At 38.3% G+C, this 59,173-nt stretch overlaps 14 protein-coding genes and 3 long non-coding RNA genes across 32 annotated transcripts; 5 read left to right on the top strand and 12 right to left on the bottom strand.

The window, feature by feature from the left end:
• Positions 1 to 3,092: 3,092 nt before the first annotated feature.
• On the bottom strand, positions 3,093 to 4,567 carry LOC124312026. Its single transcript, XM_046776420.1, has 5 exons — positions 4,423 to 4,567; positions 4,077 to 4,332; positions 3,853 to 3,978; positions 3,548 to 3,741; positions 3,093 to 3,423 (listed from the first exon to the last, which is right to left on the bottom strand). The coding sequence occupies exons 1-5, from the start codon at positions 4,459 to 4,461 to the stop codon at positions 3,280 to 3,282; spliced, it is 759 nt and encodes a 252-aa protein (XP_046632376.1). The 5' UTR covers positions 4,462 to 4,567; the 3' UTR covers positions 3,093 to 3,279.
• Positions 4,568 to 6,657: 2,090 nt separating this feature from the next.
• Positions 6,658 to 8,047, bottom strand: LOC124312028. The gene is made up of 5 exons (XM_046776421.1): positions 7,910 to 8,047; positions 7,625 to 7,844; positions 7,419 to 7,535; positions 7,091 to 7,308; positions 6,658 to 7,007 (listed from the first exon to the last, which is right to left on the bottom strand). Exons 1-5 carry the CDS (start codon positions 7,946 to 7,948, stop codon positions 6,852 to 6,854), a joined length of 750 nt encoding a protein of 249 aa, XP_046632377.1. The 5' UTR covers positions 7,949 to 8,047; the 3' UTR covers positions 6,658 to 6,851.
• Positions 8,048 to 10,656: 2,609 nt separating this feature from the next.
• On the top strand, positions 10,657 to 15,938 carry LOC124312020 (Fanconi anemia group I protein-like). The gene is made up of 13 exons (XM_046776410.1): positions 10,657 to 10,952; positions 11,015 to 11,304; positions 11,372 to 11,572; positions 11,641 to 11,855; positions 11,931 to 12,299; positions 12,366 to 12,476; positions 12,537 to 12,654; positions 12,716 to 12,949; positions 13,017 to 13,178; positions 13,244 to 13,508; positions 13,575 to 15,056; positions 15,149 to 15,496; positions 15,583 to 15,938. The coding sequence occupies exons 1-13, from the start codon at positions 10,842 to 10,844 to the stop codon at positions 15,772 to 15,774; spliced, it is 4,098 nt and encodes a 1,365-aa protein (XP_046632366.1). The 5' UTR covers positions 10,657 to 10,841; the 3' UTR covers positions 15,775 to 15,938.
• Positions 15,788 to 17,551, bottom strand: LOC124312021 (probable methyltransferase-like protein 25). Of its 3 annotated transcripts, XM_046776411.1 has the most exons (4): positions 16,547 to 17,551; positions 16,313 to 16,480; positions 16,096 to 16,245; positions 15,788 to 16,034 (listed from the first exon to the last, which is right to left on the bottom strand). In XM_046776411.1, the coding sequence occupies exons 1-4, from the start codon at positions 17,549 to 17,551 to the stop codon at positions 15,930 to 15,932; spliced, it is 1,428 nt and encodes a 475-aa protein (XP_046632367.1). In that variant the 3' UTR covers positions 15,788 to 15,929. The 3 variants fall into 3 exon arrangements, with proteins under 3 accessions (XP_046632367.1, XP_046632368.1, XP_046632369.1); XM_046776412.1 differs by lacking the exon at positions 15,788 to 16,034 and having other exon boundaries at positions 16,178 to 16,260; XM_046776413.1 differs by lacking the exon at positions 15,788 to 16,034 and having other exon boundaries at positions 16,180 to 16,257.
• On the bottom strand, positions 17,540 to 18,223 carry LOC124312022 (protein LTO1 homolog). The gene has a single exon (XM_046776415.1). It carries the CDS (start codon positions 18,088 to 18,090, stop codon positions 17,566 to 17,568), a length of 525 nt encoding a protein of 174 aa, XP_046632371.1. The 5' UTR covers positions 18,091 to 18,223; the 3' UTR covers positions 17,540 to 17,565.
• Positions 18,224 to 20,154: 1,931 nt separating this feature from the next.
• Positions 20,155 to 20,915, bottom strand: LOC124312023. The gene is made up of 2 exons (XR_006910281.1): positions 20,675 to 20,915; positions 20,155 to 20,474 (listed from the first exon to the last, which is right to left on the bottom strand). It is a non-coding gene; the product is annotated as an uncharacterized LOC124312023 (long non-coding RNA).
• Positions 20,916 to 21,546: 631 nt separating this feature from the next.
• Positions 21,547 to 22,402, bottom strand: LOC124310679. Of its 2 annotated transcripts, none has more exons than XR_006909699.1 (3): positions 22,235 to 22,402; positions 22,009 to 22,128; positions 21,547 to 21,938 (listed from the first exon to the last, which is right to left on the bottom strand). It is a non-coding gene; the product is annotated as an uncharacterized LOC124310679 (long non-coding RNA). The 2 variants fall into 2 exon arrangements; XR_006909698.1 differs by having other exon boundaries at positions 22,267 to 22,402.
• A 1,150-nt stretch (positions 22,403 to 23,552) lies between these two features.
• On the top strand, positions 23,553 to 26,475 carry LOC124310674 (HIV Tat-specific factor 1 homolog). The gene is made up of 5 exons (XM_046774629.1): positions 23,553 to 24,530; positions 25,614 to 25,783; positions 25,855 to 26,041; positions 26,108 to 26,244; positions 26,321 to 26,475. The coding sequence occupies exons 1-5, from the start codon at positions 23,736 to 23,738 to the stop codon at positions 26,412 to 26,414; spliced, it is 1,383 nt and encodes a 460-aa protein (XP_046630585.1). The 5' UTR covers positions 23,553 to 23,735; the 3' UTR covers positions 26,415 to 26,475.
• Positions 24,557 to 25,363, bottom strand: LOC124310678 (C-type lectin domain family 10 member A-like). Its single transcript, XM_046774635.1, has 4 exons — positions 25,221 to 25,363; positions 24,940 to 25,137; positions 24,689 to 24,875; positions 24,557 to 24,628 (listed from the first exon to the last, which is right to left on the bottom strand). Exons 1-4 carry the CDS (start codon positions 25,264 to 25,266, stop codon positions 24,565 to 24,567), a joined length of 495 nt encoding a protein of 164 aa, XP_046630591.1. The 5' UTR covers positions 25,267 to 25,363; the 3' UTR covers positions 24,557 to 24,564.
• A 125-nt stretch (positions 26,476 to 26,600) lies between the features above and the next one.
• Positions 26,601 to 29,336, bottom strand: LOC124310673 (protein phosphatase 1G-like). The gene is made up of 8 exons (XM_046774628.1): positions 29,062 to 29,336; positions 28,765 to 28,999; positions 28,106 to 28,703; positions 27,809 to 28,040; positions 27,495 to 27,729; positions 27,219 to 27,433; positions 26,955 to 27,153; positions 26,601 to 26,893 (listed from the first exon to the last, which is right to left on the bottom strand). The coding sequence occupies exons 1-8, from the start codon at positions 29,176 to 29,178 to the stop codon at positions 26,796 to 26,798; spliced, it is 1,929 nt and encodes a 642-aa protein (XP_046630584.1). The 5' UTR covers positions 29,179 to 29,336; the 3' UTR covers positions 26,601 to 26,795.
• Positions 29,337 to 29,460: 124 nt separating this feature from the next.
• On the top strand, positions 29,461 to 30,897 carry LOC124310677 (neuroguidin-like). Its single transcript, XM_046774634.1, has 6 exons — positions 29,461 to 29,885; positions 29,948 to 30,108; positions 30,177 to 30,270; positions 30,333 to 30,516; positions 30,590 to 30,744; positions 30,813 to 30,897. The coding sequence occupies exons 1-6, from the start codon at positions 29,609 to 29,611 to the stop codon at positions 30,839 to 30,841; spliced, it is 900 nt and encodes a 299-aa protein (XP_046630590.1). The 5' UTR covers positions 29,461 to 29,608; the 3' UTR covers positions 30,842 to 30,897.
• On the bottom strand, positions 30,845 to 32,698 carry LOC124310676 (F-box only protein 31-like). Its single transcript, XM_046774632.1, has 8 exons — positions 32,552 to 32,698; positions 32,280 to 32,456; positions 32,133 to 32,209; positions 31,899 to 32,078; positions 31,563 to 31,835; positions 31,409 to 31,489; positions 31,121 to 31,341; positions 30,845 to 31,053 (listed from the first exon to the last, which is right to left on the bottom strand). Exons 1-8 carry the CDS (start codon positions 32,577 to 32,579, stop codon positions 30,894 to 30,896), a joined length of 1,197 nt encoding a protein of 398 aa, XP_046630588.1. The 5' UTR covers positions 32,580 to 32,698; the 3' UTR covers positions 30,845 to 30,893.
• Positions 32,699 to 32,807: 109 nt separating this feature from the next.
• On the bottom strand, positions 32,808 to 34,991 carry LOC124310675 (clusterin-associated protein 1-like). Of its 2 annotated transcripts, none has more exons than XM_046774630.1 (10): positions 34,917 to 34,991; positions 34,599 to 34,715; positions 34,326 to 34,522; positions 34,196 to 34,241; positions 34,011 to 34,129; positions 33,640 to 33,953; positions 33,421 to 33,571; positions 33,312 to 33,362; positions 33,128 to 33,245; positions 32,808 to 33,072 (listed from the first exon to the last, which is right to left on the bottom strand). In XM_046774630.1, the coding sequence occupies exons 2-10, from the start codon at positions 34,618 to 34,620 to the stop codon at positions 32,816 to 32,818; spliced, it is 1,275 nt and encodes a 424-aa protein (XP_046630586.1). In that variant the 5' UTR covers positions 34,621 to 34,715; positions 34,917 to 34,991; the 3' UTR covers positions 32,808 to 32,815. The 2 variants fall into 2 exon arrangements, with proteins under 2 accessions (XP_046630586.1, XP_046630587.1); XM_046774631.1 differs by having other exon boundaries at positions 32,808 to 33,063.
• LOC124310672 (ubiquitin carboxyl-terminal hydrolase 36-like) lies at positions 34,951 to 38,457 on the top strand. Its single transcript, XM_046774627.1, has 6 exons — positions 34,951 to 35,371; positions 35,448 to 35,602; positions 35,666 to 36,070; positions 36,142 to 37,642; positions 37,708 to 37,823; positions 37,885 to 38,457. The coding sequence occupies exons 1-6, from the start codon at positions 35,113 to 35,115 to the stop codon at positions 38,143 to 38,145; spliced, it is 2,697 nt and encodes an 898-aa protein (XP_046630583.1). The 5' UTR covers positions 34,951 to 35,112; the 3' UTR covers positions 38,146 to 38,457.
• A 536-nt stretch (positions 38,458 to 38,993) lies between these two features.
• LOC124310680 lies at positions 38,994 to 41,583 on the top strand. 8 transcript variants are annotated; one of them, XR_006909702.1, is made up of 8 exons: positions 38,994 to 39,239; positions 39,307 to 39,422; positions 39,680 to 39,769; positions 39,832 to 40,020; positions 40,088 to 40,165; positions 40,482 to 40,763; positions 40,827 to 40,954; positions 41,316 to 41,583. It is a non-coding gene; the product is annotated as an uncharacterized LOC124310680 (long non-coding RNA). The 8 variants fall into 8 exon arrangements; XR_006909706.1 differs by having other exon boundaries at positions 38,994 to 39,422; positions 40,485 to 40,586; positions 40,650 to 40,763; XR_006909701.1 differs by having other exon boundaries at positions 38,994 to 39,422; positions 40,482 to 40,586; positions 40,650 to 40,763.
• Positions 41,584 to 42,595: 1,012 nt separating this feature from the next.
• On the bottom strand, positions 42,596 to 44,978 carry LOC124312660. 3 transcript variants are annotated; one of them, XR_006910607.1, is made up of 5 exons: positions 44,760 to 44,978; positions 44,201 to 44,286; positions 43,997 to 44,108; positions 43,133 to 43,408; positions 42,596 to 43,071 (listed from the first exon to the last, which is right to left on the bottom strand). XR_006910607.1 is itself a non-coding variant. In XM_046777148.1 (4 exons), the coding sequence occupies exons 1-4, from the start codon at positions 44,760 to 44,762 to the stop codon at positions 43,223 to 43,225; spliced, it is 387 nt and encodes a 128-aa protein (XP_046633104.1). In that variant the 5' UTR covers positions 44,763 to 44,978; the 3' UTR covers positions 43,073 to 43,222. The 3 variants fall into 3 exon arrangements, 1 of the variants encoding a protein (XP_046633104.1); XR_006910608.1 differs by lacking the exon at positions 43,997 to 44,108; XM_046777148.1 differs by lacking the exon at positions 42,596 to 43,071 and having other exon boundaries at positions 43,073 to 43,408.
• An 8,491-nt stretch (positions 44,979 to 53,469) lies between these two features.
• On the bottom strand, positions 53,470 to 58,025 carry LOC124312643 (glutamate receptor ionotropic, kainate 3-like). Of its 3 annotated transcripts, XM_046777131.1 has the most exons (11): positions 57,257 to 58,025; positions 56,922 to 57,098; positions 55,916 to 56,567; positions 55,669 to 55,772; positions 55,488 to 55,578; positions 55,269 to 55,427; positions 54,698 to 55,195; positions 54,575 to 54,608; positions 54,401 to 54,489; positions 54,177 to 54,325; positions 53,470 to 53,825 (listed from the first exon to the last, which is right to left on the bottom strand). In XM_046777131.1, the coding sequence occupies exons 3-11, from the start codon at positions 55,997 to 55,999 to the stop codon at positions 53,585 to 53,587; spliced, it is 1,449 nt and encodes a 482-aa protein (XP_046633087.1). In that variant the 5' UTR covers positions 56,000 to 56,567; positions 56,922 to 57,098; positions 57,257 to 58,025; the 3' UTR covers positions 53,470 to 53,584. The 3 variants fall into 3 exon arrangements, with proteins under 3 accessions (XP_046633087.1, XP_046633088.1, XP_046633086.1); XM_046777132.1 differs by lacking the exons at positions 56,922 to 57,098; positions 57,257 to 58,025 and having other exon boundaries at positions 54,698 to 54,915; positions 54,997 to 55,195; positions 55,669 to 56,002; XM_046777130.1 differs by lacking the exons at positions 56,922 to 57,098; positions 57,257 to 58,025 and having other exon boundaries at positions 55,669 to 56,002.
• Between the last annotated feature and the right edge of the window lie 1,148 nt (positions 58,026 to 59,173).

Raw genomic sequence — 59,173 nt, 5'->3', positions numbered from 1 at the left:
TTTAGTTTGAAATCGTTTAGATTTGAATTGCACACAAAAAATTTCTGTTGACGTTTATGTTACCATACTTTTACTGCCATTAACAGCTAGTATAATTTACTTTAGCAACATTTATCGGTATTAAATCTTGGCGCATATTTCAGTTCTGCTTTCTTTTTCAAGCTAGCCCTTGTAATTTTAACATTCGCTGGTTACTTAATGTTCGACAGCACGGGTAAAAGTCACCTCAATAGATCCACACTTCCGTCTTTCGTTAGTGTTTTTATTTTTTAATATAAAGTCTTATTAGTGCCAATACCGACTAGCTATTGATAAAAAAATGCATGACAATAAGGCACTTATAATATATGACTTTTAGACAAATTATCGGTTCCGTTGCTAATGTTCATTGTTATTGTGTACCTTTCTCGTTTATCAATGAAAATATTCAGTCAATGTTGAAAAAAATCCAGGGAAAAAATCTTCTTAGATGAGTGAATTTTTATTGGCGCTTACTAAACTTAATCAGTTTATTTGTTTGGATTTCCAAATTTGGGTGACGTAACTGGGAACGAATATTTGCAAGATCTTGATTGAAGCATCTTTCCTTTGAGACCTGAAATCCGGGAGATTTAAAAATCCTTCTGAGTAGTAAGTAAAAACAGCGTGAAATTCCAAAGCGGATGCACAATTTCAAATTTTAAACTGGTTAGTTTGAACTTTTCGAGTCTGGGCATCTTAAGGAAAGATCTAACAAGCATTTTCTTTTTCCTGATAGAATATTGAACCTTCTTGACCATTTCACCTTTTTGGGTGGGTTCCATCACATTTTTTGGCCTTGTACCTAATGACATTAAAAGACCGGTTTGAATCAGATCTTATTTATTGGAATAAAAGAAGAAGAATGTTACAATGATTGGCAGAGTTTTTGTTATGTACAATTAAGGATTGCTTTTATGGCTGGACTTGGAAACTACTTCGACGGTTATTGATTACCTGGTTTTCGGCAAACCTAAATTCCGCCTTCGTGATCCGCATTCTCATTAAAATAGTAATGTGATCTTATACTAATTGTGCCCTTAAAAGGCCTAATCTAGTACCTTGTTTTCAAATCAGGACTTGCATTATTTCCTTAACTAATTATTTTATTTTAAAAATGTGATTGCGCCGGTTGTGTAATTGTAACATTAACGCCAATAGATTAAACAGAATGAATGGAAGATTAAATTGTGGTGTAAAATGCAACTGACGCTACCTGTTGATGAAGTAGTTACGTAACGCATAATTATATAAATAATGGTGTACACCAAACCAAAACCTGATATTGTAACCCATTGTTTCTGTTATAAATTTAAAGGATGTTCAACGAATTTCAAGAACAAAGAAAAAACGCTTACGAAAACTGTAAATTCCATTCATAGTTGTTTAGTCCCCGTCACACCAGAAATATCGGCCTCATTGAACTGTAGTTCTCGATAGAAATAAAAAAAATGAAAAAGACTGGACTGGTATGACTAGTGATAAGAGAGTCCAGATACCTGTAGTTATGCGGCGTTGAGTACTGAAAACCTGTGCCGTGCGGGAATGTTCGGTAATGATGACCGCGTCTATTATATACTATATTTCCATTTGGAAGATTTCTCCTAGTTTTCCTTCACTTTTTGTCGATGGATCTATTTTGAAAAACGGAGAATTTTTTTCGTAGTCAAGACGAGATTCCGTTATTTCAGCTAACAGACTGTATATCTGACAGAACTAGAATGGTCGAGGTTTTATACCTTAAAGCTGTGTCAAATGTAATGAAGATAAACATTGTAACTGGTTGGGTTTAACTTAAAATTGAATGTATTGTTGTTTTCATACGCTTCTTGTCAGTGTCAATCATCATTCCAATTTTTTCCCCATGAATCTTATCTCGTGAAAATTGGAGGTAGGCTAGACTGGTTTGTCTCCAATTTGAGACATGTGTGATTTGTTTCTTCTTTTTGGAGTAGAATTAAGGGATATATTTGTAAATCCAAGTTCCACGCAAATCATTGACCTTTTCTAAAAAATTCTTTGACGACTAAAAACCTGAAATTGGTCTTCATGTCTCATTCGTGTCAGACTCACAAGAAGAAAATCGACATGGGTATTTGGAGCTCGCTTCCCTCCAGACACTGGCACGGAAGATAAAATTTGTGAAAACTAGAACGCGGAAAAAGTTTACAATGCTCTGGGGTTCTTTTTTTTTCTTAAAGTCAAATAATATGGCGCGTGCGCAATCACTGAGTATCACGAACGTTTTAGTTTATTTTTGTTTTCATTGATTGCGTTCTCACACCAATGCGGATGGTTATCAGATTCCGGGATTAAGTCGTCAAGGCAAATTAAGTGTCCGCGCAAGTGATTTGACATGTCTTGGTAATTTCCGGTAATTTCAACAAAATAAATCAGTAAGGAGAGTGGGTTATAGATTGTGTTCCTATTAGTTACCTAAAACTAAAAATTATTAAAAGCTCTATAATATTTCTGCGGCACAGCATTGTTAGCCTTCGTTGTCCTGTGTCCAACCGATTACACAACCACTGCCTTTTGAGTGCGACGCGTGAAGGAATTTTAAAACCAAACTTTAAAAAAAAAGACATTTTTAACCATGTTGACCTTATTTTATGGTTATTCTTGTATGCTGATTTTATACATCTTGTATACTTCTAACATGCAAGCGAGATACATTTAAGTAAGTTAAAAACCGCTAGCACTACCATGCAAGAAGATGTCGTCCTTGTTTGTAAAAAAAACGAGATACCAATCGGCATACCACCTTTTTTTCTCGGGTTAAATACGTCAAATCTTTTTACTGCTAATAATGATTACGATAAAAGCTTCCCAAGGCAAGGAGCATGGTAAACTATGTCTTACCATTGTTGTGCTCCCAGCTCCCTAGACTGGATGACTACTGGAATAATCCTGCCGTTAAATTTTATGATATTTTGGTACAATAATAACCGCCATTCTTAGTCCGATTGCGTTTTCGTTGTCCAATTCTTAACAGAAAAAAATCAGACTTCGTCTCAACGTTTGACATTTAGAGACTGAGAGAGTTGACATAAGTTCATATTAAGCCATTTAAAAAGTTTGCAAAAAAGTATATTTATATAATAGGCATCTAAAATCAGACCTTTTTGGGGGAATGAAATAAATACTACCATAAATCGTCTCTATATGTAGTCTATACACTGACTCATTAATGACGATTTTAAGCAACGGAATTGAGCTTAAGCAATACGCTGTAGGCTGTAGCCTGCGGATGTACGATCCTCAAGGATATGCAGCCGTGTAATAATAATATGATCGCCAGTTGCACCTCAATACACCGTTGGCGGCAGTACTTGTCACTACTAGTTGCATAGATCCAATCTCGGTTCTTGGTGTATCTGATACAGAAGCGATTTGGCCCGTGTTCTATCAGAAGTAAAAGAAAAGTCATTCAACAAATATGTCTTGGTCTTGAAATCACTTAAACACGTAGGCTATACTGCATGTGAAGACGATGTAACTACGAGTAATTTTTTTCTAAAGAAATTACCGTGAAGACTGCTACAGCAGTTAAATCGGTGCAAATCAGTCTGATTCTGGTGTTCACCGATGAGCTTGCGGTGATTCCAACTACCGCAACCTGATTCGCAGCTTGCAGTTTGATCTCGAGAGTTCCGTGATGCGCATCGGTTGCACTTTTGCAAGGACCAAGACCATTAGTAGCTATATCAGCAAGGCGGCACTCTGAAATCAAAAGGAAAACAGATAAAAAAACATTGATTAAGGAAAATGGTATTTTGTTATTATACAACTAACTTTGCTGCTACATAATATAAAAAAGAATGTTGGTAGTACCTCCTGCTGCCGGTCGAATAGTAATGAGTGCTTGTCTGTTGAATCGCTTTTTCCACCATTTTAGTTTATCTTTGTCATCAATCCCGTCGTTAACCCTCCATGCAGCATCAATTGGATCACTGTCGCCTATGTAAAAAAAAAGTTTTATTAATTATGTTAAGAGAAATATAACGGACACGGGTGACTATAGTTTTGGATGTAACTAGGCTAATTTGATTCGATACCTGATGGCAAAAATGAGGGATACGAGGGATACGACCAAGGCCAACTCGGTACTCTACTCTGTTGGCTGAGGAATTCTCTTTCCGAAGGTGACATAAACGGGTTTCCATAAAGACTGCTTTCAGGATAATAGTATTGGGATTGCGGCGAAGGATAGAACTGGGGTGCAAATAAAAGTTGTTTGGATTCGCGGTTTTCTCCTGCTTGCGGAAGATCCTCCTCGGCTGCAGTCACTGTTAGACAACAGACTGTTGCCATCTAAATAATTTGAGTACATTTAAATATTTCGATTAAGTTCGTAATTTAGTCTATGACCAATGAAGTAAAAACTGTAATCCAAATAATTACCAGTAACAATGAAAGCGATGCGGAACTCGTAAGTGCCATTGTGGATCGATGAAGAAACAGTGGCTTTTTTTCTCCTGTAGAATTATGTAGTATCCTGAACGAACGATTCAAGTGGACTTGCGACTAAGATCTGAACGTCCCGTGTTTATATAGGTATTGGGGAAGACAGGAAGGGCTTTGAGGGAATGCTCTTTTCAAGAGATGTGTGTATTTTCTGAGTTGGTATGCAACTAGTTTTCAAGTTTTTTTTTTTTGGTTTCTTGTTTGAATTTCCATATTCGGGAAATTGTGTGACATTTTAGGGTGGGTGTGTGATCAAGATAGCGGTTCCGTTATTTGAACTAAAATATATCGAGAAACGACGGTCAACAATAAGAAACCTCTGATATTTTAATAGGGTAATGGTAATCTTCCTGACTGGTTTCCTGTCCTGAAACATGTTATGTCGTGGCTGGGCAATACAGACAAGATACTTATTCGTTTACTAGACTCGTTGGTTGAACCCAAACATTGTACACAATGCTGTGCATTGCCACTGCACTGGGGATTATGGAAGTGGGTTGACCGCTCCGACCTTGTGTTAAAAATTTTTATTCCAATCCGTGTACATCCAATGATGCAAGTAGACAGGTTTTCTTTTAACCGATAGTTCAATGCCCTCTCGTGTCCTGGTACGTCACAAACCAATTATCACAGCATCACCCTTTATCCAAATGCAGTGAGAGTAAAGTAGACCGTAATTACGACGAACATTTTTCACCAGATCTGTTTTCTTGAAGTGGTTATGCATCGATCATCGATCGACTGTTTTTCTTATTTACGTGTCACAATAAGGAATGCTGTGTCAACTTATTTTTACTTTAATCGTCGCGAATTTTTTTAGACTTCGTCATTCAGAATTTATGGAAATGTTGAATGAAATAATAAGCGACTTTGGCAATCGACGTGTTAAAAGATGTGTCCCGCGTCAGTTAATTATTTCTCTGTAATGAGTTGTTATTGAATGCACACACAATCAGGTAAAGGCTACGGAGCGGAAGTCACGTCTAGAATCGCCCGTAAAATCTGGATGGGGTTATTTGGTCAGAAATAATAAGACAATCAATCAACTAATAATATACTAGCGGAGACACTGATAAATTTGAAACATCAATATCGTTGTTTTCAAATTTATGTATAGGATAATTTCCTTTGCGCGTAAAATAATGTTAAATAATAAAAGGATAAATGTGTATAAATGAATTGCAATCATGCTATTGCAGACGGCCAACGCATATCATATAAACTCGATTAGCACGAAAGACAGCGGGGCAGTTTCAAAATATTAACGAAAATTTGACCAATCCCCCTGATAAAAGCCCCTGAGTTTGATTTTATGCGGCTTTCTGGATTGTGTTTTTAAAATAAATTTATCTCTTCAGTCTTACTGGAGGTCTTTATTCAGTGACGGCATTTAAATTATTGTTAAAGGTATTTAAATATCCTTTGAATGGTTGTATATCGCCAGAGGTTCCATTAAAAAAATTTCCATTGGAGAAGTTAATAAGACTATTGTATAAATATTTAAGATTCACTGACCCAAGGAATGTAGTGTAAAGCTTTAGCCACTAGACCAACGTACATTTTTTATATTGGCAATTGTATTTGATGTAACGTTATTAGCGAAATCTCTTTTAGACTTTCCCCTGACGTATTTTTCTAATAATTTAAAATGTATTATTTTATGTCATTTTTTTCAATCATGTATAAAAGACCTTATTTGAGAAACCGGGACGCAGCGGCAGCCCCCACTGCATCGAAGCAACCCCCATGGTTCTGATAGACTTTAGTTTCAAATATGAAGAAAAAAATTATGGTATCATGACAAAGAAGAAATCACGAAATCAATAAATTGCACCAAAAACAAATTTTAAAAAAAGACCGCTATTAGAGGGAAACGCGCGCGCACTCTAATGGATCCTACAACGAATCCGGTTCTTCAGAGGGAACAATCAATGATGTCTTTAATATTATTGTTAACTAACTTATTTTCTTGTCGAGTATAGGTCGCATGAAAGACGTCCAAATATTGCAAACCAAGAAATTAAAGTTGCCATTTAAAAAAAAAAAAATTTGAAATGCTTTATGAAATTGACCCATGAATGTGAATTTATTTGGCCGGATATTATATTAGTATTTTATATTTATTAATATGGATTTAATAGACCGGATAACATCAGGTAAAAGCCATTTTTTTTTTTTGCAAATGTGTATTTATTTAATAGGCATCTAAAATCAGACCTTTTTGGGGAATGAAATAAATACTACCATAGATCGTCTCTATATACGACAAATGTAGTCTATACACTGACACATTAGTGACGATTTTAAGCAACGGAATTGAGCTGAAGCAACACACTGGTCGGCTGTAGACTGCGGATGTGCAATCCTCAAGGATATGTTCCTGTGTAATGATGATACGAATGCCAATTGCAGCTCACTGAGGTTGCACCTGCAGCTGCAGCAGCAGTTGAAACTGCAATTATTTGCATGAATCCAATCTCTGTTACAGGAGTATTTATGACTGCAGCTATTCGACCGGTTTGCTATGGAATTAACAAAAATGATAAATTTTATTTATAATTGTTTTCAGAAACTTTTCAGTTTTTACGTCGCATGGATGACTTACCGTAAAGAGATTGGTACCCGCTATGTTAGTGCATGTCAGCTTGACTCGAGTGTTCCTTTGGGAATTAGCTGTAATCGCAATAAAAGCAGCTTGATTAGCTGCCGCGAATCTAATTGTGATAGTTCCTTGTTCCGCTTGCGTTGCGTATTTGCAAGGACCAAGACCATCAGTAATAATTTGAGGGACAGCAGGATCAGCGGGTACTGTGATAATGCATTCTATTGCCAATAAACAGAAAAGATAAAGAGAGAAAACAAATTCAAAATTTAGAAACACAGAAGAATAATCTAGTACACCCGAGTACACAAAAAAAAAAGTTTTCTTTTACCTGCTGCAGCCGGGTTCATTATAACAGTTGCTTCTCTATGAAAGTTATGCTTCCACCATTTCACTTTATCATGACCTCCGGTATGCACAAACCTCCAGGAAGGAGAACTGGGATCATCTTTATTTCGATATGTTAAAAACACATTAGTTTTGTTTATTATATGATATTATTTATATGCCTTAATGTGTTAACTGCTTATTTGTTACCTAATGGTGCAGACGACATTCTAGCTCCCTGGTAGTTGGGAACGCCTTCTACCGGTACTCCAAACGGATTTCCATATGGGTTGCTTTCAGGATAATAATATTGCGAGTTTGAGGGATAGAACTGAGGTCCGTAGACAAGTTGTTTGGATTCGCGGATTTCCGGTGTAACAGCTACATCTTCTTCTGCTGTCGTCACCATGAGGCAACATAGCGCTGCAATCTATTTGAAAAAAGAATATTCTGTAATATACTTACAACGTAAAAGAGTCTCTCTGGATATCATACCAGCAACGTGAAAGCGAAAACGGGGCTTGTAAATGCCATCGTTAATGAATGAAGAGGAAGCTGCCTCTTTTCTCTAGTAGAATTTTCGTTGATTCCTCGACGAGCAACTCAAACAGAATGATGACAAAGTTGAGCACACGGCAGTTATATAGCATTGGGGATGGGACACGTTTGTGTCAATGCTTATTGTATAAAACGTGTATTTTTTAAAATTATTTTTGTTGTTCCTGTCCGAGATTTTGGTTTTGTTTTCTCGTTGGAAGAGTCACCCAAATTGGGCAGATTGCACGAAATGTCTGAGCATGTGTGATTATAAGATGATAATCACGACATTCCGTTAGTTGAAAGTTGAATAAGGCTAAGGAGTCAGGTGAAAAAGCTAGCCGGAGACGTGCACTTTGTTATATTTTCGAACTGGTTTTCTTTGAACTCGTTTAGCGCTTGCATTCATCCGAAATTCAATGTCTTGATATCCATGCGACAGTTCGACGTCCTCCCGTGTCCTCGTGGTAGGTAACATGTTCTAACGTAGCTCTAACCAATAGCTACTCATTTGCCTAATAAGATGCAAGTCGATGAAACAACACCCTCATTTTGAGTTGTCGTGTTCCTTCCACTTCCTTGTGCCCTTGCAACCTGGCACTGATTTGTACAATGGTATTGAATTGGAACGTTGACCACGTTTATTACAGTTCTTTACGTAACGTTTGGGATGGGGAAACTGGGCCCTCCGACCCTAAATTAACATTTATTTGTCTTCTTTTCTCTATACATGTGACGATAATGATTGGAATGACGACAATAATTTCTTATCCGGAATTCCGAGTTCATTTTCTGATCATCTTCACTTCTTTGATTAGCACATTAGTGAATTTTTGGTATTAAATGGCCGTGGAACAAACGTAATATGATTACATGGTTCGTGAAGTCAAGCTTGAGTTTCCGACCCTTCTGGTCAGTCCTGTTCGACGTATATGGACAATTAAACTCAAGATTGAACTTCCTTATTTTTTCCAGACAACAAAAGCATAAAAAACTATTCTCTCCCGCATAAACTTATTTAGGAAAATGTTAATTGGCTTGCTCTGTGAAGACAATTTTGGAATAGATTGCTGAATGGTCGGTTTCTGAAACTGGATTTAAAGCAGGAAACGCAAAAATGATGATTTTTTTCCCAAATCCATGCTACTTCATTGCAGATGCTGCCTTTTTCGATTGAGTTTATTCATAGGAGAGCCCTTCCCAGTCCTTAACGGTGAACTGGTTGCTGACCAGCGATGTAAAACATTTTTTTATCATGTATGGAGAAGAAAGAAATACAGGTTAGTGTGAAGGACGTTCGTAAGAGATGAAATTATGTTGCCGCTCTGGTTTTAGTAGAAATGGCCAATGAACTCATTGTCATTCTCATTTCTTTTCAGTTAAGGGCGTTAGACGGAAATTGCGCTGCAATGGGGACGCAACCGGAACACGTACCTGTTAGTTTGTTAACTTCATTAAATATCGTCATGGGTGGCATGTTGGCCCTCGCTTTTTTTTTTAATTTACCGATTAAAAAAATATATCGATCGTTGACCTGTAGTTCTATAAATCGCAGAAATGTGTTCATTATTTTTTTTTTTCTAAAACATCTGTCGTGAGACGATTTCAAAATGATGCCAATAACCATGTTAGAAGAAAACTATATGTCGATACCGGTATCTCAGAACCATAAGATAGAATCAACACTTTTAATAAGATATACGGTACAGTTTTCCTGTACTGTGAAGATTGCGGCATTGTTTTTTTTTTTATAAAACTCGTCTTGCCGTCTTGGATCGAAAATGTTAGTTCGGTCGGTTAATCTATACAGACGACATCTATGAATAAATTGACTTTTAGATCTTAAGAATTTAGAAACTTCAAAAAAAAAAACGGGAAACAGGATTGAAAGGGACCGAAATTGATTTGTATTGACCAACGCATTTTCCGTTACAAAAAAAAAAAACGGTATGGCAAACCTCTATTATCTATAACTGCATTAGCCTACAATGATTAGTTCACTTTGGAAATCCAAAACGGATAGCAGTTTTTTTTTCTACCCAACTTATTTAGTGCTTTCAAAATACCAAAAACAGGTTTTTGATTTCTTTGGCAACCGAAATCAGGTACCCGTGTCACTGGGTGCCAACTGCCCATCCCAATTAGTTTTGGATGCACTTTTCCTCAAAATTGTGTCAACTATACAGTTATCAATTATCATCCTGATGTTTGAACAAATAAAAAACAATGAAACTGAAGATAAATGATCGAAATAAATTTATTTTAAAATAAATGAAATATTTAATTACGTTTTAGTTATTTGGAGACTACTGCCTGGTACCGCCCATTATTACTTAACTGTGATTACGGTGTTTGCAAGTAAAAAATACAATTGAGACTGGAGCACTCACTGGACTGGAGAAGAAGATCGAGTGAATGAGTGAGTGAAATACGATGTTTTTAAAATTCAAGGAGAATCCCTATTAAAAAAATCGTTTGTTTTTGTTTTTTACTCAAAAAACGAATTCAGAGTGATGAACGTTTTTCGTCGACGTCTTGCTTGTAATTTTTTTTTAAATCCAAGAATTTACGTGAATTTGTGAATTTGTCCGATCCCGAACACGGGACGTGTTCCGTATTTTCAATATTTTCTGGTATTTTCAAACAAAAATCGTGTAGTAGAAAACTGACAACACTGATCAGACGATAAACTTTTGGACTATTTGGAGGGCGGGAAGACACTCATTCCTTATTCCTTCTTCGTTCTACGTTCTACAACGTGTGCTTTGAATAATGCACACAAGTCTAATTCTGGGAATCGATAAGAATCAACTTATATTGTTTGTTTTGCGACTGTTGGCATACTAGATTTTAGATTGCCCAAGCTGTTTCATCAGCAATATTCATAAATATGGCGGTTGATGTGGTAAAGAAATTATCAAAGTTGCTGCAATCAAATAGTAATAGTCAACAACAAAAGGATGCGTTGCAACAAACCGTTGATAAACTAAGCAGAGAAGATGTAATTTTTCATACATACTTTATAAAATTTTTTTTTTAATAATTCAAACACACTTTCTATAGATTCTGAAAGCGATTCCTGATGTTGTCCATTCTAATGGGGCACCAAATTTAATACGCCTTATCTTTGAAGGATTGTCTAACACTACTCAGCACAGAAGCAACTTGCTGCTCAATGTGATGAAATCTATATTAACTGAGTTGTGTGACAGTGAAGCTGTACCAGAAAACTGTGCAGTTGACATCGTCCATCTCATGAGTTTGAACAGCCATGATTTAAGCAGTAATAACTTGGCTGAATTGGTGCAGCTTTGCTTATCTTTTATTGAAAAAGGAAAAAACCTAAAGGGAAAGTTAGTGTATCAAAATTCTAATAAACTCCAATAGTTTTTATTTTAAAATCAACTTTCATTTATTTAGATGGCTGTCACTCTTTCCGATGATATTTTCTGAATTAGCAAAACAGAACAGAGTTAATGTAGAGGGGAATACTTTAACAGGTGAAGAATATTGTAGTGAGATAATCAATTCACTCTGTGAAATTGAAATTGCAACAGATGATGCAGTAGCATTTACTGCAGTACTGAGAGAATTGAAGATTCCACCCAGCACAGTTAACAAGTACTACCAGGTTTTCTAAATGGTCAAAAGTGTTCTGCTTAATAATCTTGTTCCATTGATTTATCCAGATTTGTTTTAAAATTGTGCACCATTGTACCTGAGATGGAACCACAAGAAGTGCCTCCATTTGTTTACCAACTACTTTTCTTGTGTTATCAGTCAGATCATCTTGTCCCATTGCAGCACTTGACAAAATATTTTGATTACAAGCTGAGAAGATGTGGTCAAATTGCTAATTTGTCAAGCTCTAGAGGAAATTCAATGGATATAGAAAGTGAAATAGGTAGCATTGTTTTAAAATAATATTTTTTCATCAATCTTATATTTATTTATGTATTGGATTTCTCTAATTTCTTAGAATCTGGGTCTCCCAAGGAAATCTTGCAAGCTAAAGCTACTTCCATTTTTCACATTTCCCGAGCAGCTGCCACCGGACATCCACTCGGCAAAGAATTTGTGAAATTTCTTCGTAGTAAAGTTGATGTTCCCGAACTTGTGTTGGACCCTTTCATACTAGAGGTTGCTTTGTCGTTGGGTGCCCTTCCACAACTTCGAGACATTATAGATTTATTACGGAAAATAGTGCAACGCCTTCTTCGATCCAATGAAAGACAGCGCCATTCATCATGGATGAGGGAATTGATGTTAGGCAAACAAATCGATATTCAAAAGATCCTTGATACCATTATGCAACAAGGCACAAGTGAAGGAGATAACATTGTCAAAGGTATTTTACTGAAAGAAGGGGACGGATCGAAAATTGTGATTTGCTTAACCGATATGTATTTAACAGGGTTTGAACTATTTGCATTTGGATTGTTGGAAATTCGAACTCCAAGCGCTTTTGGCCGCCCAGGGGTCGCTGGATCTAGTGCTGCTACAGCAAATGCATCGAGTTCAACAGGTAAACCTAGAATCTTAATTGATATCGAACACTGTATAGCACACAACTGTATATGTCTAGGCTCCACTTCCGCAACTGTAACTGAGCAATGCTGGCAAATCGGCTCGCATATTCTTTTACAAATGATAAGGAAGTTCCCAGACTCGGCCTCCCTCATTGTTAAGAAGCTCGTAGAGAGGTGATTCTTTTGGTTCTGCTAATATTGGCTCGTTTTCAATTGGGAAAATTTGCTTCTTTAGACTCCAAGACGTCAGCAACGATTCACAGTACATCACAACTATTAGCTTGATGGTCCAACATAACCCGCTTAGCATGTTAGAATGCAAATTATCTTTCACAGCCTTGCTGTACAGTATGGAATATCGGGGACTACCTTCTGCAAAGCGTCTTTACTCGGGTATCTCACCCTTGTTCCGTTCGTCAGGTGCTCTGCGTGACAGTGCATTTTTGGTGCTACGCAAACTGCTACACAGGTATGAAGTTACTTTTTAGAAACCCAAAAATGGATTTGTTTTACATACAAACTTTATTTTTATCCAGTTGTTTGGAAGAAGTAAGGCAGGTTGCAGTGGTGGGTTTTCTCCAAATTTTGAAAAATTTTCGGTTCTATACTCCAACTTTGAGCTCGTCTCATAGTCAGACTTCCATGAGTAGTCAAGCTACGGTAGACGTGCATCATAGTCAAACATCGAATTCTAACAGGTAAAATGCAAACATGTCTTTCACAAAGATTTTTTCTTTTAACTTTTGTCTGTTTAAAAATCTAGGGCGTTTTGTGGTGAACTGTTAAAGCTTCTTCATTGCGCCTTGAGTCAACAAGCAGCAGTTCGCTTGACACTCTATCAAAATCTGCCAGAAGTAGTTTCACGTAATCCTGAACTTCTCCCCGAATGCATCAAGATGTTGCGTTGTCATTTGAAGTTTTTTGTTGATCCCGAAGCGCTCATCCAAGTAGAAATGTGTGTCTCCAAGGATGGCCATGATTCCCATGTGGTAGAGCCGTTAGGGCACTTAATTCAATCCATTCTGCAAGTAATAATATTTCCGTAGTAATTTGGTAACATTTATATTTACAATTACTAAATTATTTTTATTTAGACCATTTTGCGAAGCGGCAAGAATCAACACATTACAAAAGAAGACATTGATCCCAAGAGCGAAGACCAAGTAGATCTTGGAGTGCTGTCAGTAAGAAAAGCGGTCACCAGCGTGGCCGAATCTTCATTTGATGATTACACGCTAGGGGATGTCCAGGAACCATGCGCCCACTTAAAGGTCCAGATTTTGTCATCTGTTTGTGTTGCGTTGGCCGACTTCTGTCTCGCTCAAAATGCCACGACTAGTATACCAGCGGCAAAACGTCTAGTCCAGTTGTACGATATGCACGCCCGTTTCGATGCACTTCTCACGGAATCTTCCGGTAAAGGAAAAGGAAAAGGCAAGGCTCCCAAGAAAGCGAAAAACAACAAAGACAAAGAAAACTCTGTCGAAGAATCGCCTCAAAAGGATGAAGCTCCGAAAGCGCCAAAGAAGATTTTTGAAATGAGCACTCTAAGTCTACATAGTATTGCTCTTTTCATCAACTTTTTGAACGAGAGTGATCGTGCCAATCGCAACGAAGAAGATATATTCAAGTTTTTCAAATCGCAAAATGGACTGCGTCTTTGGGTCGTCCAGTCAGCGCTGACTAAATATCAGGCATTTCGTAATACCGGAGATATAGAAGGACTAAGTGCTGAAAGTGTGTCTAAATTCAGTGGATCTATTGGATGTGCCTTACTGCTCCATTGCCAAAAAGCAACGAAATTACCCGAAGGTCCTCTTTCAGTCATGTACTGTGCTGCCTTAAATTGCCTTCTTGAAATAATTCAAGGATTTTGTAAGCACCATCCTACTAAACTGGGGCGTTTGTTGATGGCTATGGATCAAGTGGACAGACCAGCTGCGGCAGTGCCATTGGAAAATCAAATTTCGAAGTCTTTGAAGCACTTTAAAGATTTACTTAACCATTTGTTGTCGGGAAGAGAGAACGAAGACCTCGTCGCGAAAGCAGTTGTACCTGTTGTTGGCACATTGACTGTTCTATCAGATCAGTTAGACCCCGCCGGCACTGAATATGCAGAATTGTTCAATTGGATGCACAGACTTTGCAAAGATGTTGAGTGCACCGACCCATCTATTGTCAAAGTCCTCATCAATCTTCTTACCCACTTAAACATGGCATCAGAATCCAGTCCAAGCACTTTGGATGAGCTCGCTCGTGAAATTTGTCTTGCTATTGGTACCTTGGACGACGAAGATGAGGCGGGACCGAACAAGTTATCAACAGTTAACGAAGAAACAGCCGCTGTTGTTCTAACTGTGCTGATAGCAAGATTGGATCAACTAATTCAAGTTGTCGAGTGGGCATTGCCTAGAATTGGAGCTGTCGATCGTGGAGACGCATCGCCAGTTGTTGAACAATCAATTTACGCACGGCTGAAATTAGTCGCCGTAGCGCTAAGTAAGCTAGTTATTGCAGACATACGACCTGGTCCCAACTCTGAACTGATTCTTAAACTAACGATTACATTTTACACGGTATTAGCAATCAGACTTTTTACCTTTGTTTATTTGCTTTCTATTTAATGCTTGATAATTAATTTCTCTATTTTGTTTTCAACATTATCCAGACGATGAGTCGCGTCGCAAAGAAACAAATCAAAGTAATAATTCCTGCATTCCGAAGCTTGGTCAGATCGATTGCTACTCAGTTGACAACAAATCTCAACACTTTTATCGCGCATCTTGATGAGAAGAAAACCGAAGAGAAAGGCGTGAAGCGCAAGAAAGGAGATAAAGATAAAGTTATCGCCCCAAAGATGGACAGAAGTGCTCGGTCTATACCAGCCCTAACCTACGCTTCGGAACAATACAATCAAGCCATATTGGGAGTTACCAAACGCACAAAGGAAGACCTATCGTTTGGATCCAAACTGGGTACTACAAGGGATTTCAGAATCAAAGCTGATAAAGTCAACGTAAGGCAAAATTCCCCTTTATTCTTTAAACTTATTTTGTTTTTCTTGTATAATATATTTTTTTATATATACTACCGTACCGATAGGAAGCATTGGAAGGTAATGCTCAGAAATCAGCATCGGAACCAGAGGAGTCGGAGGATGACGAAATCGAAGCAACCAACAGCGGAAATAGATCAGGGCTCAACGAAAGCCGCGGAAGGGGTACAGCAAGACGCTCTCGAGGAAGAGGACGTGGAAAATTCACATCTGTTGGCAAGGCTCATGCTTCCAAATAACTTCCTTTATATCTGTACGTTTAGTTGCGCTTCCCAGTATTTTAAGTTGTCTTCAGACTTTTTACTGTTTTCGCCAATTTTGTTTTGTGGAAATTTTCTGGTGTCGCCAACTCGAAGAATTTATATTTTCATTAATCGCTCATTCATTACACAGTTTATATGGATTTTTCTTTGAGCTTCTTAAAGGCTAAGAGGGCGTAGCAACGTGGAGATGTCACGGGCGAAAATATCCGTACCAAGAAAGAATTGCTTACAACTTCCTGGGATTGAAAAGAATAGGATTTAGTACAGCATAATCCTTATAGTGCAATTGAACAATACCTGTTCTGTAAGGTAAACAAGTCGATCTAGCAAAATGACATATTCAACTAAACTGGCCAGCAGTAGACGAAGTTGAAAGAAGGCATACAAATGTCTTCGTTTATCTCCATTGTAACGGGTCAGATATGCTTCGATTTCTTCATCCGTCAACTATACCAAATGCCACTTTAAAAGTTTTTGTTCTTATTTTATTTTACATGATTAAGTTATCACTTACCTCTAAACTCAACTTTAACTTCTTTGTTGCCCACTGAAGGTAGTCTCGAAAGTTATTGACAGGTTTACGCAGACGCCCCACTTGAAATTCAACTGAATCCGTAGAAGGGAATTTTTCTTCGAGAATAACTTGTAGAAGTGAGCGATAGAAAAGAACATCAGGTTGCATCTAAATTAAATTAAACCAATAATTAGTACTGCTTCGTTTTCCGTTAAAAAAAAAATCAGACTGTACTTGTTTGCGCGTAGCGTATCGTTCTAGCGGCTGCGAAGAGACCATTCGGGCGTTCCTTCCCAGGAAAAAACTCTTTGATTTCAAATGGCTGCTAAGGGGAAAACCCTGTTCAAGTCCACTGTTACTTTTGTCGAAAAATTCGTCCAAGAGATGATAACAGCAGCCAACGTTGCACAAGAAACGAGACTCGGACGAATTCACGAACAGCTGCACTGAAGTTGAAGCCAAATTTCCACAAGTATGTAGACCCACTAAACCAACTTGGTTAAATGACTGTTGAAAATGTTGACTGCATTCTTCAATTAGAGGACGGATGTCGAAATTGTTTGATAAGTACAACGTTGAGCGCCTAAATCTTACTGACAAATCAACGGCTTCTTCGTCTTCTGTAAGACGTGCTTTTTTCACATGACTTTTGAATGTCTTTTGAAGCATAGATTGTCTTCCCTCCTCTGCATGAGCGCTAAAACCGGCAGCATCGATACCGGAGACGTATAATCCGTGATTCAATGATAGCATCGATGCTAGCGCTCCTTTTCCGCAACCCAAATCAACAATCAGTTTGCTATCAGTATAATTTGCAAACGATGCTATCGTATCGCAAAGGGCTCCAACCTCGTGAGATTTTTTCACCGTCATGAATTTATCAAAATGGATCAACGAAGTTAAGGGCTTTATATCCATCTCTTTCCACACTGATGGGAGATCATCAAGAACATTTAAAGAATCTAAATTGTGTTCATCAATATCTTCCATTAGCTGGAGTAAATTTGAGGCAATATAACTTGGCTTGCTTTTACTGATGTTCAGATAATCGTTGGGAAGCTCAGCAATCTGAGTATCGGAGAGTGCCATCAAATCTGACTGCAAATCTTGACTTAATTTTTCAAATACTTGATCAGTATAAAAGTGAACCATGTGTGTGTTTACAATAGGAAGAAATGGCTCCAGAAATGTTGACAGTGTTTTTAGAGCAGCCAGAGCAGTTTCACGTTTTGTTCCCATATTGTATTTAGAAATCAAAAGTTCAGTTGATTATTACCAGAATAGCTAGCATCAACTTTGAGGATAGCACAGCAATGCTTGAATTTGGCACGAATGTCTTGAAGTAAACTTACAATATCTTGATTTTTTGGATTTTCCTGTGGGAAACGTTCCAGCAATGTAAGCAGTTTTGTCAATGCTTTCAGAGATTTTGAATCTGCCTCTTCTGTTTTATTTTTCAGTTCAATTTGATATATCTCATGTAAAACATCACAATTTAAGGAAACAGGGCACAATTCCAGTAGTTGTTTGAAAGCTTCACTCAAATCACCCGATAGCAAAGCAATCCAACTTTTAGCAAACCCACGATAGAAGAAAATTTCCGACCCAATTTCGCTCCCTTTTTGACGTCCTAAATCAAATCCTTCTTGAAATCCTACTATTTCTCCTTGAAGTAATCCTTCTTCATAAGCTTTTGCCACTAAATTGTCTTCAGACACTAATAATGAATCAAAAGCGTCTTGAATATCGAAATCGCTTTCTTTTTTGTTCACAGCCATAGCAAGTGTAAAGAATTCATCGTGAATTCATTTTAACTAAGAGAAAAATGAACAGTTTAGCCACGTTTTCGTATGCGATGATTTAGGCAGACGAATTTCTGAAATTAAAAACAAAAGAGCTCTATCTATCAACCAACTTGGTCTCAACACGCCGCGGCGGTACTTACCGCCGCCTGACGGGACAACCACCGCGGCGGTACGTACTGCCGCGGCAAATAATTTCCCCAAGATCACAGCGCCACTCGGTGGCGGCAGGCCGGTAGCTTTTCTTAAAGGTAAACAATAAGTATTGTCTGCTAATTGCTAAAGCTTTGACAATTTAAGCAATATTTCGTTCGGTCTTATTGAAACTTAAGTAAGTGCTCTGAAAATGGATCAACCTCCTGAAGACCCAGGTATTTTTCTTACATTTTTTCGAAACGTTATCTGTAAGATGTTTTCAAATTCTTTTATTCAAACAGATTTAAATGAGTCGAAAAAGAAAGATGAAAAGAACGCCAAAAAGATATTGCAGCGGTTGGGTGAGCCTAATAGAGGTTCAAACCTCAGACAACAATCAAATCTTTCATTTTTCAAGCCCAAAGCTTCTCCCTGTTCTAAAACCCACAAGCCAAACTCTAGTTCATGTAGGTAGATGGCATCAAATCAAATAACAACGTACCTAACAAGATGATTTTCCACCTGCGGATGTAGAAGCTGGTGGTCATCCAGCAGCTGCACCGCTGGAAGGCTTGGACTTGTTTCAGAATGTTACGAATCCAACTGAAACTACTGTTGATGTTGATGAGATGAGTAAGTGTTTCCCAAACTTACTCCTTCCTTATTTAATGCATGTTATTTTCTATTACTATTTGTTTCAGGGTAAAAAATAATGGAAAATGTGATGATTGACATTCAAAAAGCAGCAGACATACAAAATGATGCTTTTACTAAAGTGGTAGAAAAGGAAAGGGAACTCAGGAAAGAAAGACTGAAAGGCAAAGAATGGCAGTCAAGAAATGAAGCTCTTCATGGAGCTTGGACAACAGAAATACGGACTATTTTCGTTAATGCCCAACTCAAGAGGAGAAGTCAGTTTCATAGTGTGTGCACTGTGTGCAAGAAAAGTGGCCGAATCCTCGTATGCTGTTATGATTGTAAGCAACATTTATGCTGGGAATGTGATTATGCATTCCATTTTTTCAATCCACTTTATGCCAGAGTTTATAAAACAAGTAAAAACTACTCAACTGAGCAACTATTACCAACCGAGTTTATGAACGAGTTTGGTCAAAAAATTGAGAAAGGTACTGATATTGTTTGGCCATTTTTGAATTCAGCATTTGTTGTGACTACACTATTTCTTATTTATAGACGTTCCTGTAACTTGCTTCCCTCCTTCCAGGTGTTGGAGTTGTAGCTGGACACTTGTGTATTAAATACCGGAACCAACGATGTTATACTGTTATCACAGTTAAAAAGGTATATACGGACCCATTAAGAAATCATGATTTCTGCGTGCACATGTTGTGCACATACATTTATTGTCAATCGAAAGTCTTTACAAATATCTGTATTTTCTTAGGAAGGTTCGATTTAAAGTCTGCCAGTTTCAGCTGCACTTCTTGCGTGTAGGGAGGCCCTCGATGAAGAGTACGTTTATTCAGAATGGCTACCAGGTAAACCAGGAAAGGATAAGGAAGAACCTGCTAATCTCTTTTTTGATGAACATATTTTGGATACCTGTACGAAATTCAAAACAATACTCCTGGAACATCACAAGAAATGTTTCTGAGAAGTCTTTCTCAAATGTCTACTCAAAATGGCCAGGTAATCTTAAATTTAACTGAACTGATTTAGCAAACAATAACCTTAATATATGATTTTTTTTATCCTTGTCAGCCAAGTTACATCAATCCAATTCTGTTTTTTAAAGCCTATGATGAGAATAATCTAATGAAGTGCATTCATCTCGTTCAGTTCTTACAATAATAAATCAGTGAACAATTCTTATGGTTTAAATTTTGTCTATTTTTTAACAAGTAATCACACCTTGGTTGTCTCTTAACATGAAAACTGCTTTCATTAAGTGAAAAAGTTATATATTTTGATTTATCAAGTCAGCAATGTTTTAGGAAAGGGTAAAAATATGTAAGACTATCATACTACTTCAGAACTGTGCCTTTGAGGAAGGAATTCTGCTTGTATAAGATGCATATCTTGTAACTTACAAAAGTTGTTTAGAAAGATAAGAACCATTCTTCAAGCGTATAATCTAGCTTGAACTGCCATGCAACAGGAGAAAAGTGTCTGTCGAATGACCATGAGGTGTGCTGACTTGAGCGAAGATGGATGAGGATGGAATAGTCTGGTCTCTTAGCTGTAGGATTATAACTTTCCAATGCCTAATAATTATAAGAAAATACATATATATTACATCTGCTTCTGTTATGTTAATATTTTCAATGTTGACTGGCTTTATCTTTATTGACCTGACTATAAAAGCAGGTTTCAATATATCAGTCTCAGCAGATTGAAAATTAGCAAAATTTAAAAGTTATCTAATACATTAGAGAATTAAATATTCCTGACCTTGTATAATTACCTGTTACTTTGTATTCTTCCTAATAGTTAACGTTGAACTTACGGTATGCTACAAATCATACTCAAAATGAAAATGAAAACAGAAAAAAATCACATAATAACACTCCAAAAAAATATGTCTTCATTGTTATGGTACGTCAAGTAGGATTTCCCATCTAGCCATAAACAAAAAAAATGAAAATGAAAGTATCCCTAAACACACCGGAGAGGAGGGAAAATCATCGGCTTAACACGAGCCGAAGTCCGGCTGAGTGTCGACTACCATCCGTAAGGGGAGTACGAGTGTTTTACTTCACAGGAAAGGCGAAAAAACTTTATCGCAGTTTTCTGCCCGAGGCACATTTTTTACGCGCATAATTTCATTTTTATATTTTTTGAGAGATAATTACACGCCAATTCATTTTCTGAACACAGAATTTCTCTATCTTTAATCGATCACATGCAATTAATTTCGCAAGATTTTACCACCTGGTACGAACTCATGCGCTAAACAGCCCCGACTGTGGGCCCACGGCCGCCGCCATCGTTGAATGAAAGCCGTTGGAGACGGAATTTTTTTTCAGTTTTTTCTTAATAATTATAACTTTAAACAAGTTTAGATACAAAAAAACGAAGACCAAAACTCGCTAAGAAGAACGGTTTTCAAGATATGACGTAAATTTGGGATTTTTTTTTGTACGGCACTTGCCATTAAAGACCGGCGGGGGGAATGGGGCTTCGTCCCGACTACCTGAGTCCCGACGACCGTACTAGCTTATACACTAATTTATCAGTGTTTATAATATCTTAACGGAAAATTATGTAGATTTATATAAAAATAGACGAGTCAGGATATAGCGTGTAAAAACAATGCAATCAAAGAGAAATATTGGACAAATCTTTTTTATTGTATTCAAATAAACACGTACGTGACCAGCGAGAATTTCAATTTCAAAACAATACAATTGTGACGCTACACAAAAGTGTGAGGCATGGCCAAGATCGTCTTGACTTAATTGAGCACCAAAATATTTGAAACGCAAGAGTACAGCTTAGTGCAACCCATCAACGAGTGCCATTTTACCCTCCAAAAAATGTGTTTTATTATAAATTTTAAATGGGAAGTTTTCAGTTTCAGACAGAAATGTCATTCAGAGCCGACAGAACATGAGCTTTTTTTTCATGACATGAGACTTGGTGCTCTGGCTTCTGTGTGGGCAGGACACATCTACTCTTATGGCCACTGAAGGAATAATTATGCTCATTGGAGTACATCACGATACCATCTGATGTAAATAGAAATGATACAAATACATTAGTACTTTGAAGTCTGAATGATGAGTCACAATTCAAAACCTATTTAGTTGCACCATTCCCAAGATTCCAGTTATTTTCCTGACAAGGACGTTGTAAAAATGAAATGCTATTCACAATACACCCTTCAGCTGCAGGATCAGTATACTGAAACAATTTTACCTGAGAAGTAAAAAGAAACAAAGAGAAATTAAATTCTTAAGTTGATCACAAAATAAAACTGCTGTTATATTAATCCCAAATAAGTGAGGGCAGTAAAGGGGCACACCATAAAATGTCTTTGCTATTTCCAATGCCTACTTTGTCTCGTGTTCTGGTTTAGCAGCTGGAAGGGAATAGACTTTGGGTCTACAGCTTGGTCAAAGCAAACTTCATATTCATTGATCCCTTTGCCACAAAAAATGTAAACTCTGACTTAATTTGCAGTCATGTCAATTCTAAACATAAGAAAGAGATCAGCAAAATCAGCACGAAAGGATTTCTGAAAAGTTTACTTGCCTGCTTCTCCCATGTTCACAACTGGTGGTATACTTCTTGTGCATCAATACAAGAGCAATCAATAATGTTTAACTATTTGAGCCTTCCCTATTTGAATTGAATGAGGCTGAGCCATGTCTTGGCATGCACCTTTCTCTTTGCTGGGACAATCTGTTAAATTTATTAAATACTAAATTTACTATGTTAAACATGACTAGATCCGTGGTGTCATCCATGATTGATAGAGGAAATAAAAATAAAAATTGTGAAGTGATTCACAGTGGAATTTTTGAGATGAGTCAGTGGATGCAGTGGATGGAATCAAGAGCCATGACATCACGGCCAATCGCCCAATCGGCCATGCTTTCATCCATTTCAACATAAACACAAGCGAAAGTGCTACCATCTACATTAATATCAGTAAACTGAATACCGCCAATGTTATTATATTACAGAATTATTAATAAATCTTGTTAAAATGGTTGGTTCGAAAGGAATTTTTTCATGATAGAACATTACTTAATTTAGAAATTCTCTTCTGCGTGTTTTTTTGTCCTATACCTAATTCATAATAATTCAAATTACTTTGTTCTGGGGGCTGGTTGCTGGAAGTTTGTGGCCCGTGATGTTTTGCACTGCAAGCCCTATTAACACCTTATTTCGTCCAAATTTAAAAGATAAAATGATTTCTTAATTGTGTACAAATGCTTCTCAACAACGTAAAAGGTGTTAGTTATGCGGTATCTTCTGTTCGTCGTGTGTATTGCCCTTGCCCCACATCGCCACCGAGTGGCGCTGTGATCTCGGGGAAATTATTTGCCGCGGCAGTACGTACCGCCGCGGTGGTTGTCCCGTCAGGCGGCGGTAAGTACCGCCGCGGCGTGTTGAGACCAAGTTGCTATCAACAGGGTGTGTAAGCACTTAGCAAGAAGCAGAGAGAGACTGACGCATCTCAAATCAAACAAAACGCTAAACGCTGCCGGTAACCGTTAATTAAAATAATGAAAAAAAAAACTGAAATTAAAAATTAACACACAATTTTATTTTATCTTGTGCATTTTTTAGACTTACGAGTTATGACTTATCTCCAAAGTCCAATCAGACAAAGAGTGATTTTGCAGCAGGGCAATGCTGTTATGTGTTTTCTTGCAAAATGCAGAATTGCAGACCACTTGTAAAAGAAATCGAAGTTGAAGTTTCAAAAAACGTTGTTCTTTTCCTTCGCATGGAAAAAAACAGTTAAGAGTTAGTATCAATCGTACTTATAGAAGTGGATGTCATAACAACTAAAAATGAATGCATCATCGTACTCGTACGAGGGTGATGTTTGCATTCATACAGATCCTGCGACGGGGTATCAATACAAGTGGAATGCTGAGGAAAAGAAATGGGAGCCCAATACTAAAATCGAGACACAAGTTACCGCTGATTCTAATGCCGAGGCAAAATACGAAAGGGTGGGAAATACTTATGTGTATAAGGATGAAAGTGGAAGACTTTTGGAATGGGATCTTGAAGCTAAAGAGTGGAAACCTAAACTTGAAACACAGGCCATCAGAAGGATTGCCAAGAATCCTGATGAAGAGTTTGATTCATCAGATGAAAGCGGAGAAGAAAAATTACTTGAACAGAAAAAAAGTGTGATCAATCATCATGTTCATGTGAATAGTGATGGAGTGAAAACCTACACTGATCCCTCTGATGGAACTATTTTCGAATGGGATGAAGAAAAAAAAGCCTGGTTTCCAAAGTTGGATGAAGAATTTATTGCTCGATATCAGTTAAGTTATGGTGGAGAGGCAAGTACAGAACCAGTTGCTGAACTGGAGAAGAAAAAGGTAGAACCTCCACCGAAAATTGAGAAAAAGCAAGTCAGTGAGCCAAATTGGTTTGAAGTTGATCAAACCAAGAACACTAAAGTTTATGTCACCAATCTTCCCACTGAGATAAATGAAGAAGAAATTGTTGAGTTTATGCAAAAGTGTGGAATGATTGAAAAAGACTTGGAAACTGGGAAACATAAAATAAAGCTCTACAGAAATGAGAATGGACAGGTGAAAGGAGATGCACTTTGCACCTATATCAAGGTAAGTTTATGAAATCACATATTTTATGGCTGATTCATTGCAAAATTTGGGCTGGAGTCGCCTTTGTTAATGGTAGTTCACAAATATAGTGGAGATTTCTGCATTGTAAGTATTTGTTATTAGAATCAATATCTTGTAAAACTGCTGAAAGGTTATACCTTGTACATAACTTGTGATTCCATTTATGCGATTGTTCTGGATCCATGTAAACACAGTGCCATTCACGTAAACGCCCTTCCGTCAGCTCTCCAAAGCCCAAAAAATTCATGGGTTGTCCAGTTGCTCCCCACAACCATCTTTGACCACTCCAATCGTACAATCCACCGATCCATCTTTCCAAACGAGCTATGTTGACGGAATGAGTTAAAAGTAAATGAAAAAGTGGGGTTATTAGTGACAAAGAATTTACCGAATTCTGGCCGAGAAAGATATGTTTGGATAGTGTTGTCTTCCCAGCGGCTATCAAGTACTGCTAACTGAGCTCCGTGGTCGCGACAGGCAAAGTGCGCATTTTGCCAGCTTGCTATGTACGAGCTGAAGTAATAGCAACCATTACCAAGACGAACAAAATCAGCAGGACAAAAGTAACGAGGCCTGACGAGAGATTCTGTGCAATCAAACAGACGAGTAAAAGGCGAGTAGTGTTAGTTGGAAGGAAAAATTATTAAAAAATGACACTTTTATTGTTACCTGATTTGTGTGACAGGAGAATCAGCAACAAAACGATTGCTCGCATTTTCGGACAAGTCTGTTAAACGATTCAACGGATTTTGACAGTGCAGTCACATGCGCGTACTGTCTTAAGTTGCTCTGGCGTCGTAGTGCTGAGTTTTGGTGCTTTTGAGTTCAGCTTATTCATTTTTTTCTTGACCGACCCCAAAAAAGTGACGTGAATGGCTGACAGACTCATTCTCTCTTCAGATTGGTGCCATGAGGCATCAACAGAAATTGATACGTTTCAGTCGAGAGGCTTTTTTATCCGATATGTTTGTCTCATCTTTCATAAGTCCCTGGAGATATGCGCTAGTTAATCAGCCGACAAGGAACCCTTTTATTAACATTTTTCATGCCTTTTTTGTTTAGATTGAATCCGTCGAGCTTGCCCTGAAAATTTTAGATGGGAGCGTTCTTAAAGACAAGACTGTTGGAGTTGAACGCGCCACGTTCACGCTCAAGGGGAACTATGACCCAACGAAAAAGCCGAGAAAGCGTAAGAAGAAGGACGTTGAAAAATTAAGGAAGAAACAAGAAAAGTAATTGTTACTTTACCAGAATATTGAAAATTAGCGAACACTTTAAACATCGACCATTACAACCTTTTTAGATTATTCGACTGGCGTCCAGATAAACTACGAGGTGAACGTGCTAGGAACGAGAATGTAGTAGTGCTGAAACGTCTTTTCAAACCAGAAGAATTTGATGTTAATCCTGCAATGCTTCTAGAATATCAACGCGATCTAAGAGAGGAATGTGCCAAGTTTGGACATGTTAAGCGTGTTGTCATTTTCGACGTAAGTTTTTATGGCTTAATTTCGGTCCATAATAGCAAGTTACTAATTAAGAAACGTAATTCATAGAGGAATGAAGAAGGAGCAGCCCAGGTATTCTTCAAAACTCCAGAAGAAGCGGATCGATGCGTTGAAGTACTGCATGGACGCTGGTTCGCAGGTCAAAAGATAACCGCCGAGACATGGGACGGACAAACAAAATACAGGTAAATAGTATAATTTTTTAAGGAGACAATATTTTACAAGTTTGTAATTCTCTGTTCGCAATCATCGTAATCATAGGAAGGATGAGACTGAGGAAGAAAAAGCTGCTCGATTGAAAAAATGGTCAGAATTCTTAACTAAAGAAGAGCAAGGTGAATCTGATGACGATTAAATGGATCGTATTTATCAGATGCGAACAGATGTGTCGAAATACACTTTTTCTTATCTGCTAACTAATCCTTCTCGATTTCACTTTACGTTGAACTGGGTGTTTGTTATCAGAAAAGAAGATATGCAAGCCTTTTCTGAGTTATTCGAATCGTGAATTGTTTGGCAAGTTAAGTTATTTAGGTTCACATGACGATGGCTTATGATGTATTGAACGTTAGCATTTATTTCAGTTCGGAATTTACGACGCATGGACTCAACTGGAACGACGGACACCTTGGAATTGATGAAGGATCGATTGAAAATACCCACTTTTAAAGTGGACACGTTTCTGAATTGAAGTGGACACGTTTCTGAACTGCATCAAGTAGGCAATCAATTTTTTTTATGAAACAATTTCTACATTGTTTGGTTTCGCGTCATCCTTGTTTTCGGCAGTGGCATCGTCTACGCGTTGTTTCTTGTTTCTATGTAAATTTTCGCCTACGAAGTAGACAGTACCAAAATAACTATTACTGTACAATACCAAACCATCAATAGTTACCATCGGATTCTGGTTGTGCAACGTCTGTCAAGCTGTCTTCTGTCAGCGGCCGTTTAACAGAGTGAGAAGCTGGTGCAATTTCTGAACTGGAGGATTTCTCTTCTGGCAGAAACCGATCAAGTCGTACAATAATAGCGGTCATGTTGTCACACCCTGTTCCATCCCCCAAAGTGTTGGGCGAAAGACATTCATCGAACAACTGTAAAAGATTGATTCCTTTCATTAATATCAAAAGTCTAAGTCCCTGTTAAGTAAAATACTTACTTCTTCGCAAATTTGTGACAAGGTTTTCGAATCAGCGAGACGAGGTCGAACGAAATCGATAACCTGTTGGTTGTTTTTTGAATTCCAAATGCCATCACAAGCCAAAACAAGAAAATCATCGCCTTCTTCTAAATCAATTGACTGGATATCCGGCAAAGCGGTGATCATTTGTTCTCGAGGTCCAAGTTCGGTGTTCTGCTTGTAAGCGTGATCTCCTAAAAGTTTATGATTGCATTTAAAATAAAGGTATCGGTATTAGTATTTGAATGTATTAACCGATCGCTCGTGATAAATTCAATCCTCCATTCACTCTGCCGTCTGCCGTTACAACTCCACCAGCCCGCTCGATGCGAGATCGCTCCGGCTCATCTTCTGGCTTGTGATCAGCACTGAGCGGAACGGCGCGCCCTTTTCGGCTAAGAACACACCGAGAGTCCCCGGCGTTTGCAACATACAAGGTATTACCATGAAGTAATCCCAACACAGCTGTACAACCACTGTCAGAGCCCGGCTATTTGAAAAAATAAAAATACAACACGCTGATTATTAGTTGGCCTGGATAACGCCTAATTAAGTATGCAACCACGTACTTCCTCTTTTAAATTCATTGAAAATTTTTTTGCTTTCCTTTCAGCTTCCTCCTCGTCTTCGTCTTCCTCATCTTCTTGATCTTCCCATTCATCATCATCGTCATCTTCCCTATCATCTTCGTCTTCCACAGCTGCATCTTCGTCAGAGCTCGTTTCTCCGTCAAAATCTTCATCTTCTTCGTCATCACCATCTTCGTCACTATCATCTTCTTCTTCATTAGTCACTATGGCCCTGAACAATGAAAAGGTATTTGTCAACTTTTAGTTTTGGTTTAAATTAATGATAAAATAAATTACTTGTAAAGTTCATCTGCTGATTTGCATCTGAGGGACCTTTTTCGCTCCTGACGCTTTGTATTTTTTTCCGTTTCACGGCGCTCGATCTCAATTTCTTCTGGTGTTTTTTCAACTGTTTTCCGGATGCTGTTACTTAATCCTTTGCCTACACCTTTCCCTTTTACGCTGACAGGCGCATCATTCGTCTTAGAATGATCGGTTTCATGGTTGTCAGACCCATTCTGAGTCTTGCCGTTCGTCTCTTTTTGCATTTCAGGTACCTGGTTTTCCAATTTTTCTGGAGAATTCGTTTTCACATTGTTATCTTCTTGAGACTCTTTTTCTTTAGATAATTTATCTTCCACTGCTTCGGCGGAATTATCTTCTACTTTATCAGCTGTTGCATCTGATCTGTTCTTGTGCTTTCTTCCTTTGGCACACATTTTGGATATCAGATCCAATGACAGTCCTTTGCTGTTTCCATCACTTCCATCTACAGAGTCCTTAATTCGTTTGCCATACCTAGAAATGAGGTCTTCAATCGACATGGTAGCTTCCTCATACAACTCAGACATTTCATCTGGATCATCTTCAGATGAACCTTCTTTAGTTTTATTGCCTGTTTGATAAATAAATGCAGCTCGTAACAGAATTATCACTGCATGTAAAATGGTGCTTACCAGCAATACAGTGTAAGGTTTTCACAACATCTTCTTTAGTCAAAAGATGATCAAAGCCTAAATATGCTTCTTCTAGAGCTTTGCTTATGTCACCTTGTTTATAGGAATCCAATGTTTTAAGAAAGTCTGGTAAATGCTCTGCACAGTATGCGGCTACTTCATGTCCTCCATGCCCATCATATACAGCAAACAAAGAAGTGTCAGTGTCAAAATTGAGTATACAGTTATGGGCATCCTGTATAAGAAGCTGTTAGAATGCAAAATCTTCCATTTCAATGTTAATCAGCGAATAAAAACCTCTTGTGAAACACGCCATCCTTGCATGGAACTTGCCCCGTAGCTAAGCTTCTGCTCGTTGCTCTTTTCATCACACGAGATCTTTTCAACAATTGGTTCCGACAAATAAGCACCCATTCCAGTGTAATTCACAGTTTAATGAACACTTAAAATATCAGAGAGATGTTGATTAAAGCGTAAAAGAAGACGTCACTCAGCAAAAATTTGTATCAATTCTTTAAGGTCGAAACGAACAAAACTTAATGAAGGCTTTTACCGCTTCGTTATTGGATAGCAGTAGTCAATCTTGTAACCGTTAGATGGGTGACGCAAATTTCTTGATCTCTATCTAGTGTTACTAACAAACACTTTTTAGAATATTACCTAGATGGCGTTTACCTACCATGTGGCATGTGCTGTGCTCAGTGCTCGTCTGCTAACTCTCGTGGGCGACTGTGTGGATGACTGGATGTGTGCGTTTTTGACTTGGGACAATTTTTACAAATTTTGAAATCAAATTAATCTCTTATTGAGTACCTTGATAGGTTTCATTGTTTTTCTTTGCATCATGGCGGAATCTGAAGTCATGGATTTTGCTAATGTTTTGGCAGCCGATATACCTCTTGCTGTTTCGAATCTAAACGATATCAAAACAATAGTGAACCAAGTTAACCAAATGGTTCGAAACCTAATAGATCGAGTTAAAAACAAAGAATTCCCTACGGCTCAAGGAATGAGTTTCCTGGATGTAAAAAACCAACTATTATTAAAATATTTGATGGATTTAAATTGTCTTTTACTGAAGAAAGTGTCTGGAGAATCTATTAAAGCAAGCAGTTCTATTGGTAATCTTACAACATAATTTTTAAAAATTATTCTTTGCTTTATACTTACATACTTTTTCCAGAGAGGTTGGTCGAAATCAGAACTTTATTGGAGAGAATGCGACCTGTTGAGCATAAACTTAGATACCAGATTGATAAACTCCTTAAGATAGCTACCACTGGAAAGTTTGAGACCACTGATCCTTTACAATTTAAGGCTAATCCAAACAATTTGATAAGCAAGGTAAATTTTTATTTAATAACCTGATTATCTTGATAAATAAATTTAGCATTTTTATATTCATTTTATAGGTTGACAATGATGCTTCTTCAGAGGAAGAAGAAGATCACAGGGATAAGAAATCAGGAGTTTATGTCCCACCAAAACTTGTTCCCATGAAATATGGTAGTACAGTTGTAGAGTTTATAGTACTTTTCATTTGATCTGGGTTTGACACACTATTTCAGATGGCGATGAAACTGCTGAACAGCGTTCAACAAAATTCGCAGACAAAGTTCGACGTCACGCATTGAGTTCGAGTGCATTGCAAGGTTTGAAAGAGGAGTTCATGGATACCCCAGTGGAAATTGTTGAGTCAACAGCCAATACTAGCAAGCAGAGTATTGCGCGTGAGCGTCAAGAACGCCAAGAGTAAGTCTTCTTGAAGTTGTACCGTCAATACCAGTAATTTTATATTAATTTTATTTCCTTGTGTAAATCATAGGTATGAAGAAACTTACTTCACTCGCTTGCCGTTTACTCGTCAAGAAAGGCACAGCAATCGTCAACAGTACTCAGCTAAGTCCCTTGCTAGCGAATTAGCAGGTATGGGTACTCTTCCCGAGACAAAGCGTAAAAGCCAAGGTGGAAAGAAGAAAGGTACACAATTATTCTTACATATAAACAAGTGTTTGGTATGCCTTAATGTTAAATTTTGTTTGATTTAGGAGGATTTAAAAAGAGGCGAAAGAATTAAGCATTGATTGTTTGCCAGTTATTCATCTTTTCGTATTACACATGTGACTCGATTAATTAGTTAATTCCTCTTGAACACGGTGGTACATACTAAGGGATTGCAAACTTATCCACAGGAAGCCGAATAGATTTTCATTAAAAACTATCCAATGACCCTCAACGAACGTAGGCTCTCGAAATCCTTCTTCTGCAATCTGTCCAAAACCATGGAATCTTTGGGCAAAATCATGATTCTCATCGTTAGTTTTAAAATACTGATATTAATAACTATGTTAAATACCTTGCTTTGCAGCTGTCGGGCACTTGATCGTGACGCTCAACGCAATCGTATGGAACAACGAAAGGCTGTGGTGTAGGTAACTCATGCCATTCAACTTCTGATGAAGCTGGCTGTACTGATTCAATATTTTCAAAGCTTTCCTGTTCTCTTTGGGAGAGGTGCATGCAGAATGGGAGATCTGCGCGAAAAGTAATTTGACCAGCCGGAATATTTTGATCACCCTTTGAAAAATAGAGGAGAAAGAAAAATTATTATTTTGCACAAACAAGTTACATGGAAGAAGTGTACCGAAATTTTAACAGCATTCACTTTGTTCACCTCTTCATAGGTAAGCATGATTAGCTCTAGGCCATGGGATGAGTATGTCCCCTTAATCATTCAATTGTTAGACAGTGTCAATATAATTAGCCATATATAACAACAGAGAGCTATATTAAATTACTTTGAATAGTCCTGGTTTGATTGGTACGCGAAAATCACATTGTTGAGGGAGAACTAGTTTCGAGTAATGAGTTTTTAAAGCTGTTTGTCGAAGTACCATGTACTTGTAGATCATTTGTGTTCGAGTATACGCTGAATGTTCTCCAAGATAGTCACTCTGTTCATCAAGCCAATTCTCTAAATCATCAAGAATATCTTGGTGATCTGCATTTTCAATACCATTTGCACATTGCCTTGTTAGGTAAAATGACTGAGGACTACTTGGAGTCAATGCCTATATGATTGTACAATTTCATTAATTGAAAGAAAAACTAAGACAGATATTAGCTAGGATTACCTTTTTCCCATAATGTAAAGCGCATTGGTGCTTTTTAAGTGGGTTGATGCAGCATGTAATGCTAAGGTTGTCCAGTTCATCTAACTCTATTGAAAATACTATTTTTGGCCTCAAAGGGTTACTTATGTGTGGATCCTTGGGGAGTTGTAGATCAAAGGCACATAATTTCTCATCTAAATACTAAAAAAACATGGAAATTTTTTTGTTTTCTTTTTTCTTTTAGGTTGATCAGACCTTTATATGTAATAGCCCTCCATAGCAATCTGCATGTCTATTCCACAAGCCCAAAAATTTCCCATACTTATGTAACACTAGAGACAAAGACAACACAGGTGATTTCTTTTCAAATTTCTTGCTAAGTTCTTTAGAGAAACCACTTACCTTTTTTATAAAACTTTTGTGCAAACCCACCACTAGCACGTAATTTTATTCCAAATTTTGTGTAACATGATGTTACCCAAACTTTGTCACTCAACATCAATTCATGAAAGAATTTACAGGTCGATGACAAAGAAATGATATCTAGTGGCGTTAATAGAGAGATTATCGCTTCCAATACTGTAACATTTACAAATAACATATTCAAAAACGTTAACATTTTGGGAAGGTATATAGAAAACAAACAGTAATGTATGTTATTTTTTATATCTAACCTTCATGTGGTAATGAGAACAATTCCATTATATCACGTTTTTTTTAACTGTTGTTATAAAGATTCTGATGATTTTTGTATTCAAGGCTTCAAGCAAAGTTAAGGATCCGCTGAAACGACCTTAAATTAAGAAAAAGCAGAAGATTCTAAAAGTAAACATAGAGAATGCCATCTATATGAGATTAAAACAATTGTGTATTATGATCATGTGCTGTATTTGTTATAGATTATCAAATTTATCATTGTCAGTATTATAGATTAACAGCTAAAAGTCATCTTCGGATACATTGGCGGGAATGGGTTTGATAAGAGGTTCATTCCGTGCAATCGGGCGGTTGCTATTTCCGAGACCGACTTGCCATGGCCGCGATTCATTTTGCCATTCGTCGATTGTCACATCCGAGTCAGACCCTTCTTCTAGACGCGGATCTTCTGCATCTAAATCAGAATCTTCTGTGTCTGTGTCCAAAAGATCGCTTTCATTTTTCAATCCAGCACGACGACTCCCAATTCCTTTAAAAGCTTTATTCAAATAAGAACCAAATTTACCTCACACATGTCAAAAGAAAATGCTTACGTGGTCGTGATCCGGATTTGTTTAGATCTTTGAGATCAGGACTCTCTAACGATCCCTCGCTAGATAAATCAAAATCTTGTCCTCCCTCCCACGTACCACCTACGGCAGCTTCGAGAGCCTAAAGTAATAACAATTTATGTTACTGTAACATTTTTAGGATTTTAACTCGATGGTTAGAAATCACCTGAAGAGTTTCTTCTTGTCTCAAACGTTCAGCCATTTTCCGAGCAGCAGCCTTTTCCCCAATTTATTAATTAGCAAGTTTTCCGAAAGGAAGTTTAATATTCACTTACTTGTCTTTCCTCTAGTTCTTGCTGTTCATTTTTCTCTAGTTCCTGCCACTGACTATCAAGATAAGAGAGACAACGGAATTTACTGACGTAATCTTCGTAGCATTGCCGTAGCTCAGCTTCAAGCTTTTCGAATTCATCCATAAAAGGTGGTCTATGTACGAATTAAAAAAAAAATTATTTATCATTTGTCATCACAACCATCACCAAACTTTGTAACACCTTATATTTTTCATTGTCTCCAAGCGCTTGCGAAGACGCTGGAGTTCTAGACTCTTTTTATCGATTTTTTGATCCAGCGAAGCTTCAGTATTAGATATACTATCAATGGCCTCCTGCTTTTGACTGATTTCCACCTCCATTTTTTTCATTTTTGATTGCAGTGCAGTTTCAATTTGTCCCAGCTCATAGGTTCGCTGTAGCACTTGATCACGCTGATTCTTCATACGCATCTCTTGGCCTAAAAAATCGTGTATGGAAGCTCCTTTTGTTGTAATCTCAGAAGCAAGTTGACGCATTTCACGAACATCTTCCGCCTTGAATCACATCGGTGTCAATACTAAAACCTTGTAAAGGTAGTCTAATAAATTTACTTGACCACCAAATCCGTAAAGAGAAGGCTCGTTATTGTCACCTCCTTTACGAGCAAGCTGCAAGGCCTCGTAAAAAAAATTGGCCACGTTGAGAAGTTCTCTCACTGCTATATTGTCCGCTAGATACAAATAATCATTAAATATTACTCGATCTATTACGGTTACATTTATCATGAATCACTTACCTTGGTAAAGTCTTTTAGGATTTAGCTTTATTTGTAATTTGGTATTCTGAAAGAGGAAAGTTATTATTGTATTAAATATCACGGGCATTAAAAATTTTAGTAATGATTTATTTAAAAGAAAGCATTTTACCAGGAATTTTACAACGGATGTTACGAAAACTACGCGCTCCTGTTCTGTTTTTATGAGAAAATTAATTCCACTGTTGACATCCAACTGCTGGCAAAACCAATTCAATATCTCAGCTACTAATCCGAAATTAGTCGATCGGAAATTCTCGCGAGAAATTAAACGCGGATAACCGAGTAAACACATTTTATCAATAAAATCTGTAATTTTTAGAAACCATTACAAAAAGAGGAAACATGTATCGTCTCAAAGATTTTACAGAAATCTATATTTTACCTGTAATTTCTCGATACGACATTTTTTAAATTTTGTTGGGCTGCTTTAAAAAGGAATGAATAAGTCTTGAGGCGACGTTTGTTTGAAAGCATGGCTATTGATGTCTCCATAGCAACTCTGTGTTTAGGGAATGACATGGTTATTATTTTATTCTAAAATTAACACCTACAATTTTTACTGTTTACACATAAAAGATTTTATGATTAAATATTTCTCAAATATTGTATGATTGTAAATGATAACTTTTCAAAATGTAAGCGAATTTTCAAGATAACGATTCCAATGATGGGGTGTTTAGGGCTGATGGCAAACTGGTACCTCATTTTAATGGCGAAGGATTTCGGCTGTGAACGTGTCTTGGCCCTGTTCACGTGTTGTTGCTCTTGAAGCAAATGTGTTACCAGTAAATTTGTGACTTTTGGGCATGACGTTTTGACGAAAAATTATTGAATCCACTGCTATTTGTTTCTCTAGTTTGATTTGTTTCATTTTGTTGACATTGTGCATTTTTGTTATGCCTGCTTCGGTGGCCGATCCGGTGGCTCTCGTACTGCGAACCGCTTTGAGCGGGAAAAAGGGTCCTTACTCGCATGAAACGGAAAATGCTCCAGAATTACTCGAGGATCGGTTGGCAGCATCTGCCAAGAGAGTATTGCTCTCATCCATTGAATATGAACCTGCTCCTAAACAACAACTACTTTCGCTGGACACATTGAAGAGCAAGTATACTGTGCTCAATTCCAGCCTTTCTGCTAAAATCACATCCCTAAATGGTATTTTTATCAGTTCCGAGTTATTTCTTTCCCTTATTTACAAGTTTGTTACATATATTAATGATATTCAATGTAGGATCAAGTCCTGTGACAATTCAAGATTCGCTACCAGCCCCCAAGGTCACCCTGTTTCGAAGTGAAGATGTGAAAGTTGGGTGGAAAGGCTCTGTACCAGTTGGAGCTGGCATGATAAATATGGGAAATACTTGTTATATGAATTCAACGTTACAAGTAAGTATTAAATCCTTTCTATGTACGTGCATTATTTAATGTGTTTTTTTTTTATTATTTTAGGCACTTTTCCACGTCCCATCATTGTCTAACTGGCTGTCAAGTGTTAGGCAATGTAAAAACTGTGATCCTAATGGAAGTCAGCTATGTGTTGTGTGTATTATTGCTAAGACACTTCAGTCTACGCACGACAAATCAGGATCTGTTATCAAACCCATTTTGGTCTACAATAGACTAAAACTGATTTGCAAACATTTAGTTCATGGAAGGCAAGAAGATGCCCATGAATTTATGCGATACTTAATGGAAGCTATGGAAAAGGCGTATCTTCAGAGCGTCGGTGGAACTAAACTCGACTCGCGTAGTAAAGAGACTAACCCTCTCGGGCAGATATTTGGAGGTTACATACGAACTGAGGTTACTTGTTTGAAGTGTAAACACACATCAACCACCTTCCAACATTTTCAGGTATTTTTTAAAAAAAGGTGGCAATGATTAATCAAGCAAGTTAATATTTTTCTTATCTTCTTTATATGTAGGATATCCCTTTGGATATTCAGCATGCCTCAACTCTAGATGATGCTTTGGGTCATTATTTCCGTCGCGAGAGGCTTGAAGGAGACAATGCTTATAAATGCGAAAAATGCAAGAGCAAGGTCCCTGCTACCAAAAAATTTTCTATTGAGCGAGCCCCGAATGTACTGTGCATCCAGTTGAAGCGTTTTGGACTCATGGGCGGGAAAATGTCCAAGCACATCCAGTTCAGTCGTAACCTGAACTTGAATCGCTTTCTTTTTCATCAGTCGTCGGGTGGACCCTGTGTTACCTACAAGTTTGTATCGCTCATCAATCACATGGGTCCATCACAGCATTGCGGTCATTACACCGCGATTGCAGAGGCAAGCAACGGACAACTGTATCTCTTCGACGATTGCTCCGTCCGTCTAATCTCACTTAATGTCGCAATGAGTACGGGCGCATATGTATTGATCTACGAGAAAGTGCAATCGTCTCCTTCTACTCCTACTAATAGTATGGCTAAAATAAGTAACATCCAAGCTAACAGTCCAGCTCCTACGCCTAAGCTTCCGATTCCACGACCGGCGATAATTTCAGAGCCCTCTCGTCCAAAAATCCAAATTGAACTAAAAAAGGCTGATCCTCTTCTAACGAAACCTCGATTGATTATGCGAAACGGGTCGGCACTATTCAAATCTTCTACGGCGCTCCCCCCTTCTCCTGTTGTTAACGGATCAGCCGTCAAGGAAGAACCACGCGTCGTCCCTGTAACTGCTCCAAAAACCTCCCCACTTAAAAATCCGACCGCCTTGGTGCCTTACGATGGCGAATCGTCGGATGAAGAACCAGAGAAAGAAACTGCCACAACCAATGCTACCACAGAAACCAATTCATCATCTGCTGTTTTGAAAGCTACCGAAACCAAGTGGCAAGTCAGCCCTTCTCCAACTCCTATTGAGGCACCAACTACAGTGTCAAGTAACGGTGGGGCCACAGTCGCCACTAAGTGGCAAGTATCAGATAACACTCAGCAGGACAACAGCAGCAGCAGTACCACTAGCAGCGGCAGTGTCAGTCAGAAATGGATCGTTCGATCATTGAGTGATACTGAATCGGAGAGAGCTAATCCAACACGTAGTGAACAGAAGGTTTACTATAGCGACACAGAGATGGATCCACCCTCTACTAAGGCCACACCACCTTTAAGAAAACTGGGTAACAAGATTCGTCTCATTAGTGGGAAAATATTTGGACCTTCCACTAAGCAAGTCGACGCTAAACTGACAAACGAAACTTGTAAAAATAATGATGCAACCCTTCCGACTGAACCAGTCAAAGAAACGAAATCCGAGCCCGTCAAGGAGGAGCATTCCTCCATAACCAGCACTGACCCAGCAACGAATACACTGCCTGCTGCTGACATGCCTGCTAAGTGCAGTAATGTAAAATGGGATGGAAGTCGCACTACTGATACAGTAAAGGAATTACTCCGCATGTCTCATAGTGGATTCAGCGATCAAGGTATTTTATTACTTTTTTATCGTGATTTCGTTTTAGCGTCTTTACTAATTCTTTTCTTCTCTTAGTTCGAACTTGGGATGGAGGCAAAAGTCATTTGACGAAACAAGTAGAGGATGACAAGCGCTTACAGCGCAAACGGACAGCTGACGACTTGGTGGACGAAGAAATAGACAAGGGAAAGGTCAGTAAGAAAGAAACTTATGTTTGGCGATGCTTGTTCTAATTATAATCTGGTGATATAGACTAAGAAGATCAAGTCCAACAAAGAGGAAAACACTGAATCCAGTCCTTCTCGCAATGGTTACAACCCGTTCCAAGTGTTTCAAGACTCTGTTCAGAAGAACAAAGACCAAAAGCAGCAACATCATAAACCCGATCATTTTAACAATAATCAATCTCACAGTCGATATGGTTATCAAGGTAATCGGGGTAAGGGCTTTCGCAGTCGTGGAGGATCAGACCATCATCGATCGAAAAGTCAATCTTGGCGTCGGTTTCGGTAGTGCATCCCATCAAATTTTCTCTTTGTTGTAATTTTCACGCCATCTTACTCTAAAATTCACATTGGTTATAATCGTAATTCTTTTTTGTTGCCATTGGGAAAACTTGTGTAGGGGGTTCAAATTTAAAGTGACCCAATGTCTTCTTTCCATCTCTTCTAGCCACTACCGTGTAGTTTTGTTCCTCAATTACGGTTTGATTTATCGATGCAAGAAGCGCGCATTAATGGATATCATAAATGATGAAAAAATAATAAAAATAAAAAAACCAGCGTTATCTATCTGTAAAAATATATAACAATATTTTACACCCCACTTTCTAACAATTTTCTTTTTTTCTTATTAAGAATTTGATTTCTCATTCCTTTTTAGTGAAATTTTTGCAGTAGTTCATCAAAGGAAAAATCAATCCATAATTTTTTATTGGGGGGGGGGGTCGTAAACTTGGTTTGTTCTGGGCTAGGTGAAGACTAAAAAGATTTAAAAAAAAATCCTTAACAATAACGATTACAGGAAAAATGTAAGACCGACTTAAAAAAATTCCCTGAGCAAAACCATGATGGAGGAATGGAGGAGGCGCTACTCGGGCTTAAAAGTATCGATTCTGTTGGTGGTTCCTTTTTCTGTCACTAGATGCGGAAGTCGTTTTCAGATTTAGTTGCCATCGTTACGATACCTTACTAAGTCTGCAGTCAGCCAGTTGAAAATGGAATAAAAATAAATTTTTGCGAAGTGAAAATGCCATGTTGTGCTGTAGCTGTAGATGTGAAGAAAGAAAAAACACTTTATTTGGATTTTTTTTAAATTAAGAATTTTATAAACTGCTTGCACACATTTTTTTTTAGGTTTTTACACTGGTAATTTTAACATTTTTCAACCAGATTTGTCGAGCTTTAGTTTTGGCCATTTTGTAAATTTCTTCAACATGCTGGTAGATCCTAGATCTCAAAGAGCCGAGAGAAATAGCATGGAAGTAGCTGTACTGCAGATAGGGAACGTGGTTTTAATAGATATAGGAATTAGTTTTGAAATCCAGGAAAACAGTGAAATTCTCTTGCTTAATGCCACCATCACTTGAGCCTTGACTCTTGAGCTAGGTAATAAAGTCAAATCAAGTTATATTGAATTGTCGTTGTTAAAACAGTGAATCTTTCCCATAAGTAGTTTAAAAATTTGTGAATCAGGATCTTTAGTTTTAACGGTTTTAACATGGTAAGAATATATAGCATAAATATGGTGATGTCCTGACGTGTCTTTGCTGTGTCCCACCCTCGGTTAAGGTACTTATATTTTTTATTATATATATATTTTTTATTGATTTTACTATGTAGAAAGTAGAGTTTTTAGGATTCTTCTCTAAAATATGATGCATACATATATCTTTCTAATGATTAATGAACCAAGTGTGATGTTGTTCAAGCACACACAGACTAGGTAATTTAATTTTAACCATTTTAACCAAATCTAAATGAGTTATTTTTGAATTTTTATAGTCATGTCCTATTTTGTTTTGTTTTTTTATTGGAAAATTATTCAGAAATTATTCACGACCACAGTTTACAGTCGGACTTTTGCCGCTTAAATTGGCTGATTCCCTGACATCTGCACTGCATTCTTTATAAAATTGGTAATCCTGTTTGTATTCCTTAAGGTCATTAAATGTAATTGTTTTGTGTGTTGAATTTACAGATAACACAGCCTAAAATTTGTACTTGGCAATTCCATGTGATCATGTGGCCTGAAACTGCTGTACATTTTCCCAAAATGAAAATGTCGTCTCTTATTGCAAGTACCGGCTGTAGGCTGTACGTTTCGTCACATACAGAAATACTTCAGAACAGTAAAAGTAATTGTGTTGGTCAACTTTTTTACCCTAAGGTTACAAATTTAGTTATTTGATGACTTTGTTTCTGATAATAATTGAGTTTTATTTTATTATTAACAGCCTGATGAAGTCAGAGCTTCTTCATTGCAGTCCAAACTCCAACGTGCATGTGGATTTGTTGCAGCCAGCTGGTGTAAGGTATTCCTCTTGCAGGCTTGCTACCTGTACTGGTTGTAGCTTTCGACAAATGCAAAAAAACTTCATAACAATTTAAAGTAATTTAGTTGATCAACTTCTTTACAGTAAGGCATTTACTTTGTTGCTGACTAGCTCTTTGCTATCTGTTGACATTCAGTTAAGACTGTTTTAAAAACTTTGCCAATTGTCGATTCCTTAGTAATGTTTCTAACATGAATTCTTAGAGATTGCTAAATTAAACTATGCTTTTGTCATTTTTTATGCCATTCATAACTTTATTTTATGATATAGTAATTGAGTTTTTTTTCCCCCCTAGTAGGATTAACAGCCTCTTAAGGTCTGAGCCTCTTCATTGCAGTCCAATGTACACATGAATATGGTGCAGCCAGGTGGTGAACGGTGTAGTGAGCTGTTGCATGACGTGTGTAAAATTGTGTCCACCAGTATGTTCGTGAGAAACGAAAAACCGGCATTTTCTTTTTAGACAGTGGACGGAAATGCGTTTCCGACGGTGTTTTTCACTTTTGCATTTAATAATGATGAGGTATTTTTACGCCATTGGACCAAGTTGAATCGAAAGTGAACAACTCTAAAGCATGTAAGTGAACCATAAGAGTTTTTACTTCTTGAAAAGTCCATTTTCCAATTAACTTTTATTTAGTTTGTGAAAGCATGTGGAAGATTTTGCCTGTCTCCGCGTGATCGCTGTTGTGTCATGAAGATGTGTGTTTGAGAGCGTCTCTACAACATTGCAAGATGAAAATTTGATAAAACAGGAAATCTGAAATGGTAATGTAGTTGTAAGATAAATCAAGCAGGTTAGCATTTTGCTCTTGATGTCAAAGACAAGTGACATCTTATTTCATGCTTCTAAAAAAGTTAGATTTTGGGGAAAGTTCTTGTCATTTTGTGATGAGTTGTAAATGGTTTTTGATCAAACAGCACAGAAATTCAAAAAAGTTTAGTGTACATTCGAAGTTAATTATTGCTTTAACTACGAAGTGTTTGAAACATTTATTTTACAATTGTAAGTTAAGCATCACCTGCATTTTTTTGTTTTGCTTTGTAAATTTTATTATTTGCATTTTTAATATTTTTAAACGTTATTCGTTCATTAATGTTATTTTGTTATTTAGGTTTCCATGGTCAGTCTAATGTTAGCTTATGGTTTTCCTGTTTGGTGTAAAGTGGTTTTGCAGTCCCTTTCCAGTTACGAGATGCTCTGAAATGGAGCTTGTGCAGACTTGCAGTTCAACATCACACTAAAATGTGTCATTTGCCTATGTTTGTGTCCGTGCAGTATATGCCGTGTTGAAAAGTCAGGGTTATTTAAATAGTCAATGTTGCCTGATGGCTGTCGGTCTTGTTTTATCGGCTGCATTTTGTCGATATGTCGTCTTTTGTTACCTGTACAAGCGTTGAGGCACGATGTATCAGGAGAGGTGGGCGAACGCGAGAGGAAAAAACTGGGCCAACTTTCGGTAATCATTCTCACTTCTGCCGCTAGGTTCTCTAGTGTTAGTGGCCCTGAAATTGGGCGCGAATAGACTTATTTGAGGGAAGAACGGGGAGAAGAGGGAGAATGGGACGAATGGGGGAGAAGAGGAAACGTGGGTCCCCTTTTTTTCGTACGCCCTCCTCCCTCCCACTCGTCCCATTCTCCCTCTTCTCCCCGTTCTTCCCTCAAATAAGTCTATTCGCGCCCAATTTCAGGGCCACTAACACTAGAGAACCTAGCGGCAGAAGTGTGAATGATTACCGAAAGTTGGCCCAGTTTTCAGAGGGGGCGCCCTACTGCGTTTGCCCACCTCTCCTGATACATCGTGGTTGAGGTAATGCTTGATGTTTCGTTCAGTTATTGACTTTTAATTAAAATCTCTATTCTTTTTTCAGATTAATCGTTTGCTGCCGTTGCATAGCCTTGATCAATTGGTAAAACTGAGGAGAGGTTGCTGAAATTCAAGACAATAAATTATGTAGATGTAGAAAAATTACAAGTGCATATCTGGGCTCCCTTCTTCAGTGGCCCCGTTTCCCTAAATAACCACTAACCAACGCCCGCCGGTGGTCACTCACTCGCTGCGACAACCAGGAGGAAGGGAGATGTTTGGTCGAACGGGGACTTGCAAGGCGCATGATTCGATGAAATCTGTTGGAGGGTCATGAGTCTAAGCCGGAAGCCTACTATGACACACTGCTCTCATAATAACTGCTCCTCAGCTCTCTTCGCTCTTTTTCCGGTTTCTCTTAACCATGGCCGGGTAATCTCCCTGGTCGAGTCAGTCGGGCAGTGTCTCCCCCTGCTTGACTGGCAGCAGTTTGACCCGGACGGTCTGTTTAATAAATTTTCCATGTATAACATCTTACAATAATGTCATATAAAAATGTATTATACATTATATAAATAAACAGTACCAACCAAATCAACAAACACATTTATATAAATTAATTTATTAAACAGACCGTCCGGGTCAAACTGCTGCCAGTCAAGCAGGGGGAGACACTGCCCGACTGACTCGACCAGGGAGATTACCCGGCCATGGTTAAGAGAAACCGGAAAAAGAGCGAAGAGAGCTGAGGAGCAGTTATTATGAGAGCAGTGTGTCATAGTAGGCTTCCGGCTTAGACTCATGACCCTCCAACAGATTTCATCGAATCATGCGCCTTGCAAGTCCCCGTTCGACCAAACATCTCCCTTCCTCCTGGTTGTCGCAGCGAGTGAGTGACCACCGGTGGGCGTTGGTTAGTGGTTATTTAGGGAAACGGGGCCACTGAAGAAGGGAGCCCAGATATGCACTTGTAATTTTTCTACATCTACATAATTAATTGACGAGTCTTGAATTTCAGTAACCTCTCCTCAGTTTTAGCAATGGATCAAGTCTATGCAACGGCAGCAAACGATTAAACTGAAAAAAGAATAGAAATTTTAATTAAAAGTCAATAACTGGACGAAACATCAAGCATTACCTCAACGCCTGTACAGGTAACAAGAGACGACATATCGACAAAATGCAGCCGATAAAACAAGACCGACAGCGATCAGGAAACTTTGACTTTTTAAATAGCCCGACTTTTTAACACGGCATATACTGCACGGACACCAACATAGATAAATGACACATTTAAGTGTGATGTTGAACTGCAATTATGCACAAACTCAATTGGAATGGGACTGCAAAACCACTGTACACCAAACATCAACACCATAAGCAGCTCAAACATCAAACTGACAATGGACCATGCCTACAGAGAAAAAGAACATTAATTAATAACTAAGTTTTAACATTTTTAAATGTAAACATAAAGAAAGAAATATTGATAATAAACTTTGCAAAGGCAAAAATGAAAAACATGTGCAAGTGATGTTTAGTATAATAAATGGTTCAGAACACTTTGTAGTTAACAGTTATTTACTTCAAAACTAGAGAAAAAGAAATGTGACCAAGAATCACTTTATGAAAGTTTTCTTAAAAGCTTCAAAAATTAAATGGGAATTTCTATTCTGTTTGATCAAGAAAAATGTACAACTCATTACAAGCTGTCATAGAACTTCCCATAAAAGATGCCTTATTTAGAAACAAGAATTAATGTCACTTGTCTTCAACATCATGAATTAATTTTTAACCTAAGTAAACAACAACAGTAAATTAAAATCATTTCCGTTTTCCTGTTCTCATCAGTCTTGCAATGTATGGTAAAGACCCTTTCAAAGACGCATTTTAATGAAACGGCACTGATGTGGAATTAACGAGACTGGAATCTTGAGGGTAAGGGATCTACACTCTGGTCATCAATTAACTAAATCTATAGTCTTCTAATAATTAACATTACTTTTGCTAATGGCATGAGGCGTACAGGGTACAGCCGGTAGAGGTAGCAAGTAACGACACATCGGCAAAATGGAAAGTCGTCAGGCAACATCATCAGATGATTTGGCCCAGTACTGCATGGACACCAACACAAAGATACAAAGGATAAAACACACTGAAGTATGATATTGAGCTGCAAGTCTGAAAAAGCTCCATTTGAGCTTACCTCTTAACAGGATAATGACAACAAAACCACCGCACACCAAACAGCAACACAACTAACAGCTCAAACATCAAACTGACCATGGAATCCTACAAAACAAAAGAACAATAATGAACCAATAACATTTCGAATGTTTAAAAAATTTGTTTTTCAAGTGATGTTTAACTTCTTTCGAGCTTACAACAATGGGACAACTATACAATTAATGGTTTCAACACTTTGTAATTAAGGAAATGATTTACTTCAAATTGAGATTAAATTAGAGAAATGCAAATCATGAAGATGACCAAAGATCACTTAGTTATGGTGGAATATTTTAATTTTTTTAAATTGACAGGTAATTTCTCTTCTGTCTGATTACAAGCTGATGAAGAACTTTCAATAACAGCTGTCAAATTTAGAAGCAATGAAGTAAGGTCACTTGTCTTCAACATCAATAATTAATGTTAAACTTAAGTAAATTCTACAACAAAGAAAATGTTTAAGTAGAAAGTATGAACACATGGCAACAAATTTAACAAAATGCTAACCTACTTAATTTATCTTTTGAGTACATTATTACCATTTCAGATTTCCTAGTATCACATTTTTGTCTTGCAATGTAGTAACCCTCTCAAGGACGCTTGGATCTTCACGACACGGCACTCACGTGGAGAGAGGCAAGATCTTCGCCACGCTACAAACTACCACAAAATTGAAATAGAATAATGGAATCTTAACCGACTCTTCTAGTTTAGTTGGTGTCCAACGCAGGCCATGACCCAACGAGAATTCTGGCTGTTGTCGAATGGTGGCTGCCATATTGGAAATCGTATGCAACATTGCCTATTCCTAATAGGGTAAAGTACCTAATTCGGGACAGGCCCGAAAATTTCTTATTTGGGACGAAATAACATTTTTCAGTTTAAAACAAAAACTAACCCGAGTTTCGATAAGAAAAGTTGCTGAAATTAAAGAAAATGAACGGATCTACGTTTATATACAACTATGTCAATGTAGCTGTACAAATTTTAAAGATATGACAAAAAATATATTGGGAAAAAGGACTTAGAAAAAAGCTAGATTTGGGACGTTTGCAATCTTGCAATATTAAGATATTTAGGGGTTATTTTGAGCTGAATTTAGTCTTAAAATAAAGAGCTCGACAGAATCTTTAGATTCAATGCATAGAAATGCAAGAAAAATAAAGAAATTTCCATCAAATCGAACTTGAAGCTTGCTGGCGATAAATCCCATAACACAAAATCGGGACACCCAAGTACACAAAATCGGGACAGTATAATGTACGCAAGATGGCACTAGTTGAACTGTCAAAATCAGGGTTTTACTATCTAACTTCTAAGTTCCGTCCTGGACGACACTTATTGTGAGGTCGAATGTTGATGATGAAAGTTTTTTTCATTACGTCTTTTATGATTTTGTATAAGAGTCTTGCCCCTAATTGTTAATTCTATATAATTTTGTTAAGACACTTTCCAAAAAATTCTTGTGGCACAGTGGGTTGAGTGACTCTACTAAGAATCGCATTTATAAACTTTCAGTCGTGGGTTCAAATCCTAGGCATTTTTGATATTATTTCGGAAATCGCCTCAGGGCTGTCCCGAATTTATAGCACAGTAAGGATCCCCGTAAAATTAATTCTGCGTGTTCTATCCTACGATTTGCATCATACATTGAAGAGATCGCCCTATTCTTGTATGTTCCCATGGCTCAGTGGAAAAAGTGGCTGCCTGGGAATCGGATTATCTTTCTTGGTCGTTGGTTCGAATCTCGGGTAAGGCATTTTTTGAGATATTTCGAATATCGCCTCAGGGCTGTCCCGAATTTATAGCACAGTAAGGATACCCGTAAAATTAATTCTGCGTGTTATATCACACGATTTGCATCATACATTGAAGAGATCGCCCAAATCTTGTATGTTCCCATGGCTCAGTGGATAAAGTGGCTGCCTGGGAATCAGATTATATATCTTGGTCGTTGGTTCGAATCTCTGGTAAGGCATTTTTTGAAATATTTCGAATATCGCCTCAGGGCTGTCCCGAATTTATAGCACAGTAAGGATACCCGTAAAATTAATTCTGCGAGTTCTATCCTACAATTTGCATCATACATTGAAGAGATCGCCCTATTCTTGTATGTTCCCATGGCTCAGTGGATAAAGCGGTTACCTGGGAATCGGATTATCTTTCTTGGTCGTTGGTTCGAATCTCGGGTAAGGCGTTTTTTGAGATATTTCGAATATCGCCTCAGGGCTGTCCCGAATTTATAGCACAGTAAGGATACCCGTAAAATTAATTCTGCGTGTTCTATCCTACAATTTGCATCATACATTGAAGAGATCGCCCTATTCTTGTATGTTCACATGGCTCAGTGGATAAAGTGGCTGCCTGGGAATCGGATTATCTTTCTTGGTCGTTGGTTCGAATCTCGGGTAATGCATTTTTTGAAATATTTCGAATATTGCCTCAGGGCTGTCCCGAATTTATAGCACAGTAAGGATACCCGTAAAATTAATTCTGCGTGTTCTATCCTACAATTTGCATCATACATTGAAGAGATCGCCCAATTCTTGTATGTTCACATGGCTCAGTGGATAAAGTGGCTGCCTGGGAATCGGATTATCTTTCTTGGTCGTTGGTTCGAATCTCGGGTAATGCATTTTTTGAAATATTTCGAATATTGCCTCAGGGCTGTCCCGAATTTATAGCACAGTAAGGATACCCGTAAAATTAATTCTGCGTGTTCTATCCTACAATTTGCATCATACATTGAAGAGATCGCCCAATTCTTGTATGTTCACATGGCTCAGTGGATAAAGTGGCTGCCTGGGAATCGGATTATCTTTCTTGGTCGTTGGTTCGAATCTCGGGTAATGCATTTTTTGAAATATTTCGAATATTGCCTCAGGGCTGTCCCGAATTTATAGCACAGTAAGGATACCCGTAAAATTAATTCTGCGTGTTCTATCCTACAATTTGCATCATACATTGAAGAGATCGCCCAATTCTTGTATGTTCACATGGCTCAGTGGATAAAGTGGCTGCCTGGGAATCAGATTATCTTTCTTGGTCGTTGGTTCGAATCTCGGGTAATGCATTTTTTGAAATATTTCGAATATTGCCTCAGGGCTGTCCCGAATTTATAGCACAGTAAGGATACCCGTAAAATTAATTCTGCGTGTTATATCCTACGATTTGCATCATACATTGAAGAGATCGCCCAATTCTTGTATATTCCCATGGCTCAGTGGATAAGGGGCTGCCTGGGAATCGGATTATCTTTCGGATTATCTTCCTCGGATGTAGGTTCGAATCTCGGGAAAGGCATTTTTTATTATTTCCAAAATCACCTCAGGGCTCTCCCGAATTTATATATTACTCTTAATGAGTCATTTTTGGATGATGAATGTTTTCAATGTTTGCTAATGCAAATCAAATAATTAATGTAATAATGAAATCAACGCGCTAATTGACAAAATGATGTATTTTCAATGGTCATTGATGTCGTCCCTCACGTAAACGAACACAACGGTTTGTTGAAGTGGATCATCATTGACAATATTGTTTTTAACGAGTGAAACATTGCTGTCATCGAAGCAGCTCCACTTGTTTTGTCCATTTCGGTCCGTTATATAAGAAACGTAGTGGCCTGAAAAATTTAATTTGCTTACAATATTTCCTCGTGATAGTTTACATTTCCTAAAATTACCTCCACTTGCAGAGTTTCCTATGTGCCTTATCATGGATTTCAGGGAATAATGTGGCATATTTTCAAGCTCAGGATTGCAGTTCCATGGATTGATGTCCAGATTCGCAGGGGGATTTTTAACTGTGTTCAAATTGCTATGTAGGACCTGAAAAATTATTGTTCTAAAAGGATATTCAAGATTAAGAACATTGGATTAGCATTCTTATTATTTTTCCTTACTCTGGAACAGTGTAAAATTGTTTTTTTACGCGACTCCTTAAAGATCCACAGGCACATGATTTCGGTTCTTCAGTCTGAAAGCTCTCATTGAGAAGGTCCATAAAATCGACTGCCACACCAACAGGATTTGAAGTGATAAGAGGGAAAACGAAGAGATCATCTTGTATTTCGTCGACGTAAATTGATGGGCACCTATGGTCGTATTGAAGAAAAATTATCTATTTGTTTTAATGATAAAAATGTTTGTAAAATTACTGAACACATTGAATTATCTTGATAATTCTCCCTTCCAAATGTTGTTGTACAGGATTTACTGTCTGTGGATCTCTCATCAATAGCGTGTCACGATTCCTAATTCGGGACAGCAAAAAGTAAAGCAGCTCTCCAGCATCCCCTTGAACTCCAAAGTGAAACAGAGAATGTGAATTTTCAAGAGTTGGTAATTCGTCGAGGAGTTCGGTATAGAATGGATTCCTGTGTAAAAGAAAGATTTGTACCATTAAAAAGAAAGACAGGTATGAATTGCAAGGATAGACATCTTACTGGAATAGTGCAGGGATGTTCCAGGGGGACCAATTGTACTGTGGTATTTGTGGTATTGGTTTCGAATAGTGATCAAATGTGAGTGGAAATAAGTGTGGATGTGCTATGGATATACATATGACTTTGGGATACCTATTAACAATTCCTACATAAGTTTTTAAGTCATATACTTACACCAAAAAATCCCGAGACGAAGCACAACGGTTAGAAGTCATCGCATCGAAAATAGAACACAAATATTCAACGATGGGATCTTCTGACAAAGCAGAATCCTTGCTTTCTTTCGCTATTTTCAATCCCAACATGAAGAAGGGGATGTTGAACAGTACTTGAAGAGCAGCATTTACGTAACAGGTATTCTTTGTGTTTTTGAGACTTCAACAAATGACAAAACAATGTGATTTGATGCCATAATGATATAAAAAGACTGACTTACCCATATGGTTGAATGTAATCATATGTGGTTAGAACTCTCTCTTGGCGACACTCCTCTAGGAAATCCGATAAAATGTCTATGTGAATGACCTGTGAATTTTCGTTGCTATTCCTGAAAATATAATAAAGTTAATCAATCGTTTACAAAAAGAAAAGTTATATAAATATTACGAAGTAGACTGTTCATTGCAATTGACACATTTGTATCCAATTTCCGATTCAGGTAGTTTTCCGGGGATACATGTTACATGAAACCTAAAAATACTTATTAATACTTCGATAAGTGAAAGGGAAACGATAAACCAAATTACCAATGTGAGCAGATTGTGCAACAGATTGATGTGGTCTTTATTGCCAATTTTCGTGGTCTGCCCCTTTTTTTGGGACCTGGTTCCGATAAATCTTTATTGCAGATAAAGCAAACCCAATCTATGCCAGGCAGAGGAGAAATCTGTTGTACGTTGTCATCTAGTAATGCAACATGACGAGTCAATATTTCATTATGGCAAATAAATCTGTTTTGTTCACAAACCTGTAACTTGTGAATTTTCCTGTGGGGGATCTTGAGAAGAAACTTGTGTAGGAATGGGTATTATTTCTCCATGTCCATCACTTGGGACCACTGAGGGCTCTTCCAAATCACAAATCTCGTCTCTTGATTCAGAAACATCATTTTTTTCTGAAGGATTGATCTTGGTCTTTTTCTCCTTTGCGCCAAGCTTTCGCTTTCGGAGTAGATCCAACTATTCAACATTTCATAAGATAAAGTATAATATTTAACTGGTAAATTGGATTAATGTAATTAAATACTTACACAATCTTTTGAAGTAAGGGAATTCATTTGAAATCCTTTGCGAAGTAACGGAGTTATAGGATTAGGTAAGGCTGGAATGGTTTGGGCCACTTTGGATGATCTGTCTTGTTTTTCAACATGCGATCCTTTCCAGTATTTAAAGAGGGACGTATGAATCACCTCTCCCTTCCATATTCCTCCACACCTTTCTGCACTCCTAAACTCTTGCAACAAGGACAATGGAATAGTCGATTCAACATGGGCTCTGGCAATGGCAGGCATGATATCCTGGAAAGCCCTAAACGCAATATTAGAGGAATCCAGGTTCTCTTTGGAAATAATGTTGGAATCGCCTGAACTGGTTTTTTCTGGAGTAATCTGAGACCCAATTTTCATGTCAAAATTACATGTCACCATAACTATAGTTTTAAAATTACCTCAGCCTCAACTTCTCCATTTGTGTTGCTTTCTTCGTCTGGAACGACATTAGCGTCATGTTCTTCAAGAAGCGATATTCTGGTGGAAATGCACTTTGAAAAACTTAAAAAACATTAAATTATTATTAGCTTCATCAATGATTTACAAAACATGAATACGTACTCGACCACATCAGCATCGAATGGGTATATTCCGCAAGCTTTAAAGGCATTGATAACTATTTGTGGTGAAATTCCATCCCAGGCTCGCTTGAAAACCTAACGAAAACGATATGTTTATTATTGAAAAATTATGTAGAATGTAATATTTTACCTTTGCAATGTTATACATATCAACAGGCTTATTTGTTTCAGTGTACCATTGCCTGGACTCGTGGAACCATTTTTTTTTTAAAGGACCAAATATTCCCACGTCAGCTGGTTGGATTATGTGAGTGGAATTGGCTAGAAGGGAATAGAGGATTATTTCCTTTTCCCTACAGAATTCTATCAATGAAGCATTATTTAATCGTTATTTAATTGTTTAAAAAAAACTTTCAATCTTTCATTGATACCAGAGACTTCCAATGAAATGTGGCTGCTTGCTCCATCAACTAACAGCAAAACTGGGAAAGCAATTCCAGGAAGGTCCTTTACGAATGGATAAAATTGCTCTCTCAGGTAAACAAGAAAGATCTCTTGAGTCATCCAACCCTTTTTCGTGTTTCCATATGCCCATCCTAGTAAAAAGTATGTCAAGGGTTACATAATTGGAATCTAATGAGCTTAATGTTAATCGTTATTTTACCAGAAGGAATTGAGTTCTTCACCGCCATAGGTACCCTTTCGTATGGGAAAACAAAAAAAGGGGGCAAACTGACACCTGCTGCACTGAATGTTCCCATTACCTTAATTTTGAAGTGTTAATACGTTTCTCTACATCTTTTCAAATATATATCTTACTGTGACCGATCGTTTTGAATTTCTTCGTTTCACAATGAAAACGTCGTCGATTCCCTTGGGTACGAGAAGTTTCACGCTTTTAGGATTAGGTTCCAATTGAATCCCTATTTCATCAGCGTTGAACAAACGAGAAGGTTGCTGTAAGATTTCCGGGCAATTTTCGTCCTCCAAAAAGGATTCCAGTCCCGTATACCAATCTTTTATATCTCCCTCCGTCACCTGTTAACAATAAGAAGTAACAAAAACATTATAACTAAAACTAAATTTCAATATATAGCAACGTAATCACCCTTGTTCTCCCTCCATCAAGATCTTCAGACCTCCTCAGGGACAGATTATGACGAGCTTTCAGTGTATCTACCCACTTCATTGAAGGCCGGTTATTCTTGAAGGAGGTATTCGCATCAATTTTGCAATAAATACGCTGTACAGTGTCAAGAAGTTCCCTTCTTGTAAGAGGGCAGCAAATAACTGCCCTTCGAAGAACCCAATTCACAAGCAATTTTTCTTCATTCAAAGGAAGAATGGTAGGCCTACCTCGAACAGGGGTTTCACCGTTAGAATTCAGTCTATTACATAGAGTGGTTTTGGCAACTTGATTCTTTTCTGCAGCTGCTCTGATCGACATTCCATTATGGACATCATCGATTGCATCTTTCATACTTTCTTCACTGAACTTCATTATAAACTTAAAGAACTAAACACTAGCACAAACACACAAACGAACACAACAGACAGACGAATTCTTTCAGAATCCAAGACAGCCCTGAGGCGATATTCGAAATATTTTAAAAAATGCCTTACCCGAGATTCGAACCAACGACCAAGAGAGATAATCCGATTCCCAGGCAGCCACTTATCCACTGAGCCATGGGAACATACAAGAATTGGGCGATCTCTTCAATGTATGATGCAAATTGTAGGATAGAACACGCAGAATTAATTTTACGGGTATCCTTACTGTGCTATAAATTCGGGACAGCCCTGAGGCGATATTCGAAATATTTCAAAAAATGTCTCACCTGAGATTCGAAACAACGACCAAGAAAGATAATCCGATTTCCAGGCAGCCACTTATCCACTGTGCCATGGGAATATTGAAGATTAGGGCGATCTTTTCAATGTATGATGCAAATCGTGTGTTATAACACGCAGAATTAATTTTACGGGTATCCTTACTGTGCTATAAATTCGGGACAGCCCTGAGGCGATATTCGAAATATTTCAAAAAATGTCTCACCTGAGATTCGAAACAACGACCAAGAAAGATAATCCGATTTCCAGGCAGCCACTTATCCACTGTGCCATGGGAATGTTGAAGATTAGGGCGATCTTTTCAATGTATGATGCAAATTGTAGGATAGAACACGCAGAATTAATTTTACGGGTATCCTTACTGTGCTATAAATTCGGGACAGCCCTGAGGCGATATTCGAAATATTTCAAAAAATGTCTCACCTGAGATTCGAACCAACGACCAAGAAAGATAAACCGAATCCTAGGCAGCAACTTATTCACTGTGCCATGGGAACATACAAGAGTGGGGTGATCTCTTTAATGTATGATGCAAATCGTAGGATCAAATAATTTTACGGGTATTCTTACTGTGCTCCATGAAATCCAACGTGCCATGAAACACTGTCGATCTCTTGTGTCGATCTCTTGTGTAATACCATTGACAATAGTTGTGCAATTCGGAATAAGAGGGATGCTGACAGTAAAAAATGTTGGTTAACGTTTATTCATATAAAGACACTTTTAGATGTGAAGGGAGTCGAACTTTAACCGTCTATATGCTAGATTGGTAGGTTAACATGCTATCCGTAAGACCAATCGTGTGTTTTGATTATCTGTTTTCATTACTTTTAAAAAGTGGTTGTTGCTCAGCACCAACGGTAGATGGCGCTGGCGACTGTCCCGCATTTGGTTTCTTTGTCCCATACTTTTTATCAGTGTCCCGACTTAGGAAGGTGTTCGGCCTATACTAAAGCATGCGAAACGGCAATAGCCAAAAAGTGTCCCGAATTAGGAACAATACCCTATAGAAATGATAGACAAGTGAACATGCAAGGTTAAATCAGAGCTTGTTAAATCATGTTAAACTGGTTAAACGGAAATGGGACACCACGGAAATTATTGACTGAGCGAACTAAATTTATTCGCATGTCCAATAGGCAAAACAATAAATACTGAAATGCAACCTTCCCACAAGTGTATTTTCTTAAGATGAAACATGCATATGATTAAAGAAAAATTTCATTTTGAATGGTTTTCGTTGTTAAGAGTGATTGCAAAACACTGATTTAAATGTTAGATAAATGGTCTGATACGAGAAATTAGGGACTGAGCGATAATTCTCTCTGCAACAAATATGGCGGACGCCAATCCAGAACCTAAAGCTAATATGACAAAAGCGCCTTGTAAATCCTTTAGGTTGAGACTTTTAATAGCCCCTCCAGATCGGTTGACGTCATCGCATTTTCTACTCGATGGTGGCCAATATAGTTTCTTCCAATACTCGCCAAGACCTGTTTCTATCAACTGCAGGATCCTGCAAAATTAAAATATCGCGTTTCAGTCATCACGATTATCATATAAAGCAACATTTTAAAGAAAAATATTCAAGGAATACACTCTCGTGAACAGGCAATAAAAATACGTCTCGGACCTCCGCCTCTCTAGCCCAATAAATAAGGTTCACGCTCTTATAGGAGTGTTGAATATAGCTCACCCTTCAGACATGATCAACTCTGCATCAGTAACAAATGGTTACTCCCAAACTAGTTGATACTGTGGCTAAACTAAGGTATATCACGGTTAACGATTCAGTTTTTCCTAAAGGGTGGATAACATGCACGGGCAGTTATGGGAAGCGGGAGTGCCTTATATAGATAGACCTTACTTTTTATCCAATAGGTGTTTGAGCGGACTATCCGTGGGCAGGGCGAACGCGAAATTCACTTTAAAAAACTCCTGCTTAGCAATACTAAGACGGCAGGTTCCCGATCTAGCATAGTCCTCTCCAACAGCAAACTGCAGGTACGATTTTTCCTGTGTACTCAAAATAGAGGGCATCAGCTATTGCCAAGCTAAAAATAAATAAATAAGTAAAAACTGGGCAATTACTTTTATGAAAGCATAGCTTCCATTGGTCACACGTTGAACACCGTCAGCGTTAGCGTCGACTAAAGCCCCTTGTTGTTTCAAAAGGCCTTCTAGAAGAAAAGTATAGGGATAATGGTTAAAAGCCACATTTTCTTAGTATTAAAAATTCACATGGAAAAATGTTGAGTGTCTTACCTCCAATAGTTTTGTAAACTCCAGTTGTGGCCTCCTAAAGGATATATCATACAAAGCTGTTTTATGTGACGCTACACGTACGCATCAAATTATTATAGGAATGGAATATAATCAGTGTAGTACAGTAAAGAGCGTTTCGAGAGCCGTTCCTCGATGCACTCCCCATCCGAGTTTTGATCCGGGGAGCTCTTCAAGTTTACCAATGATGGGCGATAATCTGGGAAAGCTTAGAAAACCGACGAGAATTCCAACGTAGGCGCTGGCAAACACCACGGCACTCAAACACCAAAATGCTCCGAGTAAACGAGGTGAAAATCCGATTGAGGACAACTTTTGTCCAGCTAGATCATCATAAAGAGACAAACTGCTTTTAACATCTCTGACCAAAAAAGGCAGTCTTAAACTGACAAATGAAGCAATACATTGTCCAATTAGAACTCCTAAAATAAAGAAATATTGCTTCGCTAGAGCCGGGCTTTTTTCCTGGAAAACATTTGGCTTCACTGGCGAGATTTGACTGTGAGTGACTGCGGCTTTCTGGTAGGTTTTCCATACAAATGTCAAGTCCTTCCACAGGACTATGGGTAGAAGAAGGGCAAACAATAGTAAGGAAAGCCAAACCTGTTTTAATAATACAATTTTTTTTAAACGTAGAGGAAATAATAACAAAAAAAGACATGAATGGTTGAACAACCTCTAAACGAAAAGGTTTTATGCAAGCCAACAAACGGTTGTCTTCCGCTGGTGGCGGAATCAGTATAGCTGTAGGTTCTTCGTGAAATGCGACGGAGAAGTCGATGGTTTTAGATCGGGAATGAGTGACGGAAAAGGGACCCACGCCAATGTCGACAATCTATCACAGCATCGTCAATATGCTAAACTAGGATAAAATCTATAAAAGGAAATCATTCACGTGTTCGATTATCATTCCAATCATCCCGTTCCAACTGCCGTTCGCTGTTATTGTCCCGTAAGTGTTATCACTGGGCTCTTCAACTTCATAACTGAAAATAGGTGCAAAAAAATCGGATAAAAAATATAAGTAACATTTTACTGAAATTATTTTTTAATAACGACAAAGTTTCAAAAAGTACGTGAAGTTGTAGATCTTTTGAAGGGCGTGAAGGATTTCATAGCAGTACCCTTTGAATCCGGTTACCGTTCCATTCGAGCGTTCAAAAATCACAAATGGCGGTCGCTGCTTTCCAAAACGCAGCGAGACAAAATATATATAAAAAATAATAATAATAATAAAAAAAAAAAAAAAAAAAAATGGGCATGGATTATATTGATTGGTCATGGAGTCTTGATCGTGTCATTGAAGCGTTTTAATTTATATACTTCCAGCGACGCCAACCGCAACTTGTTCCCGTTAAACTGTTGCCGGCTAACACCTTCAGCCAACTCGAGCCTGAATGGACGCATAGATCGAGTCCACTGAAGATCATCTAATTTGGAACAGTCCTGCAGTTCCCTACTAACGCTGTCGTCCGTGAAAAAGAGTCAAATAAAGAAGACGAACAGGAAGGTCGTTGGAAAAAAAAAAAACTAGAAATGAAGTGAATCGCTTGCTTGAATGGCGTCTCATTGTCCAGCAATAGACGGCGGGAGTCGGCATCCATTGACGAGGAGCAGATGCGATGTTCCAGCCATTTGTTGAACACGTAGAGGCCACAGTAATCCCGGCTGGCCTCCTTCGCCACAAATGCCGTTGAGTGGGAGTAATTCAAAATGAAATTATATAATTACAAAATAAAAAAGGGGGTAGGTGATGCCATATAGTTGTAATAAGAACTTGCATTGAGACGGTAAAGCTTCAAACGTTCAATTTCCAGCCCACCAGGTGCTGCTGCTGCTGCTTCGTTGGATGGGCAAGGTATGAAATCCAGGCTTAGAAGCGGCATCGTTGACGACAGTAGGGGTTGGAGGGCATGAGCGACCCGGCATCCAGTTGCCGCCAACACCAAACCGTCGAATAATCTCCGACCTCCAGCTGCGAGCGGCAAGTGTTTTAATACAAGAATTTAACGATACAATTTGCCTGGATGGCGGAGAGAGAGAGAAGACGCTGCCACACACAAAGAAGAAAGAAAAGAAGAGGGAAACAAACACTCGTTTGATGCCATCTCTTTTTTACAATAGTCCTATAAAAAAGGAGGCCAGCATCACGAGATGCGCTTATCTTTGAAATGGGCATCCCACCGTCTGCCATCGCACCGTGTCACGATCCGAGTCAAATAGCCTCGCCGATCAAAAAAGAGGCACGTATGCTGATGCGGTTGCGGTATGGACCTCTACGGTGTTACCTAGTCTAAGCCAATTCACAAAGTGGTACGTCGGTGTATACCCAGATCGTGTTGCACAATGTCATCGGCGGTAATGATAGCCGCCGACATCCGGAACGTCGTGAAGCTAATTGATGATGGACATCGGAGGTGTCGAGCATCATCGAGCAGGTTGGTCATCCATAACTCGTCGTGGCTTCTCGGTTGGAGCAGGTCGAGTTCGTCGTCGTGAACGAGAGCTTCCCACCGGTGGAGGAATTCAAAGATGAAAAATAAAAATAAAAAAAGATGTTAAGGAATTACCAACGTTGCCAAAAAACCAAATAACCTGACCAGAGAGGAAAAGGAGAGCAGGTCTCTCTCTCTCTCTTCTTCGCTGGTGGTTAATGTAATTTACCAAGTTGTTTTCCAAGGCTTCCATAGGCTGCTGCTGTATCCATCACGCGGCATGCGGCGAGACAGAACATTAAAACTGTGCGGCAAGGGGGCGGTCGTCGTGGTGGCATTGAGGAACGGCTTCGACGGGGTTTTTTTCTTTTTTTTTTCCGAGAAACTCCTGGCGATGTCCGGCGACGGCTTCAATGTTGCCTTAACCGCAGAGCGTGAGCAACTGCTGGACGGATGGCCAACCGCGAACATAATGAAGCTCAGTGGAATCCATCAGTGGCGTCCGTCCGTCCGATAATGAACGTTTCCGGTTCGATATTGTTGGGACGTACGACTCGGTGGATGACATGTGCACACGCGCTGATGCTATTTACGTCAACCGCATCGCGGCAAATATCAGACGGCCAAGCAGATGCGCTAAAACATAGCTCACGATAGAGCTGTGCTGCCATTTGTGCTGCAGTGCACACACACAATTGCACTATGCAAAGAATGCCAACAGCCTGCACCTTTTCCCACCTTCTCTTGTGTGTTCTCTTATCAGCTGTCAGGCCAACGTTTACATAGATTTTAAGCTCTGCGAGTGCGACGTCTACCGGTTGAAGAGTGATTGATTGATCGGTTGGATGATTGCATCGAGGCCAAATAAGACTGCAGTATCGTGAGCTTAATTCTGGACTGCAATTGATGTCTAAGGCTTGATGAAGTGAACAGCGACGCCAGTAATAGGGAAAGGAAGAAAAAGAAAGGAGGGAATACGCATTAACCAATAAACAAATGGCCAAGGGTTCCCTCTATTTATTTATAGGCCACCGGTCGTGCTGAATGTTTGCTTAGGAAAGGTACGTGCTGCTGCGGAGATAAACATCTCGCCCGTCCTCTCTATTCACCCGTCACTGATGGCTGGCAAATGATGCCACAAGAGATTCAAGAATTGGAGAATGAGGTGGCAAAAATCTACGACGATTGACGGGACTGGGGGGGAAATCGACGCGCCACATCACGATAAGGCCCCGTCATTAAGCCACAAAACACACTTTACTCTGACTCGGTTGTTTGTCTTCGATCGTGGTGTGCCGGGCCGGGCCTCTGCCTGGATTCTACAGAGATATATAAAGGCGGGACACGGCGAATCGGCTCACGAATCTAGCCAGCAGCGCTTTTTCTCTCTTTTTTATTTCCACCATGACGGGGTAGATATTCATATTAGATATAAATATAATTCACGTCTTTTCGAATATACGACCAATTTGTAGAGTCGCCGATAGCGCGGCCCTGACTATAGTATATACCGTCTATATTAAGCCTGTCTGCATCTTCTAAATCTCGTCATTCTTGTCACTCTTCTTCATCCTATATAGGTAGGAGCTTGTGCAGTCTGACCAAAACTTTCCTTAAAAAAAAAAATCCTCCACTCTCCTCTGAACAAAGCTGGCCCAATCATCATTTATCTCCTGTTCTGGCCGTTTAGGTAAGACGACGACGACTGCGGAGCCACCATTATGCGGCCAAGAGACTAGAAAAGAAGACTAGAAAGAAACTATCTCTGTGTATAGAAGCAGCTAACTAGTATAAAACCCGCTTTCTAACTAACAAACAAACCAAAAAACGACCCGATCTCGCGAATGTCTGACCTCTCCCGTCCTATTATCTCAATGATGTCACTTTGTGAGGCCAACGAAGTCGTTTCAACTATTATATACTGTTGTATACACTCTTCTTTCTTTCTTTCTTTCTTTCTTTCTTTTTTCCCAAAAGTCTAGAGCTCTCTTCCTGGATTCCTTGATATCCTTTTTGGAGACGCCTATCAGACGTTATCGTGAGCTTGCCTGATGGGCGCCTTGTTGTTGCCTGGTGTATACACATCCCGCTATTTTGCCTTTCCCGGTAGAGTTCCCACACACACACACACAGATGAAAAGAGCTT

The sequence above is a fragment of the Daphnia pulicaria genome, chromosome 8 (assembly GCF_021234035.1).
Source record: "Daphnia pulicaria isolate SC F1-1A chromosome 8, SC_F0-13Bv2, whole genome shotgun sequence".
Lineage (NCBI taxonomy): Eukaryota > Metazoa > Arthropoda > Branchiopoda > Diplostraca > Daphniidae > Daphnia > Daphnia pulicaria.
This window is presented reverse-complemented; position numbering and strand designations above follow the sequence as displayed.

Excerpts from the sequence above, each read along its gene's own strand:
- LOC124310677 (XM_046774634.1), top strand. The coding sequence starts at position 29,609 with ATGGCGGAATCTGAAGTCATGGATTTTGCTAATGTTTTGGCAGCCGAT. Across the intron at positions 30,517-30,589 it reads GAGCGTCAAGAACGCCAAGA|GTATGAAGAAACTTACTTCA; the intron begins GTAAGTCTTCTT and ends TGTAAATCATAG. Across the intron at positions 30,745-30,812 it reads CCAAGGTGGAAAGAAGAAAG|GAGGATTTAAAAAGAGGCGA; the intron begins GTACACAATTAT and ends TGTTTGATTTAG.
- LOC124312022 (XM_046776415.1), bottom strand. The coding sequence starts at position 18,090 with ATGGCTGTGAACAAAAAAGAAAGCGATTTCGATATTCAAGACGCTTTT.
- LOC124312026 (XM_046776420.1), bottom strand. The coding sequence starts at position 4,461 with ATGGCACTTACGAGTTCCGCATCGCTTTCATTGTTACTG. Across the intron at positions 3,742-3,852 it reads TATTCGACCGGCAGCAGGAG|AGTGCCGCCTTGCTGATATA; the intron begins GTACTACCAACA and ends TTTTGATTTCAG. Across the intron at positions 3,424-3,547 it reads CTGCTGTAGCAGTCTTCACG|AACACGGGCCAAATCGCTTC; the intron begins GTAATTTCTTTA and ends TACTTCTGATAG.
- LOC124310674 (XM_046774629.1), top strand. The coding sequence starts at position 23,736 with ATGAATGCATCATCGTACTCGTACGAGGGTGATGTTTGCATTCATACA. Across the intron at positions 25,784-25,854 it reads TTAAGGAAGAAACAAGAAAA|ATTATTCGACTGGCGTCCAG; the intron begins GTAATTGTTACT and ends CAACCTTTTTAG. Across the intron at positions 26,042-26,107 it reads AGCGTGTTGTCATTTTCGAC|AGGAATGAAGAAGGAGCAGC; the intron begins GTAAGTTTTTAT and ends CGTAATTCATAG.
- LOC124310672 (XM_046774627.1), top strand. The coding sequence starts at position 35,113 with ATGCCTGCTTCGGTGGCCGATCCGGTGGCTCTCGTACTGCGAACCGCT. Across the intron at positions 35,372-35,447 it reads TAAAATCACATCCCTAAATG|GATCAAGTCCTGTGACAATT; the intron begins GTATTTTTATCA and ends TATTCAATGTAG. Across the intron at positions 37,643-37,707 it reads TAGTGGATTCAGCGATCAAG|TTCGAACTTGGGATGGAGGC; the intron begins GTATTTTATTAC and ends TTCTTCTCTTAG.
- LOC124312028 (XM_046776421.1), bottom strand. The coding sequence starts at position 7,948 with ATGGCATTTACAAGCCCCGTTTTCGCTTTCACGTTGCTG. Across the intron at positions 7,536-7,624 it reads AATGTCGTCTGCACCATTAG|ATGATCCCAGTTCTCCTTCC; the intron begins GTAACAAATAAG and ends ATCGAAATAAAG. Across the intron at positions 7,008-7,090 it reads CGGGTACCAATCTCTTTACG|CAAACCGGTCGAATAGCTGC; the intron begins GTAAGTCATCCA and ends TTAATTCCATAG.
- LOC124312643 (XM_046777130.1), bottom strand. The coding sequence starts at position 55,874 with ATGACCAATCAATATAATCCATGCCCATTTTTTTTTTTTTTTTTTTTT. Across the intron at positions 54,490-54,574 it reads AGTTTACAAAACTATTGGAG|AAGGCCTTTTGAAACAACAA; the intron begins GTAAGACACTCA and ends CTTTTCTTCTAG. Across the intron at positions 53,826-54,176 it reads AAACACCTATTGGATAAAAA|GATCCTGCAGTTGATAGAAA; the intron begins GTAAGGTCTATC and ends TTAATTTTGCAG.
- LOC124312020 (XM_046776410.1), top strand. The coding sequence starts at position 10,842 with ATGGCGGTTGATGTGGTAAAGAAATTATCAAAGTTGCTGCAATCAAAT. Across the intron at positions 11,856-11,930 it reads GGATATAGAAAGTGAAATAG|AATCTGGGTCTCCCAAGGAA; the intron begins GTAGCATTGTTT and ends CTAATTTCTTAG. Across the intron at positions 12,477-12,536 it reads AAATGCATCGAGTTCAACAG|GCTCCACTTCCGCAACTGTA; the intron begins GTAAACCTAGAA and ends GTATATGTCTAG.
- LOC124312021 (XM_046776411.1), bottom strand. The coding sequence starts at position 17,551 with ATGGGAACAAAACGTGAAACTGCTCTGGCTGCTCTAAAAACACTGTCA. Across the intron at positions 16,246-16,312 it reads AGTTAAAGTTGAGTTTAGAG|TTGACGGATGAAGAAATCGA; the intron begins GTAAGTGATAAC and ends CATTTGGTATAG. Across the intron at positions 16,035-16,095 it reads TTGTTTACCTTACAGAACAG|GAAGTTGTAAGCAATTCTTT; the intron begins GTATTGTTCAAT and ends TTTCAATCCCAG.
- LOC124310676 (XM_046774632.1), bottom strand. The coding sequence starts at position 32,579 with ATGGAATTGTTCTCATTACCACATGAAG. Across the intron at positions 32,457-32,551 it reads GTTCTCATTACCACATGAAG|TATTGGAAGCGATAATCTCT; the intron begins GTTAGATATAAA and ends TAAATGTTACAG. Across the intron at positions 31,490-31,562 it reads TCAAACCAGGACTATTCAAA|GGGACATACTCATCCCATGG; the intron begins GTAATTTAATAT and ends TGAATGATTAAG.
- LOC124312660 (XM_046777148.1), bottom strand. Across the intron at positions 44,109-44,200 it reads TGTCATTATCCTGTTAAGAG|TACTGGGCCAAATCATCTGA; the intron begins GTAAGCTCAAAT and ends GTGTCCATGCAG. Across the intron at positions 43,409-43,996 it reads GCCTCATGCCATTAGCAAAA|GCATGGTCCATTGTCAGTTT; the intron begins GTAATGTTAATT and ends TTTTCTCTGTAG.
- LOC124310673 (XM_046774628.1), bottom strand. The coding sequence starts at position 29,178 with ATGGGTGCTTATTTGTCGGAACCAATTGTTGAAAAGATCTCGTGTGAT. Across the intron at positions 28,041-28,105 it reads TCAGCAGATGAACTTTACAA|GGCCATAGTGACTAATGAAG; the intron begins GTAATTTATTTT and ends TTCATTGTTCAG. Across the intron at positions 27,434-27,494 it reads GAATTTATCACGAGCGATCG|GAGATCACGCTTACAAGCAG; the intron begins GTTAATACATTC and ends ATAAACTTTTAG.
- LOC124310678 (XM_046774635.1), bottom strand. The coding sequence starts at position 25,266 with ATGCGAGCAATCGTTTTGTTGCTGATTCTCCTGTCACACAAATCAG. Across the intron at positions 25,138-25,220 it reads TCTCCTGTCACACAAATCAG|AATCTCTCGTCAGGCCTCGT; the intron begins GTAACAATAAAA and ends TTGATTGCACAG. Across the intron at positions 24,876-24,939 it reads TCTTTCTCGGCCAGAATTCG|CTCGTTTGGAAAGATGGATC; the intron begins GTAAATTCTTTG and ends CCGTCAACATAG.
- LOC124310675 (XM_046774630.1), bottom strand. The coding sequence starts at position 34,620 with ATGTCGTATCGAGAAATTACAG. Across the intron at positions 33,954-34,010 it reads TTTACGGATTTGGTGGTCAA|GCGGAAGATGTTCGTGAAAT; the intron begins GTAAATTTATTA and ends ATGTGATTCAAG. Across the intron at positions 33,572-33,639 it reads GAGACAATGAAAAATATAAG|ACCACCTTTTATGGATGAAT; the intron begins GTGTTACAAAGT and ends ATTCGTACATAG.